Source organism: Pollicipes pollicipes, unplaced genomic scaffold, assembly GCF_011947565.3.
Source record: "Pollicipes pollicipes isolate AB1234 unplaced genomic scaffold, Ppol_2.1 Scaffold_4881;HRSCAF=5763_pilon_pilon_pilon, whole genome shotgun sequence".
Classification (NCBI taxonomy): Eukaryota; Metazoa; Arthropoda; class Thecostraca; order Pollicipedomorpha; family Pollicipedidae; genus Pollicipes; species Pollicipes pollicipes.
Window position 1 is genome coordinate 37,003,604 of NW_023596576.1, and position 71,782 is coordinate 37,075,385.

A 71,782-nucleotide genomic window follows, 5' to 3' on the forward strand; every position below is an offset into this window, starting at 1 on the left:
CACATGCTTACGCTTTAATTACACCTGAGCGGTTCACAGATATACTCACGTATCAGTAATGATCTACTTGTTACTGGTAAGAAGGTAGCCCGATATTCAGGCTACAATCTCCAACAGCCCACAGGTGCTTGTTTTCGCTTTTTACACTGATTGAATTTGACCACGAGGTTTATCTACTTGTGATTAGCACATCGAGCTTCCCATTAAATTTCACGGATTCGGTCCATTGGCTGTATGGATCTACCCCTTACGGGTTCTTCATTATCTGTACAAAGACAATGCGACATCCCGTCCGCCCACTTCTGCTGCAGATCTCGCGTAAGAGTTTACAATTTCAACGCCGATTTCATCGTTATGGTTGGCCTTATAGGCTTAACGCATCATTATATTTGGCGTTAAATGCCACACGATTGGTTAACCGGACATACGCACCTGCCGCTAACAGTTTGTTCCTTATCGATACGAAGAAAACCCGATGCTCCAGCCGTGATATCTAGTGGAATTACTGTGCACGTTTCCACTTCCCATGTCTTTGCACTGTTCTTCATGAATAGTGGGATAGGCTTGCAAGGCACAGCATAATATCTGCGATTAAATTCTGCTTAATTGGCTCGCTGGTCATATGCGCCTCTCGCTAACAGTTTGTTCATTATATGTATGACGATGTCCGATGTCTCTGCGGCTAGCGACCGCGCAGCGTTTAAATCTCGGGCACCAGCGACGTCACCGCCCTCTACAAAGCAAGTGAGAATCCGATGGCTCGTTATACCCCACTGACTCACATTAATTCTCTTATTAAACGACTTCGAAAGTTCTAATGCGAATGACACACTCAGTGGTTTGTGTTCCAGGCAACCAATGAATCACGTCGCAGAAGACGGCGACCATCAGTCAATGACATCATCAGTCATCACGGCAGTCATGACATATGACGGACAGCTCTGAAAGCGCATTTCTTCCGAGCAATCCTTTCTTGCATTCGTCGGACGGAGTCTTTCACTCCCGTATTTCTCTCGACTTTCGACGAAACCAGCAGCATGTTGGATGCGCCGCTCCTCTGGACGACGTTCATGTTTATGCCAAGTGATCGACGAAACGGCATCCTTCCTTTCGTGTGCGTTTTGACAATTGATTGCTAAAACATGTTGGTACAACAATGTGTATTTAGCCGCCTTTCACACCATCTTGAACCCTATTACAAAACTAGGTCAAACATGCCGACAATCATTGACTAGGCTAAGGTACTATGACATGTCAAATTACGTTTTCACGTGGAGAGAAACAAATGGAATATTTGTGATATCGAAGCGTAACTTATATCGATCTAATCACAACGCAGCTGGTCTCAACACCGTGACGCAATTAAAGACATGTCTTGATCACTTAGCGCATGTTTGCAGGATCGGGACATCAAGTATGCAAGACCCAAAGGCATGAAAATATGTTTTTTAACGAATCAAAAGAAAATATTAAAATTGGTTCGAGAATAGTTCGCTAGTGCTCGAGGCATCAGTGCTGTTTCACGGGAGGTAGCGAGTGTAGAACACACTCCGAGCTGGAACGCCTACTCTGGCGGCCACCTCCAGAGCCTGCGGAGCCACCAGAGTCATACTGCTGGGACGACTGTGGCTGTTGGCAGTCACAGGGGCGGGGTGGGGCACAGGCGTCAAATGTTTGGAACACGCCGGGTCATATATGGGCTGCTACTTCGGGATATTGATAATATCATCTGCTACTTCACCTACGAAAGCAAATAAAATGGATGCGGTGCACCATAACAGCGTGTCATTGCCGTGTCTCAACAAGTGAAGTACTCGCACTCGTCGCATTACAGATGTGTAGCGCCCAGTGACTATCAACTTAAACTCTTTGGGATGCAGCCTTCTGAGACCTCTCACTCAGAATAATAACGTCTTACTTCAAGTCGACACCCACTACCTATTTACATGGCAAACTCAGCGGTGCGCGCGAGCCTCTAGTTAACTGGTTTAACAGGAGGATCCTTACTTGCGATGCACTTGCGATGAACTCCGCACTAGTCTACTAGGTAATGTACATGAAGGTATCGCCTTTTGAAAGGTTGGAATGCTCAAAGCTTACTGCAAGCAGCGTTGAATTGCAAACCAGCGCCAAATGAAAGGTTTGGAATGCTTCACATACTCCCGAAGGCGTGTGCACAACGCACACACGCACACACAAGCAAGCAGACACACAAGCACACACAGACACACAAGATCGCTCGCAGCACGTCCTTGCATCGATGGGACAGGCAGGTTGATATGCATGAATTTCCCAAGTGAAGGCCTCTATTCAGTGTTGATCAATGAGCAGGACTATCAAAAGCCTCGGAGCGTAGCGCGCATCGCTCATTATCGCTGCGTGTTGCCCCAAACGGAGCACCTCGCGAGCGCGCACATCCGCCGAGATTTCCGCATGAGATTCGAAATCCACCCGCAGACGCAACGCAAGCGCACACGGCTTCCATCAAGGTCTGCACCCGTCTAGCTACCTCGGAGGGAGACGACTGATATGTTGGGTTTCCGTAAGGTACAAAGGGAACGTACCTACAATTTAATATTACATGGCCGCGCTGTCATCGCCGTCCCAGCGAAGCACGCGGACCACTCGGCTGGCAATTACAAACACTATCCACATACGGGCCTTGCAGATACCTACCAGCCGAAGATATCAAGTTTTAAGGCAACGCTCGGCGTCCATCGGTAATGTGTCTGATGCCGGCGCGCCGATCGATGCTGGCCGGCCGGTCTCGCGCCGCACGTCTGACCTTTGCGTCGCGGTCGATGCCGCCCGCGGCCGGCTGACTGCGTGCGGCGTCTCACACCGGCCGCGCCTCCCCATATCACAAACGTCTGTGGTCGGCCGACGAGCGCGCGCCGCGCCGGCCGCGCCCTGCAGCTACTGTGGACGGAATCAGGACGCGGGACGGCCCGGTGACCGGAGACGAGTCGGCGGGACCGGCAGGTCGCCGTCCCGCCGGCCCTCCGCTGCCAGCCACGGCGCCGCTGCCGGACCAGACGTCTGGCCCGGCCAGTTCCTGCTCCGGCGGGGCAGGCGGCACTCTGGGTGGGCTGCGTCGCGAGCGAGCGCAGCCGACGCGCACGGACCAGAGAGGACGTGCGACCAATGGGTCCCAGTACTGCAGCTCCAAGCGGACAGCTTTAAGGCTTCGATAAGTATGGGCTCATGGAGTGATATGTGAGTGTGGTCTGCTGGCGTTGAGGGGAAATCAAACGCGCTGGGCTTCTTCGAGAGAGCAGCATGTGGTGACGGGAACACTAGCAGCTAGCAAGCGGCAGCAAGCTCTCCATCGCCGGAGGGCGGGGAATGCGCTGTTTTTGACTTTCCGAAATCGAGGAGCATGGAATGAAACAGCTTGAGGTTTGGTGGGAAACTACGAGATAGTCCGTATGATGTGCAGTGGAAATCCAAAACGTTGAATTATTACACCCTTATTTTCTGAGGCACTTTTCCTAGCTGCGAGCTACTCAAAACTCTACCAGGTTACCAGTTAATCTGTGGGTTATTGCGAAATACATGGAAGTCACATTATAAGCTTACCTAACGTCACTTCATTCGTATCAACAGTGGTTTCAAGTTCGACACGGCATTGTAACGAACGCCCATACAGAAAATACAATTTTACAGAGCATCGGTCTATAGTAGTCCAAGGCCGGCATTGATATGTTAGCGTGTATGCAAGGCCAGAAATCGGTCCGGCCCGCGCCCGACCCGGTCGGGGTCCGCCGACGGCCGCGCAGACGCTGAGGGCTCCGCCTGGCGCCTGAAAGACTAACAGTCGGACGCAGCCGGCAGCAGACGCAGCAGCTGCGGCTGGCGGCGTTCGGCAGCTGCAGCCGCAGCTGTCGATGTTCGGCAGCCGTGGGTCGGATGGACGCACACGGCGGCCCGGCCTCTGCACCAGGAGGAGCCTCAGGCCGGCAGGGGAGCCGGGGGGAGCCTCGGGTCGGCAGGAGCACCAACAAGAGCCTCAGGCCAGCGGAGGCACCAGGAGGAGCCTCGGGTCGGCGGAGAAGATTCGTCGTCAGCCGCCCGCTCACTGCAGCACTATGTTGGTCAGCCTTAATCTTGGGTCCCTGAAACCGAACGATGTGGTGATGGAGGAGCACTCAGCCGACCGAACTGAGCACGCATCCAGCCGTCGTTCTGACAGGATGCTGCTCAATGCCACGGCTGCGGGGTGGCAAGAGGTTTTCAGAGGCGGTTAATGAAATCTGTCGTATTAGTGCACCGTATCAAAGACCTGTTATGATTACAACACAAGAATATATATATATATATATATATATATATATATACAATAAATATCCATTAATATAATTTATTACAAAGGACGGTCAATAGAATAATGTTGCTATACCTCACTAAAGTGAGCAACTCAGGATGGGTTACCCGTGCGCGCGGCGCATCGGCGGACATACGACAAATGGGCACTCAAACACAGAGCAGCCACGCTCCATGTGCCTGCCCTTTGTTCATGCTGCTGGTTTGCAATCTGCCATTTCAACCAGACAGCTTCGTCAAAACCCAGCAAATGGGACGCCACAGACCGCTGCTCACCGTTGTCCACCATTTTGGTCTTGGCGTACTCGATTCGAATGCCGCCTCGGTCCGGGCACAACACGAAGCCCTGCAGCATCGCCATGGCGACGGCCGCGTGGTTTGTGTCCTGGTACTCGACGAACGAGACGGGCGAGCCGCCCTTGGTGAGCATGCGCAGCCGCGTGAACCCAGGCAAGCTGTGAGCGGCACAGGACAGGGTGCGTCAGCTGGGTGCTCGCGCCGGGTGGACTGCACCAGTTAGTAGGGTGAGCCCGCTCACCAGCGCCTCTCGACGCCCCAGTCAGCTGACGCCGAGCGGTGGGCCCGGCAGCATCTGCTGTTTAGCTGAGGCAATGTTTTTAGGTGAAAAACGCGGATTTGAGTTAGAAATGAAACACAGGCTCGTAGATGTCGATGTGGGCTGTGTTGTGTCTGTGGGATTATCTGTCCGGGAAACGGGATGTTGGGTAAGTTTGGCAACCAGTGAGATGCTACTCTGCAGGCTTGCCGGCTCTTGAGGCTGCTGCTCGGTGAGTTTGCTGGCAGTTAGTGCGACTGACAGCCGGGGATGCCGAGTCACACCACGGGTTCGAAGCACAGCCCGACCAAGACCAGCGCCTCCAGGCAAGCCTCCGCTAATGTGAGCTTCCACCAGTGCAGCATGGCGTCCACTCTGCCCCGCCGTCCGATCCCGGCTGTCCAACCGGCGGCGTCTCACCTGCCGAACACCTCCTTGAGCTCCTGCTCGGTGATGGTCTGGCCGAGGTTGGCCACGAACAGCGTGGAGCAGGGCGTGTTGCCGGCCAGTGAGGTGGGCGAGCCGAGGCCGCCGTGAGACAGCAGCGGCAGCGAGCCCATCGTGTTCAGGCCCGACAGCTGCAGCTGTGTCTGCGGGCAAAGGGACGGGTCACGGCGGGGTCACGCAGGACTCCACGACAGCTGCAGCTGCGCCTGCCGGCAAAGGGACGGGTCACGGCGGGGTCACGCAGGGCTCCACGACAGCTGCAGCTGCGCCTGCCGGCAAAGGGACGGGTCACGGCGGGGTCACGCAGGGCTCCACGACAGCTGCAGCTGCGCCTGCCAGCAAAGGGACGGGTCACGGCGGGGGTCACGCAGGGCTCCACGACAGCTGCAGCTGCGCCTGCCAGGCAAAGGGACGGGTCACGGCGGGGTCAAGCAGGGCTCCACGACAGCTGCAGATGCGCCTGCCAGGCAAAGGGACGGGTCACGGCGGGGTCACGCAGGGCTCCACGACAGCTGCAGCTGCGGGCTGCCAGCAAACGGACGGGTCACAGCGGGGTCACGCAGGGCTCCACGACAGCTGCAGCTGCGCCTGCCAGCAAAGGGACGGGTCACGGCGGGGTCACGCAGGGCTCCACGACAGCTGCAGCTGCGCCTGCCAGCAAAGGGACGGGTCACGGCGGGGTCACGCAGGGCTCCACGACAGCTGCAGCTGCGCCTGCCAGCAAAGGGACGGGTCACGGCGGGGTCACGCAGGGCTCCATGACAGCTGCAGCTGCGCCTGCCAGCAAAGGGACGGGTCACGGTGGGGTCACGCAGGGCTCCACGACAGCTGCAGCTGCGCCTGCCAGCAAAGGGACGGGTCACGGCGGGGTCACGCAGGGCTCCACGACGACTGCAGCAGTCGGAGGCACAACTAACAAGTACAGTCGTTCACAATTTCCAAGAACAGTAAGCATTTGTATGCTGGAGAATGGGCATGCGCAATGAATATTGTGCCTTTTTCAAGAGGATTCTAGCCAGTTATTGATAAGTTCGTTTCCAGCCAACACTCAGAACGCCAGCTCGCCTTTACTACTAATGCTTTCAGTTTAATTCCGGATATCAAATTTTCCGAAAGTTGGTAGCCCAGCCACCCTGGAAAACCCGAGTCCAGGGCCCTTGTGCTACACGCAGCGTAGGCAGCCGCTCGATGGCTGAGTCGGGGCGGCCATCAGGGCCGCAGTGGGTGCCTGGCCCGAGGTCCACTGTCCACCTGCGGCGGGGTGGCCGGTCGATATAGCTGGGCGTGCCGGACGGTGGCGGCGGCCACCAGGCGTGCCGGCATCGACCGCCGCGTGCGAAGAACGCACCGAATACCGGTGACTCGAAAACGGCCGGGCCGTTGTCGGGCCGCATGGCAGCGTCGCCGCGTCCATCGACTGTCGGGCGTTTCTATGGCAGCTGCTGGTGGTGCAGCTGCCTTAAGACTTAAGACTGGACTTAGGACTTTGAGACCTGCACGGTGTTGATGTACGGGCTGTCTATAAAAGGAAGTACATTGATTGAAACAGGTGTAAGTCTGAGCACGCACTTCCTACTTATTTTATTTACATATGAAATTTAAATTCATGAAAACGATTTCGGTGCCGCAAAATTTAGACATGACAAGAGAAGGGTAAATAGTAGCAGGAGAAACAAACTCAGATTAGGCGGTAGTAATAGCCTTATTTTTCGGAGAAAAAAACATAAAAATGGAGATATAGATGCATTGATATTTCGGCAACATGCCTTTCTTGAAACAACATCAAAATATTTATGGAAACAAAAGCATTTCTGCTATTGTTTCGATAGAGGCATGTTGCCGAAACATCAATGCATCTATACCTCCATTCTTCTGTTTTTTCTTCGCGGAATAAGGCTATTGCTATTGTTTTATCTATGTGAATAATGTTCCTAGCAAATGCATTTCACAACCTTATAATTGAGGAACGGGCTTGCCCTTTTTACCTCGAGCTGATTTTTTCCAGCTCCACTTTGGCCAGTGCACTAGCCCAATCTTGCCGCCATGTTATGATATATGGGGTTAGCTCATGTGCTGTGTTCATAAAATCCGAAGGCGCTAGCTCAACTCAAGTGAACTACCAGTGCTGCCATACGCGCGCTACTGTGAGACATATGTGCTCAAGAGATGCTGCACATGTGGAACGAAATGGAGGGTACCTGGAGCACGTGCTATCGTGGGCGCCAAGGTTGATTGATGCTCTTTGATGGTATTTGACCACAGTTGCATGCATTGCTCACGACTGCTATATATTTCCCCATTTTACTTGAGTTGATGAAGCTATGGAAGAAACAAATGTGTTACAAGCTTAGTGGCGCCCGATAATACCAGAAAAGTACCTGACCAGCATTTTAATTGAAGAACATTTCACCAGTGCTTCACTGGTCACCTACTGACATGCCCAGCCTTCGTTGCTATGTACTGATGTGACCTTCCATGCACCCCTGCGACATGGCCACCGAGCAAAGACAGGGGGAAGGGAGAAAAGGAAATACACATGTCTTTTTGCCTTGTCCAAGCAGGCTGTCCAAGCTGTAGACAGGCATGATATCTTCAACATTTGATTTACGGTGGCACGCTTACCCCCAATCAGGTTTCGACCAAGCCTATGACCATCACGTCCTGATTCGAAATCCTGATCGCTTTCCCCAACATAAGTTTACTTTTTTGCACCATTTTTAGGTAATTATTGCAGAAGCAGGAGACTGTTCTTACATGGTCATGGCTCGGATGGCGCCCCACATCAGCCTGCACTGAAAGAACAGCTCCGGTTTCATCGTTCCGATTAATGGCACCGACAACCTAATTTTACAAAATCGTCTGATGCACTGATAAAGCTATTTCGCGTGGGCACCCCAAGTCAACCAGCTTCGCCCATTTGCGCTCTAGTGTAATCTCTATGGTAATACCAATGCTTGTCATCACCTCACTTCTGCCGCGCTACAAAAGATGCTTTAAACCTTGCCACGTGGCCAGCTTTCAACATTGCTATCCAAACGTCCACGATATTTGAGTTTTAAGGGCGCATCGATTGCGGCGGTCACTTTGAGTTCAAAACGTCTCACTGACTGGCAGGATGTGTTTCAATGTATAGCCTTCACCAGCCCGTCTTCAATTCTCATCTTTCTATCATTTTAGCTTCACTCATAAGTACTGTTAAGTTCAATGAGATATAGTTGCTTGCTAGCAATTTCGCGGCTCATCCTGCAAAAATATCGTTACGACTGGGTTATGAAGGGACGAACCGTGCCATCTACCATTGTTGCTGTGACTACACGAAAAGCCAACCATCCTTCAGGTGAGGACAAATTGACTGAGTGGTCCAATCGCAGATCCGAACCGCAAGCTACGAGCGACTTTGTCAAATGACGCCGACAAGCCTGTGCTTAATTTTTGCAAGTTAAACAAACGCCCATATTTCACTCAGTTCACCGCTCATAGTAAAAACGAAATCCAGAAAGTGAACAATTCCATAGTTCAGTTCACCCTGTGGGTGTCCTCATCATGTTCTGACCTTTTAATTGGTGAAGTGTGCTTCTGTGCACATTTCTTTCCACTGCGTCGTTCTTCATTTCATCTGTCGCTCTAGTTAAGGGCCATCTAGTCGAGTTGACATACGCTCTTACATACCGTCAGTGTGCAATACGTCTACTCGATTCCGGCTCACATTTGCATGATAAACTTAGCCCCAACACTTTTATTGAATGGATTTCCCGGAACACAGCGCGTGCTGATCTCGACTTATTGCGTGAGCCCTGGCCCACGATCCGATTGTGAATTTCCATTTCAACGGCAGAGTTGTGCAGCGAAAATTTAAGGCGCCGCCATGCACGGCTCGGCGCGCCGCGCCCTCTGACCTTATCTGACCTTGAGCTGCCGCCGGCATCAGCCGCGGGCCATCCCAGCCGGAGGCAAACAGCGAGCAGCGTGGCGACTCGAACCTCCCCAAGCCGCCACAGATGGGGTAGGAGTAAGCGCTCTGACCGATTGAGCTACGGGGCGGAGAAGCGCCTACACGATTGTTGAATGCACTTATCGATGACAATGTCACAGCGACAAGGTCACCGTTTAACAAAGCATTTAACACGCCTATTAATAAAAGCCTTGTCGGCTTAGCATACTTTCTCAGACCGCAGTGCCGCATGGTGGGTTGTACTAGCCGCCGAACGTGCTTGTCCATTAATGACAAAGCTCTCCACTCGTGTAGAGCAATACAGTGTTCCGTTTCAACTCGCGTTGGCGCTTGCGTGCATGAATAAACATGACCGTATTTCGGTCTGGCGGCCCGTGCGAAGCGCGGTGTTTTGTTCTCAATAGGCCAGCAGCCCCTGAGCGCTGTGAGTCCTCGCGTGGCCACTCGGTTCGGACGCCGCGCAGGGGAGAATGCTATGGGTCTTGACTATGTAGCGACGACGCTTTGAGACCCCGTGCTGCACTAGGGCACTGCATATAACAGCTCCTCTAGGGGGAGCAGGCTCTGTGATGTTACACTAGAGCACTGCCGGTAACAGCTGCTCCAGGAAGAGCAGGCTCTGTGATGCTGCACGAGGGCACTGCATACAACAGCTGCTCTAGGGGAAGCAGGCTCTGTGATGCTGCACTGGGGCACTGCAGATAACAGCTCCTCTAGGGGGAGCAGGTCCTGTGATGCTGCACTAGGACACGGCAGATAACAGCTGCTCTAGGCGGGAGCAGGCTCTGTGATGCTGCACTAGGACACCGCAGATAACAGCTGCTCTAGGCGGGAGCAGGCTCTGTGATGCTGCACTAGGACACCGCAGATAACAGCTGCTCTAGGCGGGAGCAGGCTCTGTGATGCTGCACTAGGGCACTGCAGACAATAGCTGCTCTAGGGGGGGGGGGAGGGGGGCGGGAACAGCCTCTGTATGTAACTAGGGCACTGCAGATAACAGATGCTCTAGAGGGAGCAGGTTCTGTGATTCTGCACTAGGGCACTGCAGGTAACAGCTGCTCTACTCGGGGGGGGGGGGGGGGGGAGCAGGCTCTGTGATGCTGCACTAGGGCACTGCAGATAACAGCTGCTCTAGGGGGGGGGGGAGCAGGTTCTGTGATTCTGCACTAGAGCACTGCAGATAACATCTGCTCTAGGGGGAGCAGACTCTGTGATGCTGCACTAGGGCACTGCAGGTAACAGCTGCTCTAGGAGGGAGCAGGCTCTGTGATTCTGCACTAGGGCACTGCAGATAACAGCTGCTCTAGGGGGGGGGGGGGGAGCAGGCTCTGTGATGCTGTACTAGGGCACTGCAAGATAACAGCTGCTCTAAGGGGGGGGGGGGGAGGGGGAAGCAGGTTCCGTGATTCTACACTAGAGCACTGCAGGTAACATCCGCTCTAGGGGGAGCAGACTGTGGTGCTGCACTAGGGAACTGCAGCTAACAGCTGCTCTAGGGGGAGCAGGCTCTGTGGTGCTGCACTAGGACACTGCAGGTAGCAGATGCTCTGGGGGACAGTATCGGGCTCTGTGGTACTAAACTAGGGCACTGTGCCCGGAAATCAAACACGCCCACCTAATGACGCACCCACTGCATCTTTAAAGATGTCAGGTTTCTCTGAAAGCCACAGATACTGATGTGGCTTCTCGGCTCTCTTTTGATAGCTACCATCTGCTAACGAAGCCGGTCAGGGAGCCGCAAATGCCAGAGTCACGCCTGTCTGTGTGGCCTAACCCGCTCTGTGACCTGAGCCGCTCTCTGTGACCTGACTCTATCTCTGTGACCTGAGCCGCTCTCTGTGACCTGAGCCGGTCTCTTTGACCCAGCCCTGTCTCTGTGACTTGGCCCGCTCTCTATGACCTGAGCTGATCTCTGTGACCTAGCCACTCTCTGTGACCCAGCTCTGTCTCTGTGACTTGGCCCTCTCTCTGTGACCTGCGCTGGTATCTGTGACCTGATTCTGTCTCTGTGGCCTGAGCCGCTCTCTGTGACCTGAGCTAGTCTCTGTGACCTAGCCGCTCTCTGTGACCCAGCCCTGTCTCTATGACTTGGCCCGCTCTCTGTTACCTGAGCTGGTTTCTGTGACCCAGCCCTGTCTCTGTGGCCTGAGCCGCCCTCTGTGATCTGGGCTGGTCTCTGTGACATAACCGCTCTCTGTGACCCAGCCCTGCCTCTGTGACTTGGCCCGCTCTCTATGACCTGAGCTGGTCTCTGTGACCTTGCCGCTCTCTGTGACCCAGCCCTGTCCCTGTGACTTCGCCCGCTCTCTATGACCTGAGCTGGTCTCTGTGACCTTGCCGCTCTCTGTGACCTGACCCCGTCTCTGTGACCTGAGCCGGCCGGGTCGGACTCTCACCGGCAGCTGGGTGGCTTGCAGGGCGGGGTGCAGTAGCTGCGGGTGCTGCATGGTGCCGGGCACGTCAGCGCCGTACGCCAGCGCCGGGTGCGGCTGCCAGATGTCGGCACCGGGACTGTAGAAGCTGCCCACGTCTGTGGACATCAAGAGGTGATGTTGGGGACGGTTGAGCGGCGGCCGCCAAAAACATCGCTGCAGAAAAAAGAAAACTTGCTGCCCTTACCATGCAACGTACTGCTTGCTCTCACATAAGCTATGGCTGCTATCAAGAACATACCATTGCGATAAAAATATCCCACTTTTCATAACTTAATATGGCTTAAAAGGCAACAAAATCGTAGATGCAAATCCGAATTTGTAGGCGGCTAACAAAAGTATATGCACTGCACCCAAATATGCAAAGCTGCGGAGCGCACAAGGTCAACCGACGCTATACCGGTGATCCATGTCCAGAAGGTCTGAAGCCAGTCACCATCAGCGACATTCATTGTCAATTGAACTTATTGTGGTGAAATGCTCGTATCAAACGCTGGTGGATATATTTGCTGTGCGTCTATGATGAGTATGCGTGAAACGGTCGTATTTACATGGCGACAGATTAGCCATGGAGAATTTGAAGCATCACATCTAGAACCTACTCAGAAGGCTACTCGTGCATTTGTTCGAGAGTACCCAATGTCTGGTGAGAAAGCAGGGTGTGCAAGATGGATACTCACGCATGTTCTGGCGCTTGGCTGGTTTGGGCACGGTAACAGGCTACTCGGACCGCTTGCACTCTCGCTGACACCAGTGGGCCGGCTGCGCGTGAGCACGGGCGGCGCTCCGGTGAGAGGGCCGGGTGCGTCTGAGGCCGGGTACTCACGTCCGGGTGAGAAGGCTGGGTGCATCAGTGCGGGGTGCGGTGCTGCGGCCGACACCTGCTGTTTGGGCTTGCTGACTTTGGTGTTGCTCTTGGCGAACTCCAGCCGGATGGTCTGGGGCAGGTCCGGGTCGAACCGGGCGCCCTGTGCCGCACACGGCAGCGGGCGTCAGCATGCCACGCGGTTGGTCAATATTCGCGCGCGTTTACACGTGGGCAAAGTGACACATGCCAGGAGTCGCAACATCCGCACGTTTGTGATGGTGAATGTCATGGTGGTTCATGTTAAGGCGCGGGGTCCCGTCAAACGCATCTGTCAAGTGAGGGCAAGCACTGCATTCACTAAATCTAGCTTTGCTTGCATGCAGCTATAGTGCTTGCATGCAGCTAGTCAGCCTGGAGATGTCCCCTGAGTGGTCGCGGGCGACAGCCGACAGACAATAGTTTCGAGCGACCGTCGAGCAGTCCCGGGTGACCGTCGGAAAGGCCCCGGGCGACCGTCTGAGAAGCTCCGGGCGAACGTCTGAGCAGTCCCGAGTGACCGTTTGAGTAGTCCCGGGCGACCGTCTGAGTAGTCACAGGCGGCCGTCTGGATAGTACCGGACGACCGCCTGAACATTTCCGGGCGACCGTCTGAGTAGTCCCGGACGACCGTCTGAGTAGTCCCGGACGACCGTCTGAATAGCTCCGGGCGACCGTCTGAGAGGTCTCGGCAGACCATCCCAATAGTCCTGAGTGACCGTTTCAACAGTCCCGGGAAGCCCTTTGAGTCACCGCGGGAAGCCGTCGCGCGTACGCACCTGCGCCCTGTTTTTCGCCGTTTCCGCTTCATCCCTGGTGTTAAAGGTGACGAACCCCACTGGTGACGACGTTTTGCCGTTTTTGCTCGTGACTTTGAGCAAGGAACTCTCATAGCCCTGAGAAAAGAAGATACAAGTGATGCAACAGGAATCAGTGATAAAAGCCAATCACGCCAATCGCATGGATAGCTTAGTTGGAAGCATTCCTTTCAAGCAAGGCGCCAGAGCTGGCCCGTCCAGGTATTGTAGTCCAAGGAAGCTCTGCATCGTCGCCAGAGTCGTTTCGTACTATGCCTCCCTTCCCTTGTTTCACCAATTGCAGTGAATTGCTAAGAAAAATGGTTCAAATTTACTCACAAATGCGCTGGGAAAACGGCCTTGGGTCGCCGAATCTTAAACAAATCACAACGCACATGTACATAATAGATAATTGCCATGCAAACGTGGAAAGAAGGAATGGAATAACTTCAGCGGCGTAAACAGCTTTTTACATTCGCCATTCTCACCTCGTACTCTCGGAAGAGAAGATACAGTTCCCTGGGCTTGGCGTCCATTGGTAGACCCGACACAAACAGCGTCCGCACCTGAGGTAAGGTCATGTCAGGTCAGCTCATCGACCAGGTGCGAGGTTCGCATCTGACGACAAGTCAGCCTGGAATACCCCGGCTTGAACATCCACCCTGCCCTAATCCTCGCACACCATCCTTGCATCGTTATCTGTGTTGCTGCACCGGTATTTGACCGGTCCAAATTCAGAAAATAAGTTATCTCCGCCCCGACTAACCCCATGCCCGCCTTCCAGACCCACCTGAGCCACCCCGGCCCGCCTCCCACTCCCGCCCGAGCCGTCCCGGTCCGGCTCCCACTCCCGCCCGAGCCGTCTCGGTCCGCCTCCCACTCCCGCCCGAGCCGTCCCGGCCCGCCTCCCACTCTCGCCCGAGCCGTCCCGGCCCGCCTCCCACTCCCCCGCCCGAGCCGTCCCGGTCCGCCTCCCAGTCCCACCCGAGCCGTCCAGGTCCGCCTCCCAGTCCCACCCGAGCCGTCCAGGTCCGCCTCCCACTCCCGCCCGAGCCGTCCCGGTCCGTCTCCCAGTCCCACCCGAGCCGTCCCGGTCCGCCTCCCAGTCCCACCCGAGCCGTCCAGGTCCGCCTCCCACTCCCGCCCGAGCCGTCCCGAGCCATGCCGGTCCGCCTCCCAGTGACACCCGAACATCGAGGGCGTGCTTGCTGAGATGCAGACAGCGCCTCCACAATGATTGCGTATCTGGCTGATGCAAGTCGAGTCAAACGAGCTCCGGATATCCGCAGAGCCTTGCAGCTTAACCGCATATATTTTTGGTATCATTATCTGCCGCAGACGGCGACGCACTTCTCCCTTGCAGTCTGAAAGTTTGATTCCAAGGGGATGCTCCACATTGGAAGATATGTTAGCAAACATCAGATATAGATGACTCCTGATTATGGAAATAAGCTCACTTATAACCAATGGTGTACTTTTAAGCGGAAAAGGAAAAAAGAAAAAAAAACACTATTTCTCTGTCTAGTAAGTATGCTCCACAACACGTCATGGTTTGATTTCATCATCGCATCTCGCACCATATTGGTTGTGAGCCAACTGACGGTCGTTATATATGGAAATTGTGCTCATGAACGCTTGATATGAGCCACTCGACAATACTTGTTCTCAGCATTGATTGCTGCATAGCCATTTGCATGACATGAATTGAATGGCATTATTATGGCGTCATAGATGCATAGGTGACCTTGAAATAGTATCCCCGAAGTACTCCGCACATCTTCGCGGGCGTGCACCTCAGAAACAATGGCTTAGGTCTTCAGCATGGCAGGGCTCTGAACTACATCAAATGATCTTCTAGATGGCCATTTCAGTTCACAACCCCATATAAATGTGAAACACTCCCTTCAATCATGAATCGTTGAGTTTCCTGAAGTGGCAAAAGAGCACAGCTAAATATCTTAAAACGCATTGATCACAGGATCTAAATGAGGCTCAAACATGTCGTAATATTGGCCCTAAAAGCGTAAGGGATGTCAAAAACAACACCAATGTTCCAATTAATGATGTCATGCGCTTATCCGAGTTGGACTATGCGTTACTGCCTTCTAGGTCACAGGTGATCTTTTTGCAAACATGGTCAATGAGGGGCAGTTTACAGACATCACCTTTCTGCCAGCCCGCTGGTCGCAATGCGCCAAACACTCGCAAACAGGACGTATGTTGCCGTGCAGACACACTGGCCGTCGTGACGAAGCCGAACCTTGGTGGAGTGCTGAAGCTATATTGACCATGCTCGCGATGTGGGGGAACGAATGACGGCGGGTTCGACTTTCAGGGAAACGTGTTCGCATATGGCCCGTAAGTGGGCCATTTTGCCGTTGGCTTGATGGCGTCATCCTCGTTACAGGGCGGCCGACAGTGTCGTCGCCGCATGTCACGGTAAAAGCCCTTTGCGCCTTTTAAATAGGATAAGAGTCGGTGGCAAAATGGATCCGTTGAAAATTCATTAAAATAATTAGATGATGGGGTCTGAGTGCTCGCGGTACGGAGTGGAATCAATCAAGTTCAGCACATCAGCTTAAGACCAGCAAAATTTTCGTGTCCGGTTGAACTGGATCTGTATTCTGAACCAACGATGCCGTGCCAAAGGCGAAAGAATGTAATTGGGTTCTGTTTTTTTTCATGAGGCCTTACAGCAAAGCGATTCAGGTCTGAACTTAAGGACAAGAATGTTGGCTGGTAGCCCACCGTGGGTGGAAGATCAAATGTTGCCCGGCATGAAAGAGCCTCCACAACATCGGTGAATCAGTGGCGTCAATATCATGTTCAGGTTGCGGGGGAAAATGTGTCTGGGCTTACATTTGAACGACGAAACTAAACAAAACGTCAGACATGAGATGGTTGAACCGCAACGTCTCAATTCATTCAAGAAAAGTGGAAATTGAGGGGTCAAGTTACCCGGCTGCACCCTCCACAACAACACCACCGGGAGAAAGAATCAATAAGATAGCCTTTGTGTGATGGTGAACTTTTTAAAATATGCCTGCACACTTTGTAGTGCTCCAGCCAAAAATATTAGGGGAGCAAGTCAATATTAGGGGAGCCAACTCAACATGGTTGGAAGGATCCTCATAAAGAACAAAACTCGACACCTGTGCTGTGCTATAAGAATTCTCAAGCCATATTTGAGGTGTTTTTTTGTAATATCTACGCAGTCCAGCGTGTAAGACTGCCATGCGCGGCCCTGTTTCCGGCGATGACACTGGTCGGCGGGTGAACGCCGAAAATGCGGGTCTCATCTCAGGAAATCAAGTCCGAAAACTATATATAACAAATTTGATGCTTGGCCGCTGAGACAGCAGAGAGTATGTCACTAAAATGTTGGACCCTCATGAACTTAGTGATAGAGTGTTGGACATGTCTGAACGTCCGGGGTAAGATATTCTGATGTTATATCTACACTTTTAGCACCGGTCAGATGAGCAAAAAATATAATAAGTATACCTGCAACACGGCTGCACAAGGCGGTCCTTAATTTGAAATACCCAGGAAACATATTGTACCAGCTCAGCACTCATTGGAAACCGTTCTGTCTACGCACTTGAATATGTTCTAAAAAGTTACTTTGTTCTGGAGTTTAAAAAGGGAATGGATCTCCAATCAGTAAGTGTCTAACAAGACGTATTTTTTCTAGATTATCACCATAATTATAAGCGCAAAATGTGTCACGCAAACCAACCAGCTGCAGATGGGCTGGTTGGCGGCATCCGCGCGCGCCATCTGTCGGTGACCGGCCGCAAGAGCTGGGCCGCCGCCGGGCGTGCTGGCCGGCGGGGAGAGGCATGGTTGGCGGCCGAGGGCGGGACCGGCGCCGCCGTGCCGTTCGGGACGCTAATGGCCGGCTGCCGCGCGGCCGTGACTCAGCCCGCCGCTGGCCGCCGCGTAGCTGTTGGCGGCCTCGCCACGCGCCGCACACTTTAATGGACAATAAATTTGTTTTGCGCTATGTGCAGGGTGCGGCAATGAGGCCCAGTTATAGCGCTGGCCGGCTGCAGACACCAGCAAATAGACATCGCGAATGATGGGCAGCACGCCACCATTCCATTGATGACCTGTTCCAGTTGGTTGTGTGTGCTTGTGCCTATTTCTACCGAAGATGTGAACTTTAATGTCACTTGTGGATACAAATGGGTCGAACACAGTGTGCTTGTGCTCATAAATCTACGTTATGAATGTGCTATCGGCGAACTACATTTTGTTGAGGACGTTGCTGGTCTGCATCTGCCCAAATTAGAATTGGAGCTGTATGTACCACGCTAACTTTTTAACGTTGCGTTTGTGTTACGATCTTGCTCGTGAGCAGGGGCGGCTCCTTAAAGGTGGGGGGGGGGGGGGGGCAGGAGGAGGCAGCCGGCCTCTTTGCAGCCGGCAGTGGCACAGAAGTGCAAACGTACCTGTTTGCTCCCCTCCAAATTTCAGGACGCCCATCATGCTGACAGGAAGCCACAGATGACCGAAAGAGACCACGTCCAACTGATGAGGCGCGCTTGAGGCTAATAGGAGACATTACCTGTTTCATAACAGGATGACCAGCATTAGGTCTCAATGGCCGACAAGATTCCCCAGATGATCAAAAGGAGGCCCCATCAAGACCCTGGAGGCTCGCCAAGCCTCGGGGAGGCCCGGATCAGGACTGGATGCCCGGCCAGGCCAGACGGTGCTTTTTCCAAGTTGTCCTTATCCAAAGGCACGTTGGGGGTTTAGGAAAGTTGGGAATTAGTTAGAGGTTTGGAATAGGAGCTCCTATACATCTGCTCGGTCACGTTTGCTGAGTGTCGGTGGTGCCAGTCCTATCACTGGATTTGATACTCATCGTCATGTTTGTTATTTGCGGACGCCTGGTGTCGCCACACTAGGCGGCAGACCATGGATGCGGCCCAGCCTGCAGCAGCGGCCTCAACAACACACAGTGGGCGGGCGCGGCCGCCCGCCGCTCGCCGCTTTCAACTGACGGACCGCACGTGCTTCGAGCACATGATGACGACTCCTGCCGAAAGATGGCGTCCCTGGCAACCGAGCTCCGTCGATATCGACACGATTGTTGTAGCAACCATTGCGAAGAGGTATGGATGCGGGCGCACCGCGCGGACGTGACAACTATATGAGCAGGCTTTGTCTAGCGACGAGGGCGTGCCGGCGGCCAACTGAGTAAACACTCCGCCATTCGTTTTGCACAAAGAAGGGGTTCAAGTCGTGGCAATAGAGGGTATCGGTAGCGTAGTGGTTGACACCCATTGCGCGTCTGGGAAACCAGAGGTGCGGAATTCGATTCCCCACGATGTCTGCCTTTCCTGTCAAGGCGAGGGGCGGGTGAGTGTGTCGTAAGGCCCCAATGTCGTTAATGAATTCGTCTCGTGGGCTTCATGCGCCGCCTACCGACTATCCAGACTCCACATCTGTTCTCAAAGATGGGCGCAATGAAAAATATGTCCATCAATCATGGAAGCATCACACGTGTGCCCGAACGCGCCAGCCGCCCTCTACCGCTTATTGTGCGCACAGGCCTTGATGATCGCAAGGCCAGAGCACTGCAGCTATGCCAAACTCAGATACTTACGCAACAGCAGACCTCTAACGGCCAATGTTGTGACACTGACTCTCCGACAGGTGCGGTATCGCGGGATGGAACTGCGCATGTACCACTCACCTGGAAAGGATGATGATACGTCAGATAACAACTCAAATGTTAACTCATCTGCAGCAAGTTTTATCGCAGAAGAATATCGCAACGGCACTGTACATCGCCTAGCCATGGCTGCCTCACCCGGCACGAGCAAGAATAAGTCACAGAGTGAGTCACTCATACCGAGCGATCTGCAGTCATGATTGGTCCTCGGCGAACTTCGAACTTGTAAGATTGCCAGTTTATGCCTGGGCTACTGCTTAATCAGATTGAGTTGCAACCACACCTGAATCGACTTAAAGTTAGGGATAGGTGTGTTCATAGCTCTAGATGGGAGCTAGCTAGAGATGTGAAAAACACTAGTTCCGAGACCCGCCAGAAAAGTCCATCTCCAGAATGATGGGAAGAACGCGATGTTTGCGATTTGCGCACTAGTCACAGGCCTCGTTGCCATGAGCAACAACAGAAACGAACGAAAGCTGCGTCAGCAAAAGCGCAATCAGGTTCCCTAACTCAACCTAAACAAAAAGATAACGGTGTCACTAACTGCCTCTCGTCGCACCAAGCCAGGGCTAAGGCTATCCTGGCGAAAAATATCGACGTCAACGTCGTTGGAGGTTACATTGGCCTTCCAGTTTGGTTGCTTTTTGGCGGACTCTTCATTGCCCGCACGTTTGGCTGTCAAACCCCGCACACTCCAGTTACATTCCGCCCATACTTGTCTTTGTGTAGCCACAAGCCGCGGGCACATTTCTGGATAGAATAGCAGCAACCGCGCCGTGCGCGCTGCCGGCCTTCCAAGGATGAGGACCAGGAGCGAACTTCAGTTTTCTGAGTACCAGCAGCTGAACAAAGATGAAGAGCTCAAGAGAAGGCGGTGAGAAGCATGCTGCCGAGCGGGAGCGTTGCCGACGGCCCAGCGCGCGCCGCCGGCGGTTCGGCTTGGCCAGCCAGCTGCATCCAGGCGGTGCAGGGCGTCACGAGCGGCGGCGCTCGCCGGTCGGACCGGGCGACGGCGAGCGCGCCGCTGGAGCGCGGCCGAGCAGGCGAACGGCCGAAGAGTCTGGCGCGCCCCGCAGGCCGCGGCCAGGGGGCACCACCCACACTAGGTCTCTGCCGGGCACGCACACTGCAGCGCGAGACTATAATCGACAGATGCAGCTTGTTGCATGATAATAGCCAAATAATGTCCATGTGAACAGCCGGTCAGCGATATCGCGCATCGGCTGTATTCTGAGAAAACATGATTCAATGAGCTTTCATGCAGGAGCGTGGTCGACTTAAGGTCCGTTGTCACGTTTATGCTCACACAGAGACTCCCCAATCGGTCCGCAGTAGCACATAGCTGACCTGTCCGGCCAGCAGTGCTGCCCAGCGCTGGTAAGGGAAGTGTGGCACCAGCTCGCCTCAGGACCCTGCTTCGAGTCCGAGTCGGCCGTCGGCGGAAACCCAGTCACCCGAACTCGTGCGGAATTGTAATGCGGTTCATGGCGAAATGCGGGGACAGACCGTGGCGCAGGTGGTCGCAATACATGGCAGGCAGAATACTGATGGGACAACTTCAGCGCCAGAACTTGGAACGATTCCTTTGAAACGTAAGCAACACTGGGAATCGTGCTAAGTCACCACTGAGAAAGCGTTTATTTCAAAGGGGTGGTCAGGTACCAAACATCTGAACGCGCTATGTCAATTTTGACCATTTCCCGAAAGATGGACATGAAAGGGTGAAAAATATATTTTGAACGCCCTCTTTTTACGCTTCCAGTCACCGTAGATGAACGAAAGCCAATATCTATTTTCGTTGTTCACCGGTCACATTCGATATCCTAGGATTTTTTTTTTCGTTGAGGTTCACCATATTCTAAGGTAACTGCAAGCAAGGCAACTTCACATCGGCCCCAAATGGTATGCCATTACTCAGCGTCAAAAAATTGTGGGAACCAGCCAAAAATTGAAAAGCCGTTTTTTATTTTGACAGTGGGCACGCAAATTACATGGCCAAAGCCCGATGGAAAATAAGAGTTTCAAGGTAGATTAGATCAACCTTACCTGCTCCCTCCTAACGGCTTTAAGAATGTGCCCCCCTGGCGAGGACCATGACTTCCACAGCTACCACAGAAAATGAGGGCGGAGGGGGGGGGGGGGGGGGGGGGGGGCAGCGCGTTACACCCTGTTTCCCATACTAGAGCGGTCATACAGATCTTTGAAAGCTTTCAACAAGTAGATATAGCCCAATACGCTTTGGTTGCAGACATAGCAGCTCACGCTTGCTTTTAAAAAAGGTGACGAAGGAGGTGGCTTCGTGCGATAAGAGTTGGATTTTTTACGCAAAGAAGGCGTCAAATTTCGGATTCCTGCTTTGCATTGGAGTTCAATGCTTGCAGTTTATCCAGGCATGTGCATGGGTATTTAGGCACGGCCGGGTTATTCATTAAAGCGAGGTTCAAAGCGTGTAGCATGAAGTGCTTCAATGCAATTAACTTCAAACGCAATTTCTACGACTTCGCCAATGCCACTTCCACAATGCATATTCCATGCTTTCCGCACAAATTGACGCAATGATATCGTACATTGCAAATGTAGTTGCACAGTTTTGTCCCGTGAAATGCCGAACCCAAAACTGGGTTAACAACAGTGCTGTGCGCATGACTGAACGAGCGTGACTAGGTCCGCGCTGGCTTAAGGCGGCACTGTGGGGATGTGGATTAACGTTACTTTTTTACGCAATGGAGGTATGTTTATGATTTTCAGCACGCATGTTGTTGATCTCATTTTGGTTAAGTTCTTAACAATGGGCCTAAATTACCCGGCTGGCTATTGTCGCATGATGAAAAACGCGTGGGAAGCACTGAACTAATTTTTCCAAACACGGCAACTGTGCAGACAATCCTAGGTTGTGCGAACTTTGCTGTTATTTGTGTAAATCGCCTCACATACACAGCATGGTACCACTGTAACCACCAAGCCCATGGTCGCGGCTAGCTAGCAACGAGAAATACACTTTATAACAGAAGTGTGACTTCGCATCATGCCAGGATTTGGCGATAACAACACATTTGCCCTACTAACCAAGCCATTATCTGCCCGCCGTCGCTCTCACTAAGCGCCAGCTATTGACAGCAGAGAACACCACGTCAATGAACACATTAGTGCATTGACATCATGTGCAACCAAGCGCTGAGCCGGGACGAACAACCGAGCGTGGAAATGGAGGATGGTGAGTGCTGCCATATGAACAGTCATTTTGTCAGATAGCAGACTCTAGTTTTGGCCGCTGTTGACCAATTAATGTGACAGTCGCGATGTCGATGATCAAAGTAAGCTAATTTCACTTTTGCAACACAACACGCACAGGATCTATACACCTTGCCCAGCAAGCAACATATATTTGTGTGCGGGCAGTTTCTGTGCTCAAGTTGGGAAGAAAAAAAACAATGTCGACGTCGGTTCATGGTGACTCATTATGCACGTTGCGCGGTCCATTTTGCATTCATTGTGCACGAAGCCTTACTGCTGAAGTGGCACTCGGCTGTCAACCATCCCGACCTAGATGGCAGTCCAACTGAGCCGTGCCAGCGCCGTCGCTGTGACATTGCAATGCTACGGCGACACGCGGGCGCGGTGACGGCCCAACTGAGCCGTGCCAGCGCCGTCGCTGTGACATCGCAATGCTACGTGACGCGCGGGCGCGGTGACGGCCCAACTGAGCCGTGCCAGCGCCGTCGCTGTGACATCGCAATGCTACGTGACGCGCGGGCGCGGTGACGGCCCAACTGAGCCGTGCCAGCGCCGTCGCTCTGACGCTGCAATGCTACGGCGACACGTCGGCACGGTGCTCGGTCAGTGTTTGCCAGATCAGCAAGCTCTGCGTATTTTGAAATACGTGGACGTAGAATGCTGCGTTTGTCGCCGGAAGCATAAATGTTCATATAATAAAGTGTGATGCTAGACTTAGTGCCGGGCACGTGGAGTTCAGAGAGACCAGCGATAGACAATGGAATCCGGGAATATTTGTGCTGTGCTGAATGGCGTGCCGTAATTCGTGCCGCTGTTTATTGAAAGCAGATAATATTACAGACCCCATGAGGATGACATCAATATAACTGTACTGCTAGCAAGACAATATGTGGTGATTACTGACGCAACGGTGCTCTCGACGTATGGATCTTTCGCCCTTGTCACGAGAACAGCTCACGCGTGTAGCGATCAAGACCACGTCGACTTGGGTTTCCGAGATCTGGACTCCCGAGCGTGCTCCGATTGTGAACCAGCGCTGGGTTGAAACGTTCGCCGGCGTCAGCGACGTGCTGCGGCTGCACCCAAGTAAACAGGGCACTCTGGCGGCACGGTGCATTCACGCGCTTTGGTGTTTTGGTTTTGGGATTTGATTTCTGAGGTAAAGTTAGTAAATTTATACAATGTAACCTTATGCAAGCGAGAGGGCTTGCAAATTCAAACATCTGTCAAGAAAGCATTCCTCTAACTCACACAGCGGCGAACAATGCGGGCTGTGGTCGTTGGGTTTCCTTATTCTGCATGCTGTTCCGACAATAATCACACGGCAAGGAAAGTTCGACTAACGGGAGCGCTGCTTACTCTAGCCGGCGAGCGCCCAGCCACTCCACCGTGCGAGTCTGCCGGCACCGGGGCCGACCCGACAGGAAGGCGCGCCACACGGCGGTGGGCGTGTCCGACGACGCGCGGACGCTGCACAGTCCGGGCACCTGTGTGGGATGCAACGGGCTGCGCTTGTGGATCGCCGCCGGCCAGCCCCGCCAGCAAGGCCCTGCCCATGACTGTACACCCGTCCTCCCAGCTCAAGCCCTGTCTGTGACTCTACAACCGTGGAGTCACGACACCCAGCTCAGATCGTGCCTGTAACTCCACGCCTGTGTTCCCAGCTCAAGCCTTGTCAGTGACTCCACACCGTCCCCTCAGCTCAGGCCCTGCCTGTGACTCCTCACCCATTCTCCCAGCTCAAGTTCGCCGTCATTAGCGCCCCACCGACCCCGCGTTTGCACGCAGACTCCGCGGTTTCGTGGCTCCCATAGATTTCAGAACTGCGAGGGGCTCCGTGAAGGGCTCCAGCGACACCAGCGCCGCCCGTCCTCCCTGTTGACGCAGTCGTCGCGCAGAATTCGCTTCATTGCGGCAACAACCACCGTGCAAAGGTTTGTCTTTAAGGCCATCTCAGCTTGGGGGAGAAAGGTCAGCGCTTGGCTCTCCGAGTATGAACAGGCGACGCGCTCGAGCAGCTCGTCCGGAGCGAACGAGGGGAGCACTGGATGGAATTGCAGTCGCAGGTGGGGCCAGGTGCCGACGCTCCCCGTGCTCCGTGATCGGACCGCATCGGATCCGTTCCAGACCAGCTAATGCACCGGCACATCTTGAGAGCGGGAGCGTCAACAGGCGCCTGGGACCCGACACTGCCCGAGCGGCGGACGACGGGTGGCGCCCGACAGTGGCATCAGTGGTCAGTGGCGCCTGGGACCCGACACTGCCCGAGCGGCGGACGACGGGTGGCGCCCGACAGTGGCATCAGTGGTCAGTGGCGCCTGGGACCCGGACACTGCCCGAGCGGCGGACGACGGGTGGCGCCCGACAGTGGCATCAGTGGTCAGTGGCGCCTGGGGCCGTGTCTGCACGCGTCGTCCTGACGGATCGCACGCCATGATTTGGTTCAGCGTCTGTCTGAATGTGTCTGGGTCGGCTCCGAGTCTGGCCCCAGACATATCAAGCCCTACTTATCCGATCGCATCGGATCGGATTTCATGCCCCTCCTCCCTCCCCCCTCCAGTCCGGTCTCCGCTCCGCGCTGTCCCGGCCCAGCCCGAGTTTGAGTCAAATGAGGCGGACATCCGTTCGCGGCGACCCGCAGCTCCTCGCCGCGTCGGCTCAGTGGACCGACAGCGCCGGGCCAGCCGCCACTGATTTCACCCCGACCGCTGCATTTCCATTTCACCGTGCGGTGCGGCGGGCCGGCCAGCGGCGACGGCTGGCCGGCGGCGCGGTCAGCGGGCGGGCGGCGCGCCGGCCCCCAGTCGAGGCCGCCACAGCGCGGCGCGCCGTGGCGGCCGCCCAACAATGGGCTGGGCCGTGGCGCTGTGTGCAGCATGGCACGCCACAGACCGGCGCTTTGGTGTGCTGGGGCCCAAGTCAATAGACTAGGCGAATAGCCCGGTATATACCCTGGGTGGAGTGTCAACGTTAGGCGCTATAATACAGCTGGTGACGCGAGATGCTTTGAGTTCCATCGAACTTGCTTGGAAGTTCAGTAGGTTTAGGTGATACTTCACACAGAAGATTTCCAGGCCTTGTCTCGCCACTTTCCAAGACTTTTAAGCAGTTATTGTCAACGACCATGACACCGATCCGGCTGTACGGTGTCGAAGGGCGGAGGACTATCACCGGCGACAATTCCTGTACGGACTACGGCTCGCCGTACAGCTGCAGTCGGCGCCGTCGACCGGGACCGGTGCGGAACGGCCGGCGCGCACCCCTCCCAACGCGGCGCCACCGCGCCGTCCGTCGATGCGGCGGGCCGTCATTACCGACGGAGACCGCGGGGCTTCGCCGTCGTCGGTGCCGGCGGCCGCCGGGGGCGACAGGTATCGGCGCCGTCAGTGGCCAGCTACCACGCTCGCCGGTGCCGTCGGGCCGCCGACGATGGGCCGGCACCTAGCCCGAAGGAAGGATCCCTTGTGCTTCCGGTCCCAGCGCTGCTGCCGTCCCTCATCACTATGTGTCAGCGAACACTGGACACGTGTTGGACACACTGCACGTCTGCACCGGGAATTTATTGCATTGGGGAAACCAAATAATTTCGTAATTGTCTCAAAATGAGGTGATCTGTCATTTCACATTAACGCGATTGGGGACAGATGGTGTTTAATGATCGCAGTTGAACTTGCATGCCGTTAGGTATCTAGCAGCAAATACCCAAAATGTGTTCGGTCGAGTAAAGTTGTCTTCATTCCTGTCTACACCTCGATCAAGTCGCTCATAGCAACTGCCAAAGTGAGACTGCTTCCACAAGAGCCAGTGACGACGAGCTCTTGGGGTGTCCGTGCTGGCAGTGCGGCTGGACGCCCGGGCGTGCCGGTCAATACCGTGATCCTATTGCCCAGAGCAAACAGGCGGCCGGCGGTGATTGATAACCGGAACACGAGGACCTCCGATCTCTGACCACTCTCCGGGGCCAGAGCGGCGAACACTGGCCGCCCGCGGGGCTGCGGCCGACGCGTCTTCCGATGGTCCTTAATACAACCTCCGGCCAGTCTTTCGGGACCTAGGGAGGGGCCACGTTCCCCCTGTGCATCCCTCTTGCCTGTGCCACTTGCAGCCGCGCACCAATCCACGGTCCGCGGACGACGTACCAGTCCACTGTCTATGGACGATGCACCAGTCTACGGCCCGTGGACGACGCACCAGTCCACAGCCTGTGAGCGATGCACCAGTCCACAGCCGGTGAACGACGCACTCGTCCACAGTTTGTGACCGATGCACCAATCCACGGTCCGCGGACGATACGCCAGTCTACGGCCCATGGACGATGCACCAGTCTGCGGCCCGTGGGCGATGCACCAGTCCGGCCCATGGACGATGCACCAGTCTATGGTCCGCGGACGATACGCCAGTCTACGGCCCATGGACGATGCACCAGTCTACGGCCCGTGGGCGATGCACCAGTCTACGGCCCGTGGACGACGCACCAGTCTACGGCCCGTGGACGATGCACCAGTCCAGTCTGTGACCGATGCACCAGTCTACGGTCCGCGGACGATACGCCAGCCTACGGCCCGTGAACGATGCACCCGTCCACAGTCTGTGGCCGATGCACCAGTCCACGGTCCGCGGACGATACGCCAGTCTACGGCCCGTGGACTACGCACCAGTCTACGGCCTGTGGGCGACGCACCAGTCTAGGGGCCGTGGGCGCCGCACCAGTCTACGGCCCGTGGGCGCCGCACCAGTCTACGGCCCGTGGACGACGCACCAGTCTACGGCCCGTGGACGACGCACCAGTCTAGGGCCCGTGGGCGCCGCACCAGTCTACGGCCCGTGGACGACGCACCAGTCTACGGCCCGTGGGCGCCGCGCCGCTGCCATTGGTTCCGGCGGCCGGTCGGTCCGCCACTTATTGAAAACTCACGATGACCTATAAGCCGGGCACGTGACATTTGGGGCTGGTGGGGCTATCAAACTAGTGGCGACGGCGATGGGTCTCATCGGCATGGGCGTCGGGCACAGGTGGAGGCGGGGGGAGTGGGAGGGGGAAGGAGGATGTCGGAGTACGGCGGTAAATACGCGCCCGGAAAGAGACGGCGAGAGCACGGGCCTCGAAGGGTGGTGAAAACGCGGGTCTAGAAGAGTGTTCGTGAGCACGTCCTGGGAGGGTGTTGACTAGCACGGGCCTGGAAGGATGGTAGCGAGCACAGACCTGGAAGGATGATGGTGAGCACGGGCCTGGAAGAGTGGTGGTGAACACGGACCTGGAAGAGTGGTGGTGAACACGGGTCTGGAAGAGTGGCGGCGAGTGAACCAAACCAATTGATTGAATTTATATCTGGGACCAGCACCCACGGTAACCAATGCTTACTGCTTAATCCATCATCCACTATCATCCGATCGCCATCGAGCCATCATGTGATCGCGATCGAGCCATCATCCGATCGCGCAATGCCAGGTCAACGGCAAATATTGTGGTGGAAGTTAAACGCAACACATCAGGCACGGTCCGTCCAACTCTCTGACGCCACCTGGCCTTCAGTGCGGCCGGCGCTGCTATCCCGTATGTCATCCCAGTCAGTGGCGAATGGTGAGCGCATGGTTTGACTACAACCCATGACGCCACGGGTGGATGGATCGAACGACATACGCCCTAACCAACGAGCTCCCGGAACGGACGCTGGCTTTGGCATTGGGTTGACATTGGCCGGCGAACAAGGGCATGTAACGGTGCCGGAAAACAGGGACTATTTAGGACGCTCCATACGCGTATATGACTTCCGGAAAACCTACAATGAATAATGGCACGGTGACATCAATGACATACCGAGCACGCAGCCGAGCAACACAGACCAAGCAAGGTAATGGCTGGAATATTGGATGATTCGGTTGCCCTCGCTTCCTTAAAATAACACGGATCAAACTAGTAAGAACAAAACAATATAGTCACAGGATGTAATGATTGCGTGGTAGACATCATTATGTGTCCAGACATCCCTCGAGTTGGATCAATGTTTGCGGCAAACCCTGCTTCAAAGCTCGAAAGCTCGACTCACAACCTGTCTCAATAAAAAAATCCTCGAACCATAGACTCCTCCGACGGAGGCGGCTTGTGCAAGCGAACTCTTTGCCTTTTGGCAGCCAATGGTTTTCACCAGCCCGCTGCATGACTACACTGGCAGCCTGCACCCCGCCTCTCGCACGAAGAGGTTGAGCAGGGGGTGACGGCACAATGCCAGGAAGCGGGGTGGCCGGGCGGCACGGCGTCGCGTGCTGCCCGCACGGTAATCGTCGGCCCCGGGCCCCACCGGCGCACCTCGTCACAGGCCGCCCCCGCCCCGGGCAGACTCCGCACGCACGCGCCCGTGCCGCGCCACCGCAGCCGCCGGCCCGCGCCTGCGGCAGTCACGGGACCGGCCGCCCCCAGCCGCAGCCGACAGGCTCAGCCGGTCACGTGATTATGGGTGGGACGGAGTGGATGGTCCGTTGTGCCTTTGGGGAATCACGCTCAGCTGGCGTTCGCTGAGGGCTCGAGTTTCTCGTACGAAATGAACTCGTGCACGAAAGGGTCATCCTCGTCACAGAACATGTCGTGCACCGAAGTCCCATTATGTGCACTGTATCCTAGGCATGAGTGGTGCCCATGTTTCGGTACGGGTTTTGTCACTGGGCACGCCCAGTCGGGCCGGCCTCTGACCAGGACGTCCGTCCCAGGCACGGGCCGGCGCTCTGTCGGCTGACGGACGGCCGCTGGGCGATCAATAGCCGCTACCTGTGCCGCCTCCAGTCCCCCAGCGAGCCGCTCGCAGCTGCGGACGGCGGAGAGGCCGCCTCCGCAGCCGGGCACGGACAGGCTCGCAGGCAACGAGGGTTCGCACGGGAAGCCAGGGAGCACGGCAGGCAGGCAGCATTGGGAGGCGCGGACGGACGGGCGTATTCACAAGGCTCGCGGGCAACGAGGGTCGCACGGGAAGCCAGGGAGCACGGCAGGCAGGCAGCATTGGGAGGCGCGGACGGACGGGCGTATTCACAAGGCTCGCGGGCAACGAGGGTCGCACGGGAAGCCAGGGAGCACGGCAGGCAGGCAGCATTGGGGGGCGCGGACGGACGGGCGTATTCACAAGGCTCGCGGGCAACGGGGGTCGCACGGGAAGCCAGGGAGCACGGCAGGCAGGCAGCATTGGGGGGCGCGGACGGGCGTATTCACAGGCTCGCGGGCAACGAGGGTCGCACGGGGAGCCAGGGAGCACGGCAGGCAGGCAGCATTGGGAGGCGCGGACGGACGGGCGTATTCACAAGCAAGAAGGGCCGCACGGAGAGCCGAGGAGCATGACAAGACGGGCAGACCGGACGGGGACGCTGGGAAGGAGGGACACGCGGAGATGTAGGAAGGGAGGACCGAAAAAGTGGAAAGGGAGGGGGAGGCTAGGAGCAAGGGTGGAGAGGGGTAGAAGCAGAGCATGGTATAAGGCGGAAAGGATGCTCTTTTCAAATCCTGGACGGTGACACTCACCATACCTGGCCGCCAAGCAATTAGAAGGGGTCGGTAGCAGGTACGGCTCGTATCAGTACTAGTCTAACTGTGTAGCCTCATGAGGGCAAAACGCTTGGTCTATAGCAGATTGAAGAAAACAGTAGTCCCGTTCGTATTGTGGTTACAACGCTACCACACCGCTACCTCAGAGTTCACGAGAAATTTGAGCTCAACGCCACTGAAGCAAACACGTCATTGAACTTAACTGACAACTGACGAACAGAGGGACCTGATATCCTAAGGACGCCACCCGGGGTAAGCATTAGTGTGCACACTTGTTTCCAGAAGGAAATATATGCATGTGATGCAATGTTCACGCCAGCCCTTAATCTGAACGGATCCCACAGCCCGACGTCAGTGCCCTGACCCACTGTCTACAAGTTGCGAATGATGTTCCTTGCCCGTAACGATTCATCGCCATCCTCATGTGACACAGCCGTGATGCTCCAAACGAGCTCCTTACAATCAATACGATTGATAACGTATGTTATGAATGCGTTTTAAAGCTGAGGGATCTTTAGACCCCGCGCGTAAAAATCCACAGCGTGCAGTGAGCGCATTAGCGTAACCGCCCGCCTCAGATATGCTAATGACGACCAGACCATGGCCAAACGACGATACGGTGTCCTCTCGCCTGCAATGGCCACCAATTACGACACTCCTGCCCTGTCTTTTTGCCTGCAGTGGCAATGGCTTGGCACTGCGACGGCAGGATACGGCACTGCGGTGTCGGTGGGGCGACACCTGCAGTCGTTACAGGCCTTTCCGGGAGCAGGCGCAACGGTGGGCTATCATTTTATGGTGACTAGGCATCGCCCATCTTTATGACATTAGCCATAAAGCGTGCCTATCATTCGGCATGACATGGTTAAACCTGATAAGGTAGTTTCCCGTTAACACAGAAACATGTACGTTGTCGCTGTTCTCAATACTGTGCTCTAAATGAGACGAGCGATTTTCTTTCCAATATGAAAGTTAAAGGCTGTCCTTATGTGTTCTGCATACGTTGTAAGAAATGTCCCCATCACAGAGCTCACAGTACCAAAAACATCCAACGATAATTAGGTGCCAGCATTGATGACATTTAAAGAGCAACCTTTGCTCCCCACGAAGACGAGAAAATCTCTCAGGGGGGCGCCACCCGGACAGGAGTAGATTAGTGCTACCACGTCCCAGATGTAGAAAACTCGCCCCGACCCGCAGCGCAAATATGAGAGACCGCCTCACCCAGCACGGCAGCTTCTCTTTTAGTGGTTATGGGACTTAAAACGTTCCAGCAGGAAGTCTGTAAATTGCGTGTTCTGGTACACGCCAGCAAAGGCTTGCTTGAAAGAAATGGCCCTTTGTGCCATCATCCAAAAAGACAGTGCAGTGAGACAACCCAGTAAACATCTAGCAGCAAAGGCAAATGTGTTTGCATGCTGAATCCCCAAAGCATACCTGTTCCGCCGTTTTGCCACTTCTACTTGCAGAACTACGGCTACCAATGCATCTGTTGTGTAAAGTATGGCAGAAATTTATTTACCAAAAAAAGGGTGTGTGATGGCATGGAACAGTTATCGTAGCTCCAGTGGGCAGGTTGCTGGTGAAATCGCTCAGTGACTGCATCCAAGTCATACCTTTTTGTCGACGGGTATTGTGTGTTTAGCTTCCAAACATCTTCCTTGTAAGATTTTTAAGCTAGACATAAAACTAGCAGCACATTGCCGGTTGTCCCGAACGCAAACACTATCGATACATTTCAATGAACATCGGAACAAGCATCAGATATGATGAAAAAGGTTTCTTGTAGCTGTTGATATACTTGTAAGTGAAAACACTGCTCTCAACAACAATACAATTTCTCTTTAAAAAACATGTTCCTCACTATGTCACTGTTTGATTATGTTATCCTACCTTGTGTAACATTGATTTAAAGCTAACGACTCTCCCAGAAATACCCTGCTCATCTTCGCGGGCCTATGGCTCAGAAACCAGAGGGGCTTGGATCTTAAGAAGGGCAGGGCTGTGAACTGCACCGAAAAGTCTTTAATATGGCTTTTTCAGTTCAAAACTCTATACATATGTGGAGCACTCCCTTTACCTGAAGCCTGACCGGCCTGGGCGGAGGCCGTCCCGGCTGGTGATCAGGGAGGCACGCAGACAAGTGAGGCATGGGACGTGGGTCAGACCCATCTCATGACAAACATATCAACAGGCTGACGGCAGTCAGTACAGTTTAGCTGCACGGGCTGGTGGCAGTTAAGTTGCATATAACACAGATAAGTTGTTGCAGTGTAGCTATGTTGCAGCCAGTTAACGTCGCACAAGTGACTGATAGGACATGCTAATGTCTGATCAGTAGCAGGCTAGCAAACAACCAAAATGCAGTTACTGTTACACCAACGTTGGGACGAGAATAATGATGTCTTCCACCGCACGAGCTTAGCATAGCGGCTCACAAGTTCCTAGGTAGTATTTTTCCAAATAGAACAGATTTTCCATGCCTTTGACCCGGGGGATAACCACCATGGAAACAGCGCGCCCGTGGGATCGAGGCTTCAGCATAATCAGGGTCGAATGACGCCGAGATAAGCACAGACCGTTGCCGTTGGCATCAGGTCACTGCCCCCTCCCGCTGACTTCGCACTTCCTCTGACCTCCTTATTCTCATGCCAAGTTGTCATCATATGCAAAATAAAATATGTTTTAAGCTACAGGTTCTTTTGAAAGCCGAACGCTATCCAAACTGCCAGGTATCTCTTTACCTCTGGCGAGGCCATCTAGATGACAGAGTGGGACAATTTAAGGAGTGATCTAGACTTGTGTAGTGCTTTTAACTGAAATAGCCATATTGAAGATCACTCTGTGCATTTCATAGCCCCGCACTTTCAAAAGGGAGTGTTCCACATTGATATGAGGTTTTGAACTGAAATAGCCATCTTGAAGACCGTTCTGTGCTGTTCACAATCCTACTCTTCTAAAGATCCAAGTCCCTCCATTTTCTGAGTTATATCCCCGCGGATATGGACAAAAGTAAATTGGGGAGCGTATTTCAGTCACCTTGACATTCATGACGTAGTAATGCCATTCAAATCCTGCCAGTTCATGTCGAGACGTTCATACCTGGTGTTCGCGAACGCGATTTTCAGCTACAACGGCGATCAATCGCCTCTCAATCAATGCTGTACAAGGTATGATGACGTAATCAAACAATGACGCATTGAAGAACACATTTACTTTACAGGAAATTGTGCTGTCTAGACAGTCTTTTCCACTTAAAAAGTATACCAATATTTATAAATGAGCTTGTTTTATCACATCTGATGCTTACTTTGATATAATCAAATGTGAAACAGTTTCTTTAAGACCTAAGCCCTTCTTTTTTTTCCCAGCCGCATGCCAGCGACGGTGTGCAGATTTTTCGGGGAGACTATTTCAAGGTCACCAAGGTACCCACGACGTCACAATAACGTATTTTAATCCTGCCGTTTTGTTGGCCACGTGGCGATCAAGGCCAATAAAATATAATCGGCGATTCGTTCATGTCTGGCGTTCGTGACCACGATTTCCTGACATGACGGCCGCCAATTGGCTCTCAATCCTTGTTGTGCAAGGTACGATGACGTAATCGAATAATGACGTATTGCGGAACATATTAACTCGACAGAGATATTGCGTTGTCAAAAGCAGCCCATTCCACTTTAAAGTATACCCATAGTTATAAATGGACTTATTTCAGCATATCCGATGCTTGATCCGACATCTTCAAATGTGAAACGTTCCCTTTAAGCATGCATATCTACCCGGCATTCCTAAAACCGCTACCATATGAACTGGGGCGGAAAGGACTAAGGCCCAGAGAGGCGAACGTGCTCGACGAATGCTTCATTACCAACGATTGGTCGGGATTCCGTTGCACCCGCGCGCCACCAGTAGCTCATAACCGGTTCATTATGTTCTTGGAACAAGCGGGTAAATAAAAATTAAATCAGAAAAAGCGGTATAAATTTCTTTCCTCGAAAACTACATCTCTTTATTCACCATGCATAAGTCTAAGACGCTATTTCGTTTTAGCTTTGAATGTATGAAAGACACGTATATTCCCAGCTGACGTGGGACACGCAAATGTGCCATGAAAATAAGTACATGTGCGCAGTAACTTTAACTCAGAGGTGACCACTGATCGATGGCACACAGCACATGACACACTGAAAGGCTCATAGGCAGGGGCATAGTCACTGTTGCCTTTAAAGACGGATTCAAAACTCCGGGATTCTTCCACGGCCTCTACTCTAACCCTTGGATGTGGGGATTGATAACTTAAATTTCGTTGAAGCATATCGCATGACACTTGAGCCGATCGAAATCAGACACTTGGTTCCGGAGCTCTCCGGGGAGGGAAGTTGGGGAGGGGGCAGAATCTGTAGCGCAGGTTTTTCGATACCACATCAGTACAGATAAGAAGTCAAGTTGGGTTGAGTTTGACGGAGCAGCTTCGTCGCTATAATGTGTCGTCTACCATTGTTGACGACGTACAAGTGCTCATTACCCATGACGTCACAAATGACGTCATGTCGCGACTGCACTTCACTTCGAACACCAATGGGGATGCAACCTTGAATGGAAACTGCGGTACTGACACAAGCAGGCGGCACGCCCAGCTTTGCGGCCCATTGGGTCCCACGCGATGTCAAACAGCGGGGAAAGGAACTAGTCACGACCGAAAGAGCATCGAGCGCTGAAGCGTGAAATTACGCTGCTGTCAGTCCTCCCCCCCCCCCTCCCCCGACAGGGGAAATGCCCTCGGCGATACCCATCGATCGGCATTGCATTGGCTCCCAGTGGTCAATTGATGATCCTCGAAAGCAGATGAGGTATACATAGCTGATTCCAGTCAGGCGAAGCTCATTCTGACCAACGGTAGCCATCGTGGAGCTTTACACCTGGTGGTCTGGAGCTTTACACCTGGTGGTCAAAGCTTTACACCTGGTGATCAAAGCTTTACACCTGGTGGTCAAAGCTTTACACCTGGTGGTCAAAGACGGGCAAGGCGCCTTGCACAGCGTGAGACGAGCATGGCGACTGCAGATGTAAGGACTATACCAGTTGTACTCCTGCCTTGCGCCCCGTTATATTATGCCTTGTGCTCCGTCACACGATATACTGAACAGACAGTGTAAGCACCGCCCTTCCCTCCCCTCCCCCCCCCCCCCCATCTCAACTCTGCAGATTTTACGTTACCCCAATGGTGTTGCATTGGAATAAAAACACTTGAAGGCCTGTATGTCCCACCTTTCCCAACTTTTGACCCGTAGCGGAGTCTTTTAATCACGCACCTAATTACAAATACTAAAATTGTATCACCGATGCATTGGAATGTGTGTATTCATGAATGCTTAGCAGGAAGATCAACACTAATTTAGCTTGGACACACTAATCCCAAATCACATCACTTGCTAGTGGCTGCGTCCCAGGCCTCATCTGACTTTTTTAACTTGTTTTTATTCGCGTCTTCCGTGAGTATAGCCTCATATGAGTCATACACAAATATTGCAGATCGACATTAGCGATGTGAGGAAGGGTATTGGTCTGTGTAGCCTAATCTCCGCTACCATGTATTGCTCGGTCCAGGATTTCGTTTACGAGACTGACTTCGTAATGTATACCATAGCTTGGCCACAAAACACATTAGAAACGTGCTGATGAGATAGTACCACGAGCGCAGTGTTGTAAGATAAGTTGAGGGAGTCAAACGAGGAGAGAACGTTTAAACATGCGCCAAAACACACCAAAAACATTCTGCTTTGCTCTCTGATTTTAACCCAGTTTCTTCTCAAATATCGGGGTGATTGGGGCCCTCCAACGAGAGACAGAGGAGATTTGTGTCTGTCGATGGTGTGGTGCTGGAACGCATAATTTAGAACGTATTTATCACATCATTTACAAACTTCTTTGATCAGTAATATGAGCATGAACATGAACAAAGTCTGGGAAATACGTTTGGTATGGTAGTATTATTTCAGTTCAGTCCGCGTCACCAGCTGACAGCCGCTTACGTGGCTTCACCTCTCTGCAACACGGCTGGCGGTCGTCCCGGCCGTCTCCGGACGGTCACCGGTGAGTCGACATCGGGCCGTGGTGCCTCCCGGCGGGCCGGCGAGACTGCCGCGGACGACGGACCCCGCTCGCTCCCGCTGATGGCCTCTGGGCCCTCCCGAGTGGCCCGCTCCACCCGGCGGCACCCAGCTCCAATCAATGCCGTCCGCAGCGGCGACGAGCGCAGCCTGAGGCCGAGCGGGCCGACCTTTCCGAGACTTTGTCAGCGCTCGCTCGGCGGCCGAGCTTAAGAAATTAATTGGGATGGAAGACGAGAACCGAGCAAACTTGCAACCAGACGGTTTCGACACGGCTGGTTGGAAGTTATAGTTATGCCCGGGAGCGCGGATCAATAGCACAGGGGACAGCATAAAATACCCTGAATTAGTCTGTCGTTGAACAATCAGGTATGATAGGCGTCGGCGGGTATCTTGCACTCCGTATTACCTCACGGCACAAGTGATGGTAAACGAATAAACGGGCTCTTGCAGCTCCGGTTTAAACAACAGACAGCACCTGCACGCCATTGTGACTAGGATGGTGCCTTATTGGCATGCGTGCATGTGAGACAATATTGGCACATTAGTATCACCACGATGCTGCAAAAATATGATGCAGACGAAGAGAACATGGGCCAGGCACATCCGCTGCAGTATCCGACCAACAACTGATGAGGACCAGTTGGCGAGTGTCGTGACGATATCTAGCCAGAGCCAGACAGTCACGGGCTAGATACTGGCCAGGCAGTGGCGAGGTGACAGCCAGTGGTGAGATACCGGCCAGACATTGGCGAGTTACCGGCCAGACAGGGACCAGATAAAGGCCGGGCAGCGACGGGTTACTGGTCAGACAGCGATGTAACGTCATTCAGAGAGCGGTACGATGCTGTTCGGACAGCGGTATGACGCAGGCCAGACAGCAACACAACGCCGACCGACAGAGATATGACGCCGTCCAGACAGCGGCGTGACGCCGGCCACACAGCGGCATGATGCCGGCCACACAGCGACATGATGCCGTCCAGACAGAAGTATGACGTCGACCAGATAGCGGCGTGACGCTGGCCAGACAGCGGCATGATGCCATCCAGGCAGAGGTATTACGCCGGCCAGACAGCGGCATGACGTTGGCCAGACAGCGGCATGACGCCGGCCAGATGGCAGCATGGCGCCGGCCAGACAGCGGCATGGTGCCAGCAGCATGGCGAAATGGAGCCGGCCAGAGCAGCATTATACTGCTCAGAGCCGCGACACCGGTCGGACACCGGCGAGACCCCGCCCGGGCACTGACGTGCCATTGGGCAGGCAGCGGCATGACACCGTGACGCAGGCCGGACAGCGGCGTGACACGGTGAGCTGAGGCGTGTCTGAGTCGTGCGGGCGCGGTGACACGGCGCCGTCAGCGGGGCATGGCGGCCGCCTGCAGCCTGCAGCCGGCGCCCGACCCCGGCTGCAGGCCGAGTCGGCCCACCGCCGCCGCCGCCGATGATTCAGGACAATGGGAACGGGGCACACGGCACTGCCGGCGCCACCGCGCTCCCGCCCATCGAAACGCCACGCTTCGTGAGCCACGTGGGTATTATGGTGTCCCGTGGAGTCGGCTCGGAATGTGGGCGCGGAAATTGCATGAGTGAGTTTGACGCAAATACGCTGGTATATCCGTAGATGAAGAATGCTGGGGAAAGTTGGTGTAGCGAAGCTGCTGGAATGAACATACCGCAAAGCATAAAAATAAGTTTTGTATATTTTGAAGAAAGTTGGTGTGGCTATCGCAGATATATCTGTCCTATAGCGGGTAGGTCAACATCATCACCACCCAGATGTTTTGCTGATTAGGCAAACAAACATGGTCGTGCCTTTCGTGCACAAATGTGCTGCTCCCTTGTAAAATGCATTGCTATCTGGGCGATAACGATTACGCCAACCTCTTAATTTTATTCGGTAAGCCGTAAAGGTACCTGACATCCAATAATAATATACAATATAATAATAGTAATGATATAATGATATATAATAATAATAAACACAAACAATAATACTAATAATACGACAATAATAATAATAATAAACACGTTATGCAACCTCAGCCGCGCTGGAAATCTACTGCAGACCTCCAGTACCAGCGCGCAGTACAAATTCTCTCAGCGAAGAACACCGAAGAGCAAGCCCCAAGTTCCCAGAGCTCGACGCACGCCGCGCTGCAGAGGAGGCACCGCTCCCAATCGCAGGTGGCCGCTCGGGCGGGGTGCGATCTCCGTGGCCGCTCAGTCCGCCGCGCTGCCGTCTCCAGCCGGTCGCCCTAGGACGCCGGCAGACAGCTCGACCTGAGCTCGACCCGAGCGGGCGCCGGCGCGTCAGGCTCACCGCCGCCGTGGCTCCGGTTCAAGCATCCCTCGACCGGGATTTCGTCAGATGGCTGAGCCGGTAAACTTCCTGCCATTAGAGCGAGCGGCGGCCGCCGTCGGCGGATGTCGTGTCGGCTGCATATCGAGCCGGCCGGATCATGTTGTATGGGCTCCGCCAGCGGCGCTCGCCCCGCACGGCTTCCGCGCGCGGCCCGGGGCCAGGCAGGCCGTGTCGGTCACCGGCGCTGCACTGCGCCGTTTTTGTAACGCAAGCCGCGATCGCGCAGCACGGCGTGCGGAAAAAACGCGCTGCGCTGCGGTAATGGGCCGGTTCCGGGCGCTGCGAGTGGCAATTTGGCGGGTTGATAGCGCGCCATTTCGCGGCCACCGCGGCGTCCAGGACAGAAGCGCCACCGATTCGCCGGAGCGGTCCGTGACGAGCTGTGGCAGCAGGGAAGCATGTGCTGCCTGCCAGGGAACGACGCCCGCCAAAACGTGTCTGATCAGACAGCAGTGGCGTGGCAGCTCGGCCGGGCTGGTGGAGCCGGGGGCAGCCGGAAGTCTTCGGCGCCGGCCCCCGAGCGGATCGTTACCGCCGGACCCGTGTCCGTGAGGCCGCGGCCAGCGGCACCCCTAATTAGCGCCTCCAGCGGCGGGGACGGAAGCGATCGACCGGCGCCCTGGGAAAAACGACGCCACCGACCCGGCGCGGCCGCCAGCTGAGCAGCTGCATTCCTCCGTGATCAATACGGCGCCCCCACCTGGTGGCGCAGCGGCGCCGCCCGCACGTGCACTCACCTCCTCGTCGCCGAGAGGGCTGAGGCCTGCCTCCAGGCTGGGGCTGAGGCAGGCGTCCATGGTGGCCGGCGCGACCGTCTCGCTCCGGCTCTGCCGTGGGCGGCCGGGCTCGGCCCGACAGTACGCGTGCACGGCGGTGCTGCCGCTGCGGCGGCGCGGCGGTATCTGGCCGTGGCGGCGCCGTGCTCGGCGCAGCACGTCGGCAGGGGCGGGTGCGGATCCGGCCGCACCGCCGGCCGTCGCCGCCGCGCCGCTGCGATGCCCGGGCGCGACGCGCAGGTGTGCGGTACGGGCGTGACGAGTGTTAGACACGACATCAGGCGTAGGCTCCTAGCCAGACAGTCGGCGCCTGGCTGGTTGTCAGCCTGTTGGCAAGTTTTAAAGCTGATGCACTCGCGTATTGCCGGCGATGGCGGTTCGTGCCCGTGTATATACTGCCAACATATCCAGGCGCCTGTGTGAGCTTCAGGAGTCACACATTTTTTTTTTTTGAAAGCGCTTTAAAGAGCGACAACCACTGCAACACGGTGTCATCATAAATTAATGCTGCAGCATGCGTCATTAAAGGGAACGTTCCACGGTCGAGGCTATTGAAGCGAGCATCAGACATGATGAAATGAGCTCACTTATAACTATTGGTATACATTTAAGTAAAAAACTGTTAAAGACAGCACAATTTCTTTGTTAGGTAAATATAACCTTCAATACGACATTGCTTGATTACGTCACCGTGCCTTGCGCAACGTTGACTGCGAGCCGATCGCCGGCCGTTATATCTTAACATAGTGCGCACGAACGCCAAATATGAGCGACTGGACAATTATACCTTCCTGGCCTCCATTGCCGGAAGGCTAATGGAATGACAGGATTTGGATAATGTTATAATTGCGTCATGGGTGCCTGGGTGACTTTGAAGCAGTCTTCCCGAAAAGCCAGCACATCGTCACGGGCGTTAGCTCAGAAACTGAAGTGTTCTAGATCTTAAGAGGGGCGGGGCTGACAGCTGCACCGACTGATGTTCAAGATGGCTATTTCAGTTCAAAATCCCATGTAAACGTGGAACGCACCCTTAAATTACGAAAATTTCCCATAGTGCACATGGGAGTGGCCTTCCCAATTTTACTGCAATCTGAGAGGTCATCAGTTGATCCGAGGCGTCCAACTTGGCCCCATTGTGACCATAGTAATCCATGCGGCATGCCGGTATTCCTCCTGTCTTTTTCGGTGCATGGTGAAAAGCAAGGGTAGGCGGAGGAAACTCCGGTCATTCGCGGTTAGAACAATGCTGCAAACATTCCGGGCGTAATCTCCACCACCATCACTGGTCAGCACCGCAGCTCCCCTCCTGATGTGAGAACCCGCTGCCGACATGTGGCTCCGGAAAGCTAGCATGCCTTTCAGGGCCTTCATGGGGACATGGGTCCTGCCTGAGCATGCTTTCTTCCTGGACCAAGCCCGGGCTGTGCCCATCGAGTCAATAAGCTTCTCCTGGACCAAGCCCGGGCTGTGCCCATCGAGTCAATAAGCTTCTCCTGGACCAAGCCCGGGCTGTGCCCATCGAGTCAATAAGCTTCTCCTGGACCAAGCCCGGGCTGTGCCCATCGAGTCAATAAGCTTCTCCTGGACCAAGCCCGGGCTGTGCCCATCGAGTCAATAGGCTTCTCAAAGACCAGTACTTTTGAGACATATTTTCCGCTGCAGTAGCCAGTAGATAATAATAGCCGAAGCCATTTTACTTAAACGCTGGGACCATATGAAGGAGTAAACAACAGTTCAATGTAGAGGTAATGGAGGCTTATGTCAGTATACGGCATAAATCCTATACCCATGATAAGATAGGTTAAAACCGCACAAGGAACCTTCCTGACTTCAAAAGACGCATCCAGACCCCGAAAAATGGCCCGGCGGCGCGGAAGGGGGCCTCCTGAGCTGGGTTTATTGATTTACAGGGAATTACATGGTCCCTGGCATTCAGGTCACCTAAGACAGAAAATAGTCCTCCTGATCCCGAATAAATGCGTCTTCACAAATCAAGGAGCCTCTTAAGCCAGCGTATAGGCCTCCTTACCCCGAAAGAGCGTCTTCTGATCCTAAACAAGTCCTCCTGATTGACAAATGGGCCCTCCGATCTTGCTACGGGTCTCCTTATTCCGGAATGGAGCCTCTTCACCAGGAACGGGTCTCTTTAAACGGAAGAGGGGTCTCTATATCATCAATACTTCTGGTACAGAAACTGGTCTTTTGGTGCAGAACTTTTGAGACCTAAGACAGCGGCGCCTCCGAGTCATCCCTTCAGAACGGAACCCCGCATAAACTTTGAATACGCGCTTAGTGGCGCCCATCAACGAGCGGTAAAACCGGCAGTAAAACGTTCGACAATCCCTGTTGTGTTGTTAATACTGGTATACTTCAAACATCACGGCAACTTGGATGAATGGAAACATGGTGTTTGGGTTGGACCAGACGACGAAATGCCGAAATCAGAACAGATCCCTTGCCAGCTGTGTGGTGTCGATTCAGGGTCACGTCATGCTTCGTGTGAAATATGCATAACACATTTCGATCACCCACAGCGGTGTACTAGCTGGGAGGACCGGCGGCGCTCAAGTAATAATATGACTTATCAAATCATAATCAATCAATAATAAAAAACTTCTATTACACAAAAAAAAACACTTAAAGAAAGTCGTATTTGCTTTCGCAGTCGCAGCTGGCCCGTCTTGTGTTGTATGCATCAGTCTCCATCCTCGTCTTCAATCGTTGGGCACGCTCTTGCAAAGTTGCTGGCTAGTACAGATCATTCGGACTGCCTCTGAGTGCAAGTCATTTGCGAGAACAGTACAGATCTCAGCACACAATCCTACAAAAGCCACAACTCCACCAGCTCTTCAACTTCAAATCAACTACGCTGTAGCGGCTCATAAATTTTGCATTTGTTATCATAATTGCAAATGACCTGACATGTGTTGTAAGTAGCTGTCGCTTTTACTTGTATTTAATGGCTGACTTTTTGGTGCAAGTCTGTTGTGTGAGCAAATGAATTCATGCCATTTTCTAAAGACTCGTGCCACCAGACGCTCACATTAAAAGAACCTTACGGGGAAAAGTACGTTAAAACTGTACATGTTACAGACTGCACTTCTAAAAGGAGTGATCCTATCTGTGTGGGGTTTTGAGCTGAATACCCACGTTGAATTTCGCAGCCCTGCCCTTCTTACAGCTTAAACCCCTTTAGTTTCTGAGCTCCATGCCCACGAAAATGTGCAGACTATTTCGGGGAGGCTATTTCAAGGTCACCCAAGCATCCATGGCACAATAATAACGCCATTAAAATCTGTCATCCCGCTGGCCACGCGACGATCAAAGCCAATATAAATATAATTGTCGGATCGTTAATATCTGGCGTTCGGGACGACGATTTCCGGATGAACCGGGCGTCAACCGGCTCTCATTCAAGCTGTTGTGCAAGGTAAAACGACGCAAACAATGACTTGTTGAGGAGCATATTTACTTAAAGAGAAATTGCGTCCAGAGTAGTCTTTATTACATCAAGATATACCAAGAGCTATAAGTCAGCTTATTTCATGTCTAATATTTGCTTCATTGTCTTCAAATATGAAACGCTCCCTTTAAAGAACACTGCCTTCAAAGAATACCTTTTCAGAACCCGACGGGAACAAGAGGCAGCGAGGGCTACCGAAACCGCACGCTGGCGAGAGGGGGGGGGGGGGGGGGGGGGTGGGGGGTGGACGCCCAACTCGCTGAGGCGCACCGAACGACTCGGCTGCGACGTGCAGGACGGCGACAGCTTCAGAGGGTCGCGTTGCGTAACCGAAGGGAGAGCGGCAAGTGGAACGGCTTGCCAACACCGAGCGGCTGCGTCTGAAGTGAGCTGAGCAGGAGGAGCGAGAGGCGGGGCTGCAGGACAGCGCTGGGTTGCTGAGGAGCGGCAACAGCGGCAGGAAGCAGACGCTCAGCAGCGGCGTGCCGCCGCCACCGGACAGGCACCTGCGATCGCGGCCTGTCGCCCACAGGTGGTGCTGGCCGAAGCTCAGGTAATAAACGGCTACAACGCCTGCACCTTGGGCAGAATGTGTGCATTCTATAGCGCGCTATGACTGGAGGGCGGCGTGCTACCGCGGATGGGCGGGCGTGTGAGTCTTTTCTGTGCCATGAGCCCGGACCACGAAGTACTCCAAATTCAATGATATTCTTAAAATAAATCGAGTGACACGCAACGTTCATCATCCGTCTAGTATATTATGGTTTCACTCTACTGTGTTTCCGCAACTGGCAGATTCATGATTGATTAGCGCGTGACAGTCGACGTTCTTCGCTATTCTGCTAGGTTTCAAATGGCAAGGAGTAAACCCTTTCCGCATGGAAATGGGTCATTTCAAAGCAAGTTTCACGGCCGGCCACGCACACCTCCACAGAAGTTATGGAAATTCTGAATAGCCTGATTCTTACTGTGTTCAATGCCATTGATGGCGGACCAGTGCTGTCACGTGGCTCGAAAAAAGGGAGACGTATTACTGCAATGTCGCTTGCAGCAAATCATGTCAGCCAGTCCTCCACTCATGGGGTAGGTTACTCGCGTCTCGAACCATACGACGCACATTGGTCTGAGCTAGACCAAAGTGGTGCATGGGTCTCCCTCTTGCCACCTTGATTCAGAATATCTAGGGTTTTGGGTCATCTATGCTTATCAATATAATCAAATTGTGGTGCATTATTGCAAAGTTACATCAAGATAGCTTCGCTCGTTATAAAATAACTTGTAATTTTATTAATAACTCGTCAACCGACGATCATTGAGCTATTGGCGGCCAAGCGTAAGAGTTTCCAATTTAATATGTAACACATGTAATTCAATATATATTTGAGACGGTCTAGCACTTCTTCATGTCCGAGGTTATAAAAACAAGTACCATTGAGCACGAGGCGCTGACACGTGGCTGCATTTCCAAACAGTAATCCCAGCTTGTGCTTTGTTGTTTATTTACGCCAAGCCTTACTTTTCTGTCTCATTCCAGCGTCCAAACATGTTTTGGGAAATAATTAAAAAGGCCATTATTGCGCATCTGGCAATGCTTCGCCTCGAAAGAGCAAAGCTCAACAGCTGGCGCAAAAGAATAGGACTGAGGCCCAAGTATCCTATCTGGGACGAGATGGTGTGGTGGTGTAATGGGTAAGTCTTAGTATAAATGTTCATTGCATGACCTGTTTTCGTTGCAGTGACATTTACATTCACCTTACTGGTGTTGTTACTGTGTTACAGCTTTGCGACGTCACCTTTGTATCACAGAACAAAGGTGTATAAGCGCGTTAATCAAAACAGTGCAGGCGTCAGATAAACTTTGTGAGCGTTTAAACACTGTCGGCGATAGTTAGGAATGCCAGTTTATGGCGCCGAAGCATAGATGCGTGAGTCATGCCTGCAGGCTGGCGCCCTTACAAACTCAATGCAGCATTGGCGAAACTTGGGTTTCGATTATTCTTTTATAGCAATGATGTTCATGTTTTTAGGAATTGCCCGGAGTGAAGGGATGTCGAAAAGTTCGAGGCCAACCTCTATTCTCCAATTCCTTCTTTTCACCTGTTGCTTCAAGGTTTATGTTAAGACTGTCACGCAAGACATGGGCGTAGGAACAGGGAAGGACGTCAAGGGGGTCATGTCCCTCCACCTTTCGAGGTGGAAGCCAGCCATCGTAACTGACCCACCCACTTTTTCAGATTAAGTTTGGGTTTAGCTTACTACCTACCATAAAAATGTACGCAAAGTTACTCATTTCACCAGCCATCAAACCTCGTTGGACAAAACCGTTGCATGCGGTAAATAGCGGCAAATTTTGTTACACGTGTTTAACAAGTAGGGACTCTGGGTTACACAAGTACCAAAATCCCCGTTCCGCAATTTTATCTAGCCTTGGTTCTAGTGTTAGCCTACTTATGCCCCTCAGTATAGGTTTGTGAAGCTCAAAATCAATATCTCGAGAGGGCATTGGGCGTAGTCCAGTGTGTCAGGTAAAAACGGCTTTTATATAATGCGGTGTTTCACGTCACCTTCACTACTACTTCTACTGCTACTCATAACTACTGCTATAGTGCTGACCGGTTGAAGGGAGTGTTCCGCATTTGTATGCGATTCTGAGCTGATATAGCCATCTTGAAGATCATTTGGTGCAGTTCCCAGACCTGCCCTTCTGAAGACCTAAACTGCTCTAATGTCTTGAGGTTCACGCCCGCGTAGATGTGCGGACTTTTCGGGGAGACGACTTCAAGGTCACCCAGACACCCATAACGTCATAGCGTCATTTAAACTCTGTCATTCCACTAGTCATGAGGCGATCTAGGTCAAGAAGGACATACTTGTCAAGTCGTTCATATCGGCGTTTGCAAGCACAATTTCCAGATAAAACGACCGTCGATTGACTCCCAATCAGTGTCGCGCAAGGTACGGTAACGAAATCAGACAATGACTTCTTGAAATGCTTATTTACTACACAGAGAAATGGTTTTATCTAAATCAGCCTTTTCCACTTAAAATCATGCCGGTAGTCATAAGTGTATAAAATGGTTATAAGATATCTCAGCAGATCTGGTGCTTGTTTCGATATCCGCAAATGTGGAGCTCTCTCTTTGAACACGATAGGTGATTCTTTGAACGCAACGAGTTGGGGGGGGGGGGGGGGGGGTCGATCGGCACCACTGTCATGCTATTTGCCTGAATGCTGCATCATTTACGCACTTCATGCAACACCTGAAGAATATAATACGTTTCAAGCAAGGCTTGTCTGAACCGGGTATATCTTATGCTAAGAACACATCAACTGCATGCCAATGGTCCTATTACTATGCTAACTATTCATGTACCAGCCACGTAGTACTTGGCCTTTTCAAATGCACCATTCATTCAGAATAAGTCTTCAGGAGAGCGTCGACATGTTCGCGCAGGTGCCGGCAACCGCCGCGGTCAACAACAGCGATCAGAAAACCATTCGACTGCTGCAGGCATTTCTGAGCGGGTCTGGTTTCAGGAACAGATGCTCACCGAATGTGGTTGTCGGGCAGAGGCAAAACATCGATTTTGAACGACAAACGGAACCCAACAGTGATTCTGCACTTGGCGTTACGAAATCACCCCGCACCGCAAGTGTTACACAGCACTGACAATGCGAGCATTTAGATGTCACAATACGGCACCCCGTGCCAACAAGTAGACCGAGACAAATGGCGAAGTTTCTAGTCCCCCACTAGGGAAGCTTTTGAGGAAGAAGGCCGTTGCCTGTCAGCATTGTACCTGACTGCTGCTTGTGTTGGACCACGCCAGCAATGTTGGTGTCTTTAGAAAACACCTAAGCCTTTTCCTTTTAGTTTAGTTCAAATGGTTTGTGGAAATGCCTTTATGAGAATGCACTCACTCATATCGACAGCAAACCTTTTACGCGTCATCAACAACATTGACATGACCATACCGGATGATCGTGGGGACCTTTTTGCTTCCCACCAGCTGGCATTTCTCGGGTCAAGCAATCAGCTGCCCCCGCGACTGGACGTCAGATATTTACCACGTGCTGGAGTCGGGAGTCTAAACTACCCCGACACGACTGCGCCAGCTAGCATAAAAATAGAATGTGGGGATAACCCCAGTGGTCGACCATTGAGTCAGAAGCTTGCAACAATGAAAACCACACGTTCGCCCCCTGAGGAGGTAGTGCCCAATGAGGCGAAAGCGCGATGTATAGTATTTATAATTACTTGCACAAAGAACAAATATGTCAATCCAAAGCATTTCCATACCCAGCCCGTCAGCCTTTTTTGCGGCCGTGCCACGGGATGTCTAAAAATTATATGCACTCGTCAGGCAAACAACTTAACAATGGTAATCGCACAGAAGGTGTTTGCTACCTGGTAGTCGTTTCAGACACAGGATAAACTTTTCAGGTAGAAAGCGTAACAATGCTAAATTTACGGAGCTGCATGACAAGTCGGTTCTTCATGACAGATCAGACGACGTTTCTTTTCCCAAAATACCGAGTCACCGTTAACGCCTACGGCAGGCATTAGCACCTGGCCAACTTGCTGAATAAAGATGCGTACCTTCGCCCTACATAAAAAAGGGGATCTAGTCGGCCATGTTGGAGGAGGGGCAAGTGAAAACCTAGTAGACCCGTTAGTCCCCCCAGAGGTAGGCAGTTTCCCGAACGGTTACATTTTGCTGTGGTGTGGTATAAGAATAGGTAACTTTTGGAATATGTGCTGCAGCAGACGTCCCACCGGCTTCATACATCACTTAGTAGTAGGGCTGATCTATCGACATGTAAAACAGCAGTCAAACGGCCGGTTCGCAGTCAGTTATGCGGTCGGCGGCCGTCGTCGACGGGCAGCCAGTCTAGCACGGTGGCCGCCGACGGCGGACGGGAATAGGGCTCAGGCAAGGAAGACCCAAAAAAGAATTCAATGTCATTGACGCAGTTTTCGCAGGGGAATCCCAGTTGTTATAGCTTTTGACACGTTGTTTTTGGTAGACTGCATTTGAAGCTTCCAAATTTGTTCTGTCAAAGATGTTGTGGCAAAACCTGATCCTTTGAAAAAGTCGGCGGAATCCAGCCTCATGGAAAACTTTGTGTAAGGAATGCATTTGTATTTAACAATCCCACCAGTCTGCGCCAGGGGCTTATTTTTATTTAGAAACTGTGGAGGCCGATGCCTTCCCAATGACTCAAAATGCCTCCCCGTTCATGGAACTTCCTCCTCCCAGTGGAAGCAATGCTGAGACGGATGAATAATTTAAGGAAACTGGACTTTTTGTGTGTTGAACGGTATGAGTGAGTCAAGCAGGCAAGATTGTGTACCATCCAAAAACAGCTGCAGGTATATATATAGTATAGCAACAGAGCATTTGCTATTTCCAAAATGTGTTATGGTGGATTAAGTGCGGACAAAGTCCTTTATTTCCACCCCTACCCTCTCCCCCGCCTGCTCCGGTTGCGCGAGCTTGCCTCTCAGATACATTCCTATAAAAAACCCTATAGAAACATTCCTACACTTTTGATGCAAAGAGATGGTGGAGTGTGGAGCAGGACTCTCTGGTCCCTGATCCCATGTCTGTAGAAATGCCATATAGTTTTATGGACGATCGTTATAGAATACCAGAACCAGAAAGCGATCTCCATATCTGCATTCTTTACTGGAGTAACATATGATGGTGTTTCAATAGACTGTAGATGAACTGTGCCAACCTCATGCCTCTTGCAGGGCTTGCAGAGAGCTGTTGGTGCGAGGAATGTGCCCTTGCTTCTTTCTTTTCAAGAACCAAGCAACAGAAGAGGAAATCAAAGCGGAGCTAGCAAAGAAGGAAGCCGCGAGACAAAAGGCTGAGAGAAAGAAAAGGAAGAACCCTCCCCTATGGCGTGTGAAAGGGACGTGGCACAACCAGATCGTCATGGCCCTATTTGGCTTCGCATGTAAGTCACTTTCCTCTGTACGAATGGGAGGACGTTGAACCGTATGGCAGATGTTATGCAAGTCTTAGTGCCCTTTTTTACGATGGAATATTAGACACACGCCTGCCTTGGTGATAAATCTGAACAGCATGAACAGGACAAACCGGATCGAAACCCAGCCTTTATGTCAAGATCTACCCAAATATCCAGTAGATTTTGTTACGTCATTTCATTTTCGTGAATTTGGTCCCATGGGATCAAGTCCTTATTTCTCAGAACCGTAACATGCCAAAGTAGTAGGTATATGGTGACAAAACAAAAACATCTCACATGTAACTGGCAAGTGTTTCTACCAACTTGACGTAATTCAACTCTTGGCCGATCCCAGCTATCTCCTATACTCTTGATATAGATTAGCTCAACATGTCAATAGTTGATTTTAAAGAAAATGTTGCACATTTGAGGATATTGAAGCAAACATCAGACATGATGACATAAGCTCACTGTTAACTACTGGCACACTTTTCAGTGAAAACGACCGCTTTAGACAACACAATGTTTCTGTTTAGTAAAAGATGATAAAATGATAGATAAATGAGAAATAATAAGTAGAATAATTCAGCTCCTCAATAGGCCATTATTTAATAACGTCATCATACCACACACAGAGTTGATCGAGAGCCAACGGACGGACGTTGTATCTGGAACTCGTGCTCACGAACACCAGATATGAACGACTCGACGATTATATTTTTATTTGCTTTGATCACCACATGGCCACTGAAACGGCAGGACATGAATGGCGCCATGGACGCCTGGGTGACATTGTCTCCCCAAAATAGTTTGCATATATTCAAGGGCGCGTAGCTAAAAAAAACTAGAGGGTTTAAAGTCTTAAGAAGAGCAGGGTTGTAAACCGCACCGAGTGACCGTCAAGGCGGCATTTTTGTTCAAAACCCAATACACATGTGGAACATTGTCATCAACGCGCCGAAAGCACGTTAGATATTAGTTCGTGTTGAGCTCACGAGTTCATCACTGCAACTACCGTGAGCAACAATATTCAAACAATAATAAAGCACCTGAACTTTTTGAACAATAGCCTGACGGCGTTTCTCAATTTTACGCAACTAAAGCCGCACGCCAGCTCGTGTCTGAACGTTAGCATATCCTGCCCTTTCGAGAGTCCAGCACTATTTTCTCTGCGTCAAAGGTGCGTGAAGATTTAAGTTAACATGTGATTATCAGCAGCACCGTTTTAAATAGCCAACTTCTGTCAACTTTATTCGGGATATATTTGAACCATTAATGGGATTCATTAGCGTTCCTATGGGGGGTCCATAGCAAGAGCCCTATCTGACGAACTCTGAATATACTGGCCAATTCAGGGCTCCAGTCGCGTCGCAGTCTACGTACTTCAGTCGGACCAAAAGGCGTAAGGCAACTCAATGTAGGCTCGCAGGGAACCGCCTTTACATTTCACCATTGGCCCGCTTAAGTACAGGCTGGGGCTTCCCTACGCCTCAACAGGGTCAGACAGGATAGAGCCGCTTTTGAAAGCAACTAAGGGACCCCTTGGTAGCCAGATGAACTTTGAGGTACGAAAGGGACCTTGCGCCACTAAAACGATCCCGAGCATCCAGAAGGTCATGCTGATATAGCGGGCTCTGACTAACAAGGCCCTGAACGGAACGTAGGACACCTGATAGCCCAGAAGGGCCTTTTAGTGGCCAGAGGGCTTCTCAGTGGGCAGAGGGCTCTTAAGTAGTGTAAGCCACCTTCCAGCGGCTAGACGAGCCTCTGAGCAGTCAAAAAGCCACTTAGTGACCGAAGGGGAACTGACCAGATCAGAGACTAAGAACCCTGATATATGACCCTCAGTTGGGTTCCTATACACTCATTCCCCAATATGGAACCCCGGACCCCCGTGTCTCAAGCCTCCCAGTGCCCAGGGATTCCATCCCACTCTTTCACTGAACTTTACCAAAATTCGAACTTGGTACACTATGGCCTTCAGAAGACCAAAGCTGCTATCCACCCTCCCTGACGGTGGACGCTTCAGTGTATGTCTAACACTCCTTCACATTTACTGCGAGGATAGGTTGAAAAATAGCGCCACGCGAGGTCCCTCACTCGTACGCTGCTGAAGTGCTGCACTGCACCGTCTATTAGGTGTTTTGGTTTGCTTGGTTTTACGGAAACCTGCCCGAGTTCTGGCATTATTTGCGCGGTACGCAGTTCAGTACATTGTAGAATCAAACACATCGCGCGTATGGTTTTATATTGCCGTTATGATTCAAGCTAATTTGAGACACTGGCTGCTCTTGCCTCGGGTTTTGTTCGACGGTACGTCAAGTCAGCGGTGGTAATGACATAAGGCTATGGCGGAAAAAGGAATGGAACACAATTGCTGCGGTTCGGCAATTCGCTGGGTTGGTGCTGTCAACACGTTCAACGACACACGTCGCCAATATTTCCTGTAGTTGGAGTCAATCCCATTCATCAGCTTCAGTGAAATACGCACATACTTGCATATCCACCCAATCAACTTAAGTTGTCATCTAAGCTGTGTAGAATTTGACACGATGTTCCATTTGGTTGGGCCATGTTAGCCGAACAGTGTCCTAGTGCGCCTTATAGAGTGCCCTGTTTAGCCGGCCACGTCATGCCGTGCTGTCATCCATCATCTATTGATCTGTCGCGCACCCGAGTGAATGCCGACAGAAATAGACTAATGTCGGCCTGCGGGCTTCCGTAATGAGCACTCACAGAAATGCATCATATCAAGATTTTATAGATATGTATGACCACTTGCATACTGAATGAACTTATTTTTACATGGGTCTGTTTTGTTGCGTGGAGTCGCAGCATGTGTGTAGCAGCAACATATGATTATCTGGGGGCGTTCCTGTTTCAGGCGGTGCTGCATCCACAATAATCATCTACCTGTTCATGGTGTTCCAACTGACGTACAACCCCTTTACCGCCACCATGTTTTGTGTGGCCATTGGTCCCTTCCTAACCATAGGACTGGCCTTCAGTGAAGAGTTCAGGTCAGTACTTGGTGCTTGGAGTAAGCCAACGCTCATGTGGACAGGAATGTATTCAGGTCAAGCCGCAAGCGCTTTGAGATTTCAGTCGGTTTTGAAACGTGTCTAACTTTGTTCCAAGTGAGGTCTTTGGGTTAGCACCCGATCAAGAGATTGGCGCGGAAGAAAACCAGGCAGGAACGTTCTTGGAAGTGATGTTCATTGGTTAATGCAAACAAAGAGCATGCAGACAGTAACCTAGAACATGCCGAGATGTGGTAGGTGTTTGATTGCACTGACATGGATCCGGTGCTTCACATGCATTGCCGAATTTAATTCGCCAGACAGTTTGAACGAAACGAATATAGAATGTCATCCCATTTAGGTGGAACACAGACAGGCCCAAGAATCTGAACCTGAATTTGAATCTTGTGTATTTGGTCTGAGCACGAGTCCAAAACCCATCCTTATCACGTTGCACGAATCGCAACCCGAGTCCAGTCATTTTCATGCTTCAAAATTCCTACAGCATCGCACAATACGCAGATCACGTAGAGTCGGATTTGTACCAGCAGATCCTGCGAGGGAAAAAACTGGGGGTAGAAAATTGCATTTTAACCCGGTCTGGTCTTTAGTTCACATGCGTATACTTTATTGACGACATTCCTGATGAGAAAAAAATTGCATTTACGAAGTTAGCACTTACAAAATTGTAGGTGTGTACTAACAGCCTGAAAGTTTCAGTAACCATTGCTAAGTCTTGCGCAACCTAGCCCAAAAACAGTTCAACCTTACCGCATACAGCCGCACCCAACTTAGCCAACCTCAACAAACCGCAACCACTATCCAGCATAAGGCCCAAAGCAACATGATAAGCACAGAAATACGTACTAATATCGTATGAAAATAGAAGTATTGGACCATATACTCTGTACCAAAATTCCTCCTTCCAAATATGCTTTAATTAAAAATATACCTTTATTCGTGGTTAAAATGTAACAATCAGGGTGTATTGCAAACCCCACTCTTCTAGAATAGCCTTTCCAGAAACTTTGAATCCGAGCTAATTCCTGGATCCTGGTGTGTCCAGTCAAGCCTCAGTCCGGGTCCCAGGGTTTTATGAATCGATAAGTCCGAGTCCAAGTTCGATTCAGCTACAAAATCAATCGAAACACTTGAATACGAGCCACGAAAAATCATCAGTTCGATCGTGACCCCTCGTCTGACTGGACACAGACCTACGCCTTGATGGAGGCGGTCGTGCCGAGTATTTTGTTGCATATCATAAGACTGCTTCATGGCTTGTCATACAAGGTTGTCTGAATGTTGTTTGAACGTGACGTCAGTTTCCGTCCCCGCAGACTGATGGGCATCCTGGTCTTCCCGTACATGTTCGCGGGACGAGGCCGGGCCATGTTGCTCTCGTTCTGCCTCGTCCTGGCCGTCAACGGGCCGGGCAAGTCCATCATTTTCAACGCCGAAATTCTCAACGACTCGTTGGCGTGCTACTATGTGAGCTTTGCTGAACTAGTGCTTCCACTGGCCTGCAGTGGCTTTTATGTTAGACGGTGCAACTCAAGCGCACAGTGCAGTCATTGCAACGTAATAAATATGATACCAATAAGTGTGATACGGGATTGCGATTTCAGTGACTTCCCATGTCGAATATATGTGGATGTAGTTTGTATCATGTGCATGGCTAATGGATATTAATACAATGTATTGCATATAAATGCGAAGTCAAGGACGTAACCGCTCACATCACGGAGACGTTGATGTGGAGGCATTTAACATGTATATTTCAAAATTCGTATAGCGATGCTGGTCCATGAACTGCAGAATACGATTCAAATACGTACATGCAATCAATTACACGCTTATGCACTTTTCCTCCACAGAATATTCTTGTGAACACCATATGCGATGTCATCAAGCAAGGACTGAATGGCATAATGAGTGTCGTTCAAGCCATCGTTAGCATGGCAACCAAAATGATGTCGATATACAAAAGTAGGTTATTTTACGGCCATCGTCGTTCACGATGAGCCGCTGCAGCCATGCCCTTGACAAGCATTTCTGTCCATGACTTTTGGGCGATTCGACATAGAGCCTTGAGCTGTTTAACTTAAGCCAACAAGTTTTTTCATTTAGCTTGCGACATAAACCGTTAACAAACATATTAAATGGAGAATTACCTTATATTGCTTTAAGAATGTGACAGTGATATGCTTAGTGCAACATCGACCAAATAACACATAACGTATCTTTGCTTTTCGTTCCACTGTTATGGTCATAGCTGAGTACAGTTCAACAAAACAGGCAACTAAGTAGCAGTCAGACAAGAATGTTAAATCGAATACACTACGACTGGAGGCATGGTTACCGTGTATATCGGCGAAGATCATCCTAGCTATGGCCTGTTCTTTAAGATACACACCACAGGTTCGCTCTGTGCGCACATGTTTACGGAATGTATATTGGTTGATTTTCGTGGTCAATGAACAGTGTTTTGACCCATTCACTCTGTCTTTCAGAGGTGATGAAGGTTTTCACCCAAATCAAAAATGCGCTACTCGATATCGGTGAGTTTGATGAACCGCAGTGCCTACCATGTACAGAGTATTCAATTGTTATTGCGCCACATACCCTGGGAGCCCCGCCTGAACTGGTCGTGTCTATTTGGTGGCAGCTGCCGTCTCAGCTGGCCTTCTCTCTGTCCGCAGGAGCCACCTGAACTGGCCGTGTCTCTTTGGCGGCAGGTGCCGCCTCAGCCGGCCTTCTCTCTGTCTGCAGGAGCCGCCTGAACTGGCCGTGTCTTTTTGGCGGCAGGTGCCGCCTCAGTTAGCCTTCTGTCTGTCCGCAGGAGCCACCTGAACTGGCCGTGTCTCCCTGGCCGCAGGTACCGCCTGAGCTGGCCGTGTTTCTCTGACAGCAGATGCCACCTGAACTGGCATCGTCTCTCTGACCACAGGCGCCGCCTGAATGGCCGTGTCTTCCTGGCCACAGGCGCCCCTGAGATGACTGTGCCTCTTCGGCCGCAGGTGCCGCTCTTCAGAGCTCGTTCACGTGGCTTCAGGCCATCGAAGGCATCTGTGACGAGAAGTACGGTGGCCCGGTGGCGCGCTGCGAGAAGACCTTCAACGAAGCCACTGACAACTGCATGGCGCAGTTGGGACTCGGGTCGCTCAACTATCACCTTTGCAGTATTGTGGACTGGTTCAAGGGCATCTGTATATTTGCGCACGTGATTGAGTACCTGTGTCAGCCGGCAAGGGGAGCCAGGAAGGGGAGCGTGGACGACGCGAGGAGCTGTAAGTACCGGAAAGCACAGCAAAGCGCGGTGGGATGCGGAGAGCGTATCTTTTACGTGCGTAACGCATAACGTTGTCGTGACTAATAAGGTCATTGGTTGAGTAATTGGCCATGCATGCAGTTTAGAGGCTCCGTCGCTGTCCACTTAACCTGTTACATCCAACTGCATGCATGCAAGTTGTCATGTGTTGTCATGTTGTCAGGTCACTACATAGTCATAGACGTTCTCTATGATCTCAGACATGTACCAGGCGTCCGGCAAGTATCGCAGCTTCTTCCTCTTCGGACTGGAACTCTACAGCGACTTCGACATGAAGGTCAACATGTCTAAATCGCTGAAGCAGATTCGGAAGGAAATCTTTGACGAGGTCGTCGACAGAGGAGGATGGGTGTTCTTCGTTATGGACGCGTTTAGCTGGACATGCGTCGTGTACATCTTGCTGATATTGGCCAAGTGAGGCATTTTAAGATATATCGTGCCATCTGTGTGCATGATCAATATTAACCAAATAAGAGTATCTGCGCTATATATAAACAGTGCCTGAGAACACACTAAGAAAAGCCGGGCTTTATTTGCACCAACTTTTCTCTGCCAGCCTTTGTTTGTTGTCGCAATTTTTCTAGCAAAACTTTAAGAATCCCCTTCACATTCACAACATGTCAGAATAAAACTCGTAATGTTTGTAATCAGTTACGCATACTCATTTCCAAACAAAGATATATGAAACATTGGTGCGAGTACGAACAGAGGTTTCATGTGCCGTAGGAACAGAAGCCCCATGTGCGGTGGGAACAGAGGTCTTATGTGCAATAGGAACAGAGGTCTCATGTGCAGTAGGAACAGAGGTCTCATGTTTGCAGGGCCGCGATGTACCGTTATCGGTACGTCACAGACGACGGATATGACAACCACTACTTGTCCGTGCTCATCAAGAGAGTGGACGACAAACGGGAACAGATGGAAAAGCCTACTATTCTTCCGCTGAAGACAAGGGAGCTGAGACGCTACGTCGATGTATGTTGTGCTCTTTTCGTAACCCTTTTTAGTCGCATCACCGTAGCACGCGTGCTGTGGAACGTCAAATGGAGAGTTCAGTTGTAAGGCAGTGATTGTCAACAGACGGTGCGCGGGACACGATCCATGCGGTGAAGGTGTAGCCCACGCTGTAATTACTTACGACATTGGGCTCATAGTTATTCATGATATGCATGTTGTAAGTGATCCTGGGTGCGATTTGAATTGGTCATGAATAACTCACAAGTCTCTTTCGCACAGGCATGAAAAGCTGCGTGTGTGAAAAATGTAACGTTGCGTGTTGCACGTATCAAGACATTAGTTAACAGCGAAGTCTTAAAACGCGTTCGGCTGGGGGTTAATCTCCCCAGAAGGTTTTTACAAAATAATTTTCGAATGGCGCGGCGTAGCCACACCAGGCATTGCATAGTTGTAGGCAAGTGAATAGCGAGTCCTTTGGAAGACAAAATAAGATGTACCTTGTAAGGCAGCTGGCCTATAACAGGCAAATATGAGGCCGTGGCTGTCAGCGAAGACAATCTCTAGGGAGTCATTCAATCTGATGCGACAACGGAGTATTAGATGAAGTCATACACACCTAAAATAGTTTATTGGGCAATAAATGATTAAATTTACAATGAGTCCTATTAATCTAGAATCAGGTATGAAGGTCAGACCGAGGTGAAAAACAACTGTTTTTGTACTGGAGAGCTTGCTTCATGGGGCAGTTTTCATACATATTTCAAATTAATTGATGACAGAGACCGCAGTGGACATCGTCTGTGGACTTCTTAAAGGTAAGAGTGGGCCACTGACCTAAGATGACCCGGGTCAATATTTTTTTAGAGCATGACTCTTGGCATAATCCTTGGCGCTGATTAAAATGGGAAAAATTCAAAGCAGCCTCGTAGGCCTTCGATCACCATGACTTTTTAATGGTAAACATAGGTACTGGTCCTAAATGAACACCAATTACCTTTTGGTTAGAGCAAAAATGTTGATTCAAGGCGGTCGCATGAGGAGGTCTGGGGGCACTTTGGACACTAATCTGGAGTTTGGCCTGATTTAACCTCATTTGACCACAAGGTGATCGCTTAGAAGGCTCAAACCCTGAAACAAATGAGCTTGCATTCAGGTCAACCCACCCCGTGAACTTGATTGGGTGCCTCTAACTCTCCCAGTTATTTTTCAATCTCAGGACCAAATTGACGGTGTACCCGAGCAAAGGGTATGCAACCGGCCACCCGGGCGCATGTTAAACTGGTCACACGTGCTATTTTAGCAGACGGACAGCTAAGGTAACTGCAAAACCCATCCCGATGGATACGGTATTTGTAGGTGAAGGTTCGAAGGGTCTTGTCAGGTTTTTTTTCTTTTGCAACCATCTCTATCGGGCTAGGTTTGATGTCATCGCGGCCGTGGTTAAAGCTGTTCACATGCTTTGGCGAAAACCATTTGCACTTAAATGGCTTTCGTCAACACGACTGAGGGCCCTTTACAAGCTGATGCTTGCGAAATCGTAAGCGTATGTGCTTCTTTTGAACAGATGTGGTATGTTTCCGAGCTGCATCGTTATATGCGTAAGTTGTTTGCGTACATATTTCACCGACATCAGCAAATATCTTAATATTAAGCTACAGCGGCAAGTACTATTGACCACATGCTCTCCAACCTCGGGACAAATTTAAAACCATAATCTATCGGAATGGTATGAAATATATAATGAAAGAGAAAAAGGCACTTGATAAACACCTTCTACGTTTATGTTTTCAATATTCCATGCAATCAAATTGTTCATAACCATATTGTAACGCCTGCTCTGAAAGCTGATGGAGACGTGCCCTGGCGAAGCCGGATACCAACCCCAGAACGGGCGCATGAATTATCTGAGCCGACGCAGACTGATCAAATGGTAACTCACCAAAGGGGACAACTTATCAAAGAGCCCTCGAGTTGAACAAATACAGGGAATGGAAGTGGATCTTTTCATACTACTACCTAATGAAAAAGGGGAAAGCAAAGCTATACGATGACGTGGAGGCGCATAACCTGGGAAAGTTCTCGTATGCACACAACAAGCTCCGACAAGCAAGCTTTCGGAGCTGAAAGCCATTCGTGCTAATACACTCAAAACACGTGCAATGCAAATGTTTATTTTTTGTTATCGGAGTTGACAAAGTAAAAGCACGCCGAAAAATGTTATGCTGTGAAATGTTAACATTTGGTTCAAGTGCTGCATTACCGCAGGTGTAGTACCTACGCGCAGGTAAGCATCATGTTCTGTCTTTCAACTGATCTTGGCACAATACTATCAGCATCCGCTAAAGCAGCGACCCGTGACCTTGACCTCAGACATGACCTCCGCAGCCTACGTCGCTGGCCATGACACGGACGGAGATGCGCGAGCTGACCAGAGTGGCTGTCAATCTGCTGGCCACCGGCTTCCAGATCGGATACCTGATGTTCGTCGATACGGCCCTCTACTTCATCATGGAGACCATCCGTCGCAACGGCTACGTCAAGACTAACTTCAGGCGCAAAGGTGGCGCGTGCCAGATGAATGGCCCGAGGAAGGGGCACTCGTGTTAACGAAGACGAGTAGCGTTGTTAGTGACGTATCAACTGTAGAGACATCCGCAAGCGTACCAAGCGCAATCCGGGAAATGGATGCTTATAATCATCCATCCTCACAGTCGCATTTATCTCGAACGGAACTGCGAGTCGCTCAAACCGGCCCGTTTTAGTTGCTCTGTGACCCAATCACAATTGAATGATTTGGGTGATTTCTGCTAGTAATTGTATTCCTTTCAGGTCATCACACACTATTTGGCCGTCCATTAATGCGTTGGGTATTTCGTCCATTTTCAATCTTCCCTTCCCCACCCACCCCACCCCACCCACCAACCCACTGGTTACGCTGTCAAAATCACAACCCGGCAAACCACACCTGACAAAATCACCATCTACTGGTTATGTTGTGTTCGGTGTGATAACTAAAGACTAACGTCTGTCTGGCCTTTAACTGAGCTAAAGATGTGAACCAAATTTATGGACGCATTCCATGTCATGGTAAAAGGCCAATCGTATCCAGCTCGGAGGTTTTAATTTGTTTTCAAAGATTTTAGCATGATTTGCAGCCACACCTTGGCGTAGAGTTCCGCTGTCAGCATCTCCTCGCCCCTCACTTGTTACGCTTCCGTTATGATCCAGTCCTATTCCCCTCCATGCACAACATAATTTATGGACTGCCCTATTTGAGAACACCAAAAACAATCACTACGTTAAAAAAACATCACGAAGCTTTCTCCGTGAGATGTGTGGAAAACAATCCATATGTTACCCTCGCTCACTCCTCCAATTTGTAAGCGAGGGATACTTCAGTAGCTACGTGTCCACAGAAATGATCCGTCAACGGCAAATGATCCGTCAAAGGCAAACAAACCCTGGTAACACCACTGAACCCCGTAGGGCACACAAAGGTGTTCAAAGGGTTTTATCATGTTATCGTTGCTGGATAGATGGATCTTAAGTCAGTTTTGCGTGCTGCCATGTTGACAAATTGAGTGCCGCTGTTAATCATGGAACAGTGGGGACGCGCAACTCACGAGTCCCATGCCGGGGTTGTGCCGATGGCAACCACGCTCAGTGCGAGAATGCCGTCGTGGCCGAACATTTGGAGTGGCACCTGGCAGAGCAGCCAGCAGTGTAAGGCTACCTCCTGATGAATTCGGTCTGAGCAATTTTAAGACAGCACCAAGTTCGTTGTATATCCCGATATTGTGTGTAGACACGCTAGTGGTCAGTCATGACAGTCGCGCTTCGGCGCACACGAGTACGGGCTGACTGGTTGTCGTCGGCGTCATCGCTTGTCGTTGCGCTCTCCAGTCAACACATCGTACGCCGGGCGGGGGCATAAAACTGTAGGCTTGGCGATAATAACCAAGGAAGGCGAGAGAATCGGCTCCTGGAATGAGAGGAGGCCAAACAGGTTGTGTGTGCTTGACATGTATGCGGTGAAATATTTCCGCTTGAATGTCTTTTTCTGTGAAACCTTGAACTTGACATGACAGCAGACGGCACTTTCGACAGTTCCCGCCAAGGCGGTGGTGGAGGGGAAAGGCTTCATGGCTGACGCCATACGTTCCACCTTCGAGAAAATGCCGTCGTCCTTCTCGGCCAACCTGCCCGAGATCGACACATCCGAGTGTGTCCCGTACGGCTGGCCACCCAACCACGACCGCTACAGACAGATCGGTCAGTGCAGGATGGGTACCGGCCGGGCGGTGGTCCCACTCCGCTGGACCGACGGTGGTCCTACCCTGCCGGACCGGCGGTGGGCTCACCCGAACGGACCGATGGTGGTCCCATCCGAACGGACCGGCGGTGGTCCCACCGGGACGGACCGACGGCGGTCCCACTCAGCTGGACCGGCGGTGGTCCCACCGTGACGGACCGGCGGTGGTCCCACCGGGACGGACCGGCGGCGGTCCCACTCAGCTGGACCGGCGGTGGTCCCACTCAGCTGGACCGGCAGTGGTCCCACCGTGACGGACCGGCGGTAGTCCCACCGGGACGGACCGGCGGCGGTCCCACTCAGCTGGACCGACGGCGGTCCCACTCAGCTGGACCGGCAGTGGTCCCACCGTGACGGACCGGCGGTAGTCCCACCGGGACGGACCGGCGGCGGTCCCACTCAGCTGGACCGGCGGTGGTCCCACCGTGACGGACCGGCGGTGGTCCCACCGGGACGGACCGACGGCGGTCCCACTCAGCTGGACCGGCAGTGGTCCCACCGTGACGGACCGGCGGTAGTCCCCACCGGGACGGACCGGCGGCGGTCCCACTCAGCTGGACCGGCGGTGGTCCCACTCAGCCGGACTGACGGTGGTCCTACCCGAACGGAGTGATGGTGGACCCACCCAGCCCGACAGGGGGTGGTCCCACCCGAACGGACCGGCGGTGGTCCCACCTGGACGGACCGACGGCGGTCCCACTCAGCTGGACCGGCGGTGATCCCACCCGAACGGACCGGCGGTGGTCTCACCCGAAAGGACCGAAGGCGGACCCACCTGGACGGACCGACGGTGGTCCCGCCCAGCTGGACCGGCGGTGATCCCACCCGAACGGACAGACGGTGGTCCCACCCGGACTGACAGAGGGAGGTTCCACCCAGCTGGGCCGGTGATGGTCCCGTCCGAACGGACCGACGGTGGTCCCACCTGGACGGACCGGTCCGCCAGCTCAGGGAATCCACTGTAGTGTAGACCGGGGCAAGTCCTCCACCCTGGGGCCAGACAATTAGCTCAAGTCTTGAAAGCTAACGAATCTTCTACACCATTCACCTTTCTGGCGCATGTTGAATGTCGTACAACAGTGCTGAGAACCCGATAAACATTTCGGAGTGGTATTGAATTATTTTTAGGTGAAAACTCTGGCAAAGAAATGTAAGCCAATGTATACACATAGCTTCCTTGCAAGAGTCAGAGTTGTTGCGGTCCACTTGCGGGGAAAACGCCAGAATTTGATTCGAACTCGCCTGAAGCTTACTGCACTACTTTGCATCTCGTGACTGTGGCGGAGAAAAGTGGGCTGGAAGGAATGAAAAGTGGGTAAAATTAGGCACGGAAAAGTGCTAACATCTGTGAAGCCGCTCAATTTATTCAAGGAAAGGACCTGCGGAATGCCCTGCGTAATAAAGTGGAGAAATATGTAGGAAACCGAGCGGCGCAGTTGTCATGTTAGATGCCACTATTGCGGTAAATAACTGCCTTCAGTTTGATAGGGGTGTTTCGGGAAGAATTATAGACGGTGGTAGTCGGTTATGAATGATGTCAAAATCATTGAAGAATGCCTGGGATGCACGAACCAGCCATGACATTGGAAGTACATCCTCCCCGATGTCAAGACACTCTGGGTGCACATATGGTTGCATCAAAGGGCACATTGCTGTTAGGAAACTGCATTGCCCGAACAACATTCCAACGAACATGAGAAGCCCAGTGGACATCCCTTAATGGAAGCATTTCCCCGAGTATGGGGTAAACAACGTTTTACATGAATCCGCCTTTCGTCTTCCTTTTTTGAGTTTATGTTAATGTGACAGCGCCCAATGGCTTGCCAAAGTTAACCCGTCTAACTGTAAGTGCACTTTCACTGTGTAAAAGACCGCATTGGACCCAGCACTGTTCGAGAACTAGGCAGGGTTCTCATGGGTGGTAGCTGACCCACAACAGCAACGGGCTGGATCAGCATGGGCGAGCCAGCTCGTGGGATATGGTATCAGCTCCCGTAGCCTTAATAGTTTGGACGGCAGCTGTTACGGCCTGCTGGCTCCATCCCTGCGCCATGCTGCCGGCTCGACGCAAGTCGTTCTCACCGGCTGCTGTTTATGCCTCAAAATACGATCGGCTGTCATGGTCATGCATGCTTCAAGTACGCCTGCAATGATGGTTCTGGACAGTGAAGCATAGATTAGCCGGTACCCACGCGCATGGGAGTGAGTGTGGCGTCAAGAGCGAAGCTCCGCTCCCTGTAAGCGTTCAACTTTAACGCTGTGGTGATGCGTGGAAAAATAGTGGCAAAAAAGCAGTCGGGCTCACCGCTTAGGAAACCCTCCTATGTCTCTGCACATACATGCTTGCGTTCAAGCTGTTGAGCCTTACGCTACTCAGATAGACTGTTACAGTACTAGACTACACAAAACTGAGCTCTGCCGGATCGGCATCAAGCAACCAGACAAGCTCCCTGTCACGCATAGGCGAGAGGTGTAGCCTCGGACTCGCGACTGCTTGTCAGCGCTGTCGTGGCGTGCCTTACAGAGGGATACGGTCCCCGACCGATGCTACGTGTCCGTTCCAGTGCTGTTCTACCTGATGGTGCTGGCAGAATAGCCAGCGAGAGGTGTAGCCTCGGACTCGCGTGGGTCTGCGACCTCTGTGATGGCGTGCATTACAGAGAGATGTGGTTCCCGACCAACGGGACGTGCCCGTTCCAGTGGTGTTCTACCTGATGGTGCTGGTGTTCGGGCTGATGCAGCCGCTGGCGCTGCGCCTGCGACACATCGCTTGCGGCTGGTACTACCCCGAGCGGGCCAGGAAGCGGGCGCTCTGGCTCTACAACGCCATCCTGAAGCGACGCGGTGGCTTCATCTCGTTCGTGCAGCGGACGCTCCGCAGGAAACAGCTGGTGGACCCCAACATGAATGTGCTGGGCAAGATCCTGGAGCGGCTCGCCATATCGTGAGTTCGAAGGCCGTGGTGTCTGAGCTTTGGGATGGAGATACTTCGGCTAGCCTCCCTCCGTTGGCTTGAGGGTTACTGGACTCTATTTGGAACGGTGTTCAGCTTCCCTCCACGCTGCTACGAGCATTACTGTCGCGTACGTGGTTTGGATCGGATCAAAATAAGCCAGAACATGGTTTACTTGAACGCAGCAGACCTGTTGTTCACGTGGTATCATCAACGCCGAGTCGTTTCAGGTCTCTTGCCTACATAAATCATGGTTTCGCCCAATTTCAAAACTCTTTCATCTAACGTATGACTCTTCAAAATCGTGGGGGTCATTACCAGGTCCATTAAGGGCATCAGTCCGGCCAGTGTTAGGTAACGCCAGAAACGTTCCGCTGTCTGCAGGATACCATGCTTGCGCATGGTGATGACCTACATGGGCATGGTGAGGGTGTACTGCGGAGTTTGCTCGGAGAGCTTTGACCCCGAGAGTGACTCGGCCTCGTTCCGACGCTGTGCGAATTACGGCTGCGAGGGCGTCTACTGCAACGAGTGTTTTGCTGACATGAACAACCGCTGCACCATTTGTCTAAAGCCTGTCGACTACGGCGACATCTCCGACATCAGTGAAGAAACGTAAGCGCGGCGAGGCTCAATGCAATGTCACCTGAGGGTATCTTTACAAACATGGATATGTGATTGTTGGTTGGCCTCTCTCAGACGAGCTGTCGTCATTGGACGGCGTTGGAACGGACGGATGGCCTACCCGCCAGGTAGACGCGTGTGAGATAGGCCGGCCACCACACTCACTCGGACCTCGAAATAGGTTCGCCGGAAGGCCGTGTGTGTGTGTGTGTGCGTGTGCGTGTGTGTGTGTGTGTGTGTGTGTGTGTGTGTGTGTGTGTGTGTGTGTGTGTGTGTGTGTGTGTGTGTGTGTGTGTGTGTGTGTGTGTGTGTGTGTGTGTGTGTGTGTGTGTGTGTGTGTGTGTACGTCTGTTTGAGCCTGTGTGTGTGTGTGTGTGTGTACGTCTGTTTGAGCCTGTGCGTGCTTGTGTGCGTGCATGCGTGCCTGCGCATGTACGTGTGCGCACGAGCGCGGGTGTAAGTTCTTGACAAAACTGTAGGAATACGTGCCATGATGTGGAACCCATACCCATCTGACTTTCGATGCTAAGTTTGAATACAGGGTGACAAAATGAGATCATCTAAAATAGCCTCACTAATTTCAATAACTCGATAAGTTGAGATCATTACAATCCGGCAGCCTGACCACAGCGGCACAAATTCAATGGCAGCTCATTCTACGGAGTCGAGCTCGCTCTCATACGCCGTTTTCCTCTTTCAACGCTTGGTCCGAAATCTTCGCTACGCCCGTCTCAACGGGGCGTGTTGCAGCTGTTAGCTGAGCCAGTGGCAAAGCCAGGATTTCGCCCAGGACCCTGGCTATGGCGCACGGGTGTAAGGGACTGTTCCTGTCTTAGGGTCCCGCATCTTAATTGTGGGACTTTTTGCGTTCTGAGTGTCAGGGATAGGTGACATGCTTGAACCATTGTCATAAGTCAGCATGAGCCTTGCCTGAGCGCTAGTGCAAATCCCGAAGAACGATTTCTGTGCGGGACAAGGATCTTTGGCGGAGTCATCTCATAATGACCGCAGTGTTGCCCTATCTCCCATCTCTCCACCTAGTTCGATTTCTCTGAGTCATCGCCACAAGGCTCCAATCCAAATGAAACAAAAACAATAAAAATACCGATCTCTCATAAAAAGCTGACCCGGCGCCAGTGTCAACTGTGTTGACGTGCGTCTAACCGTGTCCAGAGACTCGAGCTCTGACGAGGAGCTGGCCCGGCGCCAGTGTCAGCCGTGTTGACGTGCGTCTAACCGTGTCCAGAGACTCGAGCTCTGACGAGGAGCTGGCCCGGCGTCGGTATCCGCTATGCTGACGTGCGTCTAACCGTGTCCAGAGACTCGAGCTCTGACGAGGAGCTGGCCCGGCGCCAGTGTCCGCTGTGTTGACGTGCGTCTAACCGTGTCCAGAGACTCGAGCTCTGACGAGGAGCTGGCCCGGCGCCAGTGTCCGCTGCGTTGACGTGCGTCTAGACGTGTCCAGGGACTCAAGCTCTGATGAGGAGTAGGCCCGGCGCCAGTGTTCGCCGTGTTGACGTGCGTCTAACCGTGTCCAGAGACTCGAGCTCTGACGAGGAGCTGATCCGGCGCCAGTGTCCGCTGTGTTGACGTGCGTCTAACCGTGTCCAGAGACTCGAGCTCTGACGAGGAGCTGGCCCGGCGCCAGTGTCCGCTGTGTTGACGTGCGTCTAACCGTGTCCAGAGACTCGAGCTCTGACGAGGAGCTGGCCCGGCGCCAGTGTCCGCTGTGTTGACGTGCGTCTAACCGTGTCCAGAGACTCGAGCTCTGACGAGGAGCTGATCCGTCGGCGGGAGGAGCGGCTGCTGATGCGCGAGCTGGGTCTGCCCAGCCGGGCTGAAGACGAGCGCGAGGAGGCGGACGGCCAGCTGGAGTACGCGTACCAGCAGGACCGCAGCCAGGCCGACGGCTGGGAGTCGGACCAGGAACGCTGGCAGAGCCGCAGAAAACGCCCGCCGCGACGTCGAGAGTAGGTCACGGCGTGTCAGCCGCCGCCCCTCGACGTCCAGGGAGACGGTATTGTCTCCGACGTCCGGGAGATGGTGCCACCACCTCCGGATAACATCTCCGACGTCCGGGAGATGGTACCACCACCTCCGACGTCCGGGGAAAAGGCGCCATCTCCGACGTCCGGGGGAGGATGCCACCACCTCCGACGTCCGGGGAGACGGCACAATCTCTGACTTTCGGGAGAGGATGCCATCAGCTCCGACATCCGAGGGACGGCACCACCTCCGACGTCCGGGAGATGGTACCACCACCTCAGACGTCCGGGGAGAAGGCACCATCTCCGACGTCTGGGGGAGGATGCTATCACCTCCGACGTCCGGGGAGACGGCACCATCTCTGACGTCCGGGAGAGGATGCCACCACCTTCGACATCCGGGGGGACGGCACCATTGGCGCTGCTATCCGCAGCTATATGTCAGCCAGGATGTGTTGGCTGGTGTACTGGATGATAGCTTTCTGTCTTCCATAGATGCATATAGATAAATATTTATTAGAATTCCAAAAATGCAAAATTGTTGCACATGAAAACATGGCTGTGGTGTGACATTTACTTCTTTACTGTGTTGATCCTACGAACACACTTTTTTGACCCCCTATGAGACGAACAAATAATCGCAGCATTTCATTCCAAATAGGACACCATTAAGCAATGATGAGCAAGAGCAACTTTCAAACAGCACTGTAAACAAGAATTACTGTACAGTAAATTTCTGTACTTTAAGTGCCGCTGTCATAAACGTATTATACGCAGTAACGTAGTAAGTGGTTGGCGTGTAAGAATATCAAATGCAAAGTATCTTAAAAACGCAGCACGAGGGCACTATACAGCCTAAACAGCATTATATAACTGTAGCATTTTCACAACAATGGGCAAAATTACGACAAGACGTTAATTTCGTACAGATCGGTCGGCGTGAGAGCTACGCAATCGAATTTATGCCACAAAAATATTTCCCGCCAACGTCTACGGGAAATACTTGCACAGTCTATTTTATGTATTACATTTGTTCCACTGCAAAAGTTCACACACGGCACGTGTGTTACATTATAAAACTGATGCTTCAAAAATGCTTATGCCTCGGGAGTTCTCCCAGCAACAAGCCCTGCTTAGCTGGGTGGACTCCCTGGACATCCAGCTCAAAACCCAGCACAAAAATGACCAGGTAATTGCCCACTCCGACTTGTGACTGTATAGCCCTTACTAACATGGGGAATTGAGTGGTTGTAGATTATTGGGCGGTTGTAGCGGGCTGTCATTAGCTGACTTTGGCTAATGACTACTTTAAGCCTTTTCATCTGTGATTTTTTCCTACCTATCACGTGACACAATTCCTTCGGGTCTGCTCCACCTCCTCGCCTGTTTTTTTTTTAACGTTTGTTTCATCTTCCTAGCTGGGAGTGCCGCGACTTGATTTTATGTTTTATGATTTTTGGTGTTAACGTACGGTTTACTGCGTCGCTGGGATTGAGGGAGGGGCACTCCTGGTTACCTGTTGTTGGGTAACGGCGTAGAAAAAAACGTGTGTCTTCTACAGCAAAGGCGTATGCAGCATTTAGTTACATGCGACTTTACTTCTGATTCAAAGTGATGAAGGTGACGTTGGTGCCATACGACCTATGGTGCCTGTAACTTGTGCCTGTTATTAAGTTTACTGAATAAATGTATTTAGTATCTAATTATAGGCGATATTACTTGTACAGCTCACATCTTTGCGCAGTGTTTGTTCTACACGATGCATGCTATACTTTACAGATTATACTGGTCATTACTCCTGCTCAAAGGTGCCTCCCCATACACAGGATATATAACGGCCGTCAACCATTTCCTTATTTCATTATATTTATCATCATCATATCATTGCTTGCCGCAAAAACCTTTATATGCGGAACATTCCCTGTAATATAGGCCCCAGGAACAGCACAGGGCTCTCCAAGCAAGTGGGAAGAACCTGACACTAATTTGAAGGGCCCTGAGTAACCGAAAGTACCCCAGGAGGTTAACACGCGCTCGGGTGGGGCTGTCAAATTGACCCCCCCCCCCCCCCCGAAGGTTTTTCAGAATGGCTTCTGAGCGGCGCGGCGTAGCCGCACTGAATCTTGCATAGCTGTAGACAATTGAATAGCGGATTGTTTGGTTTTCAAAAAATTGGATGTACCTTGTAAGGTCGCTAACCTATAGCAGGTCAAGGTCAGACCATAACTTCAGCAGTCGATTTCTAGGGAATCGTTCAATCTAATGCAACAACGGAGTGTTAGGCGGAGCCATATGTCTCTGAAATGCTTTCTTAGAAAACACAAATATTGAATGAGCACATAACGTTGATCTAGGTCAGGTATAAAAGTCAGACCAAGGTCAAAACCAATCTGTTTTGTTACTCAAGGGCCTGCTGTATGGGATAGTTTCTGGTGCTCATTTCGAATTTATTGATAGCAGAAACCACATTATACATCTTCCATTGACTTCTCAAAGGTCAGAACAGGTCATTGACCTAAAGTGTGCTTGGAGGGCCCTGCGCTCTGGCCGGGGCCCTATGCGTTCACCAGCTGGGGCACTCCCGATCGTTTAAGGTCCATCATACAGTCTTGGGTTCTTCTCGCTTGCTCTGGGAACCCTACACTCGTGATGGAAGTCTCTTTGTTGACTTGCCTCGTCATCCTTGATCGCTCAGGTGTTGTCCCTATTGGTCTTGGTTTCCCCCACTTTATCGGAGGGCCTACGCCGTTGAGTTGGGCCTAAATGTTTATCGACCGGCGCACTCTTGATCGCTTTGAGACCTTTATAATTGATTGTGGCCTCTTCCAATGAAGTGAGAACGGCCCACTCTGTTGCTGAAACCCTCACATGTGCTTGTGAGCGACAGGGTGTTTTGCCTGCCCGTGTGTCAGGGCCTGGCTGTATCTATTCAGGTACAAAAGTCTGAAGTCTTAACGATAACGATTTGCCTTAACAACATAGCCTTTATGAAGCGGTTGGGTGTGTTCTGATCATTTTTACCCGCCATTGCCGGAGATGATTTTACGCCCCAACCGACGGCGCATGTTATTTCCGTCGGTTATTGAACGCGTGACACTTCTTTAACTTAAGCTTCACGTTCTTAGCATGTTTTGAATAAAGAATAACTTGAAATCCCTCATTACAGAAAAACCAAAAACTTTGCATCAGGCATCAGCCATCAGCTGATCACATCAGTTAGCCGACTAGCCGCTGGAGGCTGGCGAGGCGTAAATGACCTTGGAATCAAGACTCGTGCTTGGTTGTGATAACTTTGGCAGTAAACTTATGCTTATGTTACCAAAAATCCTCCCCAATACGTAGCCTCGAAATGACCGCATCCACCATGACCTGGAGAAAACGAACGCCCCCCCCCCCCCATGCATGTGCATTCGTACCTCGAAGAATTGCTGGATTTGCCGCTGGCTTAGACACGTGCACACGTTTAGAATTATATCTCTCTCACCTTGGCGTATTAAAATATGGCACAGAACACACCAAAGCAACCTTTTGAACACGTTACCACAGTGCAGAACCTTTGGTTTATCGCCATTAAAACCGAGGCTTAATTATGTGACGATATTACTTCTGTTGACAAATCAAAGCATGTATGTAAGCCCGAATTCACGGCCAGCCCTTGCTGTTCCCAAAGCCATAGGCTCTGCACTGGAGGAGACCGTAGTGAACGATTTTGTGTTTCTATAGCTTTGGCCGGCCCGACCACTTTTCATTTAGACTTTTCCTACGATCGGTTCATTGCGACTTTTTTGCGATCGACTGTTACCAAATGAACTTCTTGTTGTGACTTGGCTCAGCAGTATGCAGATCCAACCATTATAAAGTGTTATTTGCATATTATACTTACTTGTCACTATTTGAAGAGGTCTTTTGTGGGACAAAACTGTGCGACCAATTAGAGAAGAAAAGAGAAAAAAGGCCAAAAAGAAAACCACAGAAGAGAAAGTATGTTAATAAGATAGATAATTTTAAGACGAAACTATTCTTCAACAAACATGTTGTCACTTGCAAAGACTTACCTGAAAGTGAGGCTATTCTTTAACCAAGTACGCGCATACATATATCTATTGAAGCACACCAATTTGCCTCTGGCGGCCAAGTCGTGACTAAGCCAGATCTCAGTTTTAGAGATTACTGTGTTTACATTATATATATATATATATATATATATATATATATATATATATATATATATATACGAATAATCCACTGGCTGATATAAACGTAAGATGACGGCCATATTTCTGGAACAAACGCGTGGCTCATTAAAATGGGACGAACTGATTCACAGAGCAAATGGCGGATGGCGGAGCCACCATGGATATGCTGCAAAGCGATGAGGAAGAAGAGGAAGATGAAGAGGTAAATGCGGTCGGATTGCTCTTATGTGACTACGTTTCAAGTTGCTCATGCCCGTTCTCGAAGTAATCAATTAATGAAGCTATCGATTAGCTTGTTAATGGGGGCCCGGCAACTACGGGCGTGGGATTATTTACATGCTCTCCTTCCTGAGGTTGAGGTAGAAATATTTCATCCACGATTTCGTGAGTTACTCCCTTGCTGGATATCTTGGAGACTGGCATGCGGTTTGTTTTACGTTATACAATCGCACGATGATGCTGTTGGTAATCACCTTCAGTGGCGACATATTTGGCTGAGGGTCGGGTCAGTAGAAACTACGGCATTTGGTCGAGTTCACTATTCTGATCTGCCCTCAGGCGGACGAGGTCATTGACACGTTCCATCCGGACGACCTCAATGATGCTGACGATGAAGAGGAAGATGATGCGGACGGGGAAAGGGACGAGATCGCCAAACTGCTGCCGCTGCCTCGGAAGACGGCGAACACCGCGCAGGACGCTACTAAGCCGACACCGCCAGGCCCGCACCTCGTCTGAACAGGCTGAACAACTGGCCCCGAGCTAACAGCGACGGGACCTCCCGGCACTGACAGAGCTGGTCGGGCGAGAAGCCAGCTGTGGCCTGATCATGTGGGCTAGGATTTAAAGGCGGACAAGTACCATGAGGACGTGCTAGTCCGAACGTGATCCAAACCAATCGAAGAAAACATATTGAACCGGCCTTGTCCTGAGGTCCACCACGGTCATTACTTCACCAACCGATCGGGCGGACGGCGGTGGCGAACAGACAGCAGGCTGCGCTGAGGCTTAGCAGCATGCTGAACAAGTTAGCAGCACCTGACTTCAGACAGCATGTCCCACTCCCTTTAAACGCCTGATTGCAGGCTGATCACGAAGTGGAACTGAGCTTCGAAGTGGATTTATCAAACCTTAGGACTCTCATAGACTCTAACCATCTTTTTGGCGTGTTGGCTTCAGTCCATTATTGTCCGGTTCTTTGCAGTTTCATTGTGCACGTTGTTTGTGGCTTGCATTTAATGTGGACCGCGCGTGGCAGATGATTCCAAATGTAGGTCCACTGAATGTTTGCAAACTTACGTGGGCGTGAACAGCTTATGCACTGTAGCCCCCGTGAGTAGTCTTCATTGTTGTATCACTCATCTTATACAATACACAAACGCAAGGTATGCATTCATGTGAAGGTCACCTTGTCGTCTCACTATGCATTCGATGCTGCGTGGGATTAACTGACCAGTATGACTCCTCGCGTGCCCTGCGATCTGAGTGATCCGCCAGCGTTAGATAATGCGCTGTCACGGGGTCAACCCAACAAAATGAAAGCCTTCGAACGAAAACAACGCTATGTTGTCAGCGGATGGCCCTACAGCAGTGATAAGTGTTGAGACCGTATGCGTTTGACAGTGTTCTCAAATGCGAGTGGTCGCGCCCTCCGCTCGTGATTATGGACATCCGCCAAAGGTTGCCTTACGTTCGTACCACGCTGCCGGCGTGGTCCAGCTGACGTGCTCAGTAATGCGCTATGAAAGGGTCACGACGCAGAGTGGGCCTGAATTTGCAAAGTTGCGGCATTCCAGTAAAAACCTTTATTGCCGTGGCGAACAGGTGCGACCGAGTGCATTTTTAAACAGTGCTGCATGGGTATCAGCTGGCACCTCAAACGCCGCCCCGACTCGGGGCCACTTGCCGC

At 52.0% G+C, this 71,782-nt stretch overlaps 2 protein-coding genes across 2 annotated transcripts; one reads left to right on the forward strand and one right to left on the reverse strand.

Annotated features, from left to right (window-relative positions):
* Positions 1 to 1,143: 1,143 nt before the first annotated feature.
* LOC119101180 (protein couch potato) lies at positions 1,144 to 39,129 on the reverse strand. Its single transcript, XM_037224459.1, has 8 exons — positions 39,017 to 39,129; positions 13,840 to 13,917; positions 13,334 to 13,450; positions 12,537 to 12,678; positions 11,675 to 11,808; positions 5,300 to 5,469; positions 4,600 to 4,778; positions 1,144 to 4,115 (listed from the first exon to the last, which is right to left on the reverse strand). The coding sequence occupies exons 1-8, from the start codon at positions 39,074 to 39,076 to the stop codon at positions 4,102 to 4,104; spliced, it is 894 nt and encodes a 297-aa protein (XP_037080354.1). The 5' UTR covers positions 39,077 to 39,129; the 3' UTR covers positions 1,144 to 4,101.
* Positions 39,130 to 52,859: 13,730 nt separating this feature from the next.
* Positions 52,860 to 65,666, forward strand: LOC119100327 (DC-STAMP domain-containing protein 2). Its single transcript, XM_037223431.1, has 11 exons — positions 52,860 to 53,006; positions 54,031 to 54,076; positions 54,536 to 54,805; positions 55,047 to 55,260; positions 55,668 to 55,821; positions 58,189 to 58,363; positions 59,911 to 60,075; positions 62,816 to 63,059; positions 63,453 to 63,683; positions 64,939 to 64,974; positions 65,450 to 65,666. The coding sequence occupies exons 1-11, from the start codon at positions 52,860 to 52,862 to the stop codon at positions 65,664 to 65,666; spliced, it is 1,899 nt and encodes a 632-aa protein (XP_037079326.1).
* Positions 65,667 to 71,782: the final 6,116 nt, after the last annotated feature.

Bases quoted from the DNA above. Each gene is read 5' to 3' on its own strand.
- LOC119101180 (XM_037224459.1), bottom strand. From the start codon at position 39,076: ATGGACGCCTGCCTCAGCCCCAGCCTGGAGGCAGGCCTCAGCCCTCTC. The intron at 11,809-12,536 runs GTGAGTACCCGG...TGATGTCCACAG, and splicing joins CCCAGCCTTCTCACCCGGAC to ACGTGGGCAGCTTCTACAGT. The intron at 4,779-5,299 runs GTGAGACGCCGC...TGCCGCTCACAG, and splicing joins CTCAAGGAGGTGTTCGGCAG to CTTGCCTGGGTTCACGCGGC.
- LOC119100327 (XM_037223431.1), top strand. From the start codon at position 52,860: ATGGGCATCCTGGTCTTCCCGTACATGTTCGCGGGACGAGGCCGGGCC. The intron at 54,077-54,535 runs GTGAGTTTGATG...CTTCGGCCGCAG, and splicing joins AAATGCGCTACTCGATATCG to GTGCCGCTCTTCAGAGCTCG. The intron at 55,261-55,667 runs GTGAGGCATTTT...TCATGTTTGCAG, and splicing joins ATCTTGCTGATATTGGCCAA to GGCCGCGATGTACCGTTATC.